This window comes from Rana temporaria, chromosome 11 (assembly GCF_905171775.1).
Source record: "Rana temporaria chromosome 11, aRanTem1.1, whole genome shotgun sequence".
Lineage (NCBI taxonomy): Eukaryota > Metazoa > Chordata > Amphibia > Anura > Ranidae > Rana > Rana temporaria.
In genome coordinates, this window is record NC_053499.1 from 124451118 (window position 1) to 124518237 (window position 67120).

The 67120-nt window shown below is 44.6% G+C and overlaps 1 protein-coding gene across 2 annotated transcripts; it reads left to right on the forward strand.

Moving 5' to 3' along the window:
* The first annotated feature begins 4932 nt into the window (after positions 1-4932).
* On the forward strand, positions 4933-54128 carry RCOR2 (REST corepressor 2). Of its 2 annotated transcripts, XM_040329055.1 has the most exons (13): positions 4934-5155; positions 7440-7571; positions 24401-24457; positions 27913-27996; positions 30758-30810; positions 32778-32939; positions 35716-35834; positions 36004-36076; positions 40849-41070; positions 46215-46292; positions 48318-48375; positions 48510-48736; positions 53626-54128. In XM_040329055.1, the coding sequence occupies exons 2-13, from the start codon at positions 7472-7474 to the stop codon at positions 53896-53898; spliced, it is 1506 nt and encodes a 501-aa protein (XP_040184989.1). In that variant the 5' UTR covers positions 4934-5155; positions 7440-7471; the 3' UTR covers positions 53899-54128. The 2 variants fall into 2 exon arrangements, with proteins under 2 accessions (XP_040184990.1, XP_040184989.1); XM_040329056.1 differs by lacking the exon at positions 40849-41070 and having other exon boundaries at positions 4933-5155.
* The last annotated feature ends 12992 nt before the right edge of the window (positions 54129-67120 follow it).

The following is a 67120-nucleotide window of genomic DNA, read 5'->3' on the forward strand; positions in this document are numbered from 1 at the left end:
ACAATAGATTCGTAAGACCCGTTACACTGCGGGTAGGCTGGCTTTTTTTTTTTTTTCGTACATACCGAGATCTCCCCGTCTCGTCCCTAGGCGGTGGGCGGAACTAGTTGATTGACGTTCCTCGGACGGGCGCGTACGTGACGTCACGACTTTCCGAAAGAAGCCGAACGTCGCTGTATACGGCGCATGCGCAGCGACGTTCGGCTTCTTTCGGAAAGTCGTGACGTCACGTACGCGCCCGTCCGAGGAACGTCAATCAACTAGGAACGCCCACCGACAAGGAACGAGACGGGGAGATATCGGTATGTACTAAAAAAAAAAAAAAAAAAAAGCCAGCCTACCCGCAGTGTAACGGGTCTTACGAATCTATTGTTAGCAATGTGTTTTAGGGGGAACCACCGCTTTAAATATGTAGTATAAATACAGCTGTTCTGTGAAGCCCTCAGAGGTTTGTTAGATAACCTTAGTGAACAAACAGCATCATGAAGGGCCTTCCGTCCGTGTGAAAGGGGCCTTAGTCACACACTCCACAAATCTGGCCTTTATGGAAGAGTGACAAGATGAAAGCCATTGTTGAAAGAAACCCATAAGAAGTCCCATTTGCAGTTTGCGTGGAGCAGGAAAGTATAAAATTGTTTTATTTTAGTTTTTAAAAAATACTTTTACAATGACTTTTAACAATGGGCAGTGCAGTCTGAAGTGAGTTTGTTAGTGTGAGGGGAGGAGCAGCCTAGGCTGTGGAGCTGTGTGTTTCTATTGATGCTCACAGTGTAGGGAGACACAAATGCCAGCATGCAAGGGATGCTGGAGGAGAAAGGAGCCACCCTGGGGCATTGGTCATGGCCCCAGTTTATAGGAACATAGACAAGCATTAGATAGGGAAGCTGTACACTTGGTGATTAAATCAGCTGCTGAAATGTTTAAACACTGAGGTTTCTTATCGCTGTAATTTACAGACACAAGTACATGAACATCGCTACAATCCGCAGCCAGAGGGGGTCAGATGACAGGCAGACAGGCAGACGTGCAATGTTCCCAGCAATCCATACTAACAAGAACAGACAGCTCCGCCCCCCGTGTCCAGCCTCTCACTGTGACACGTTATACAGCTGTTGCTATAGGCTGCTCTGAGCCGTGATTGGGCAGCAGCAGTGTCATAGGATCCCCATAGCGGTATGCTTCTGCAACCCGTGTAGCCAATCAGAGTAGAGCGCTGGCTGTAACCGAAGCTCCGATCACACAATGGAGACTCGGAGTCATAGAGGAGCAGAAGAGCCCGCAGGAAGGCGATATGTAGGAAGAGGGGCGGGAGGGAGGCAATAAACAAAGCCATGTGCTCATCCCTCTATTACACTTCACTCTGATCATCTTCAACAATGAGAGGCACGTGGCTTCGGGGTTTGTTACTTTGTAGCCGCATGGTTTCCAAACATCTGAGCGCTGTGTGATCAGTCTGCGCATGTCTTCTGATCCATGGAGGGGACATAGGAGTCCAAGCTGTGTCCCTCCCAGCCTGTGTCTGCAATATGACCCCCACCCCATGTGTGCCTCCTGTTATATGACCCCCACCCCATGTGTGCCTCCTAAGATATGACCCCCACCCCATGTGTGCAATGACACCCACCACCCCATGTGTGTCTCATAATATATGACCCCCACCCCATGTGTGCCTCCTGTTATATGACCCCCACCACCCCATGTGTGTCTCATAATATATGACCCCCACCCCATGTGTGCCTCCTGTTATATGACCCCCACCACCCCATGTGTGCCTCCTAAGATATGACCCCCACCCCATGTGTGCAATGACACCCACCACCCCATGTGTGCCTCCTAAGATATGACCCCCACCCCATGTGTGCCATGACACCCACCACCCCATTGTGTGCCTACTGGGATATGACCCCCACCCCATGTGTGCCTCCTGGGATATGACCTCCACCCCATGTGTGCCATGCCACCCACCACCGCATGTGTGCCTCCTAATATATGACCTCCACCCCATGTGTGCAATGACACCCACCATCCCATGTGTGCCTCATAATATATGACCTCCACCCCATGTGTGCCATGACACCCACCACCCCATGTGTGCCTCCTAAGATATGACCCCCACCCCATGTGTGCCATGACACCCACCACCCCATGTGTGCCTCCTAAGATATGACCCCCACCCCATGTGTGCCATGACACCCGCCACCACCCCATGTGTGCCTCCTGGGATATGACCCCCACCCCATGTGTGCCATGACACCCACCCCTAATGTGTGTCTCCTAAGATATGACCCCCACCCCCATCTGTGCCATGACACCCACCACCCCATGTGTGCCTCCTAAGATATGACCACCACCCACCCCATGTGTGCCATGACACCCACCACCCCATGGGTGCCATGACACCCACCACCCCATGTGTGCCTCCTAATATATGACCCCCACCCCATGTGTGCCATGACACCCACCACCCCATGTGTGCCTCCTAAGATATGACCCCCACCCCATGTGTGCCATGACACCCACCACCCCATGTGTGCCTCCTGGGATATGACCCCCACCCCATGTGTGCCATGACACCCACCACCCCATGTCTGCCTCCTAAGATATGAACCCCACCCCATGTGTGCCATGACACCCACCACCCCATGTGTGTCTCATAATATATGACCCCCACCCCATGTGTGCCATGACACCCACCACCCCATGTGTGCCTCCTAAGATATGACCCCCACCCCATGTGTGCCATGACACCCACCACCCCATGTGTGCCATGACACCCACCACCCCATGTGTGCCTCCTAATATATGACCCCCACCACATGTGTGCCATGACACCCACCACCCCATGTGTGCCATGACACCCACCACCCCATGTGTGCCTCCTAATATATGACCCCCACCCCATGTGTGCCATGACACCCACCACCCCATGTGTGCCATGACACCCACCACCCCATGTCTGCCTCCTGTTATATGACCCCCACCACATGTGTGCCTCCCAGCATGTGCCTGTAATATGACCCCCACCCCGTGTGTGCCCCTCTGTGTACACGTGTTTAAACCCTATTATATCACAGCTTTATTACCCTACAAACAGCCCCCTCCCCCTCAAATATGAATTCAGATTGGAGCTCTAGCACCCTGCGGGCAGTTTCTCACTTTAGATTACGTGTCTGAAATCTGAATCTGCAGCCGACCCCCCCCCCCCCCCACAGCTCCATTTTGTATCCTGCAGACAAGTATCCCCCCCCATCATCGTCGCATGAGAATGTGTTTAGTCTGCAGTGAAATGACCCCCAAAATCATCTCACTTGTCTGTATTTAGTGTGCAACAAACAAGTATCCCCATCATCTCCAGCTCTTTATATAGTCTGCAGACAAGCACCCCCATAATCATCATATAGAGTGACCCCCCCCCCCCATAATCATCATATAGAGTGCACTCTGACCCCCCCCCCCCCCTCCCAATATCACGTCTCTCTGGATTTAGTCTGCAGTCACAGGATCCCATATTTACAATCAGATCTCCTTTATATCACGTGTGTAATAAATACAGCTGAACACATAGGAATGTCTTCATTTTGGGGGTTAATGCCCCCCCATACAATTTACCTTAAAGACAAATGTTCCCCTCCCCCCACATTTTCTGTTGTTGGGTCTCTCATCATCACATGACCTCTGCAGATCATCACACACTCTCCGATCTCCTGCAGATCATCACACAGGATCCCTTTATTTCCTCTGCAGATCATCACACACTCTCCGATCTCCTGCAGATCATCACACAGGATCCCTTTATTTCCTCTGCAGATCATCACACACTCTCCAATCTCCTGCAGATCATCACACAGGATCCCTTTATTTCCTCTGCAGATCATCACACACTCTCCGATCTCCTGCAGATCATTACATAGGATACCTTAATTTCCTCTGCAGTTCACCACATAGGATCCCTTTATTTCCTCTCCAGATCATCACATAGGATCCCTTTATTTCCTCTCCAGATCATCACATAGGATCCCTTTATTTCCTCTGCAGATCATCACATAGGAGCCCTTTATTTCCTCTTCAGATCATCACATAGGAGCCCTTTATTTCCTCTGCAGATCATCACATAGGATCCCTTTATTTCCTCTGCAGATCATCACATAGGATCCCTTTATTTCCTCTGCAGATCATCACATAGGATCCCTTTATTTCCTCTGCAGATCATCGCATAGGATCCCTTTATTTCCTCTGCAGATCATCACATAGGAGCCCTTTATTTCCTCTGCAGATCATCACATAGGATCCATTTATTTCCTCTGCAGATCATCACATAGGATCCCTTTATTTCCTCTGCAGATCATCACATAGGATCCCTTTATTTCAGACTATGGGGTGTGATGAGGGTCAGAGGTGGTCTGATACTCTTCCATGGGACAGTCTTACTATAGAGTAATTGTTGGTGGACCCCCCCCCCCCCTCCATTCATTCCCTCTGGGGGGGGGGGGGGGGAGTGCCGCCATCACATCTCAGGACATCCTGCAGTGGCGGGAGGACACCACAACCAGGTTCATGTCTCCTTCCCATTAAATAGTTCCTATGGAGGAAGTCCACCAGGAGGACTCATCCTGTCCCTATACAGGTCCCATGAGGGGTACATGTACCCGGCCACATGGACTGACCAGGACAGGGAGGGAGGGGAGTTTATGATCGGCTAATAATCCTCATACATTGTTCCAGCACTGATAGACAGTCCCGGCACAGGACTGAGGTGGGGGGACGCTTTAACAATGGCCAAGTGTCTCCAGTGGGATGGATTGCTGGGTGTATGGAGGTGTAGGTGGGCAGAGCGGGTGCAGGAAGGGGTAGGTAGGTGTCCCTGAGGAGGGGGAGGGGCGGTGGTAATAGAGGGGTATGGGGGGAGGTCACATGGGGTGATGCCGGCAGCTGTACACTCTCCGGAGTCTAGGCGGCGGAGGGATGTGAGGCGGCTGTGCCGGATCTTTATTCTGGAGCAGGCTGCCTGTGTGTGGCTGGATCTCATTGTGATTGAAGTGCGCCGGTAACCGCTGGACTCCGCCGCGCTGATACTTTGTGTCCCCTGTGGGTGTGTGTGAGAGACACCGTCACCGGAGACACCACCGGCCACCTCCTCCTCCTCACCCTGCTCCAGGTACAGACATTCCTCCATCACTCCTATCCCACCATTCCCATCCCTCCAGTCCCCACACTCCTATCTCTTCATCCCTACACTCCTATCCCACCATTCCCATCCCTCCATTCTCCACACTCCATTCTCCACACTCCATTCTCCACACTCCTATCCCCACACTCACATCCCTCCAGTCCCCACACTCCATTCACATCCCTCAAATCCCCACACTCACATCCCACCATTCCCTACACTCACATCCCTACACTCCATTCACATCCCTCCAGTCCCCACACTCCTATCCCACCATTCACATCCCTCCATTCCCCACACTCCTATCCCACCATTCACATCCCTCCAGTCCCCCCACACTATCCCTATCTTTATATCCCTACACTCCATTCCCATCCCACCATTCCCTACACTCACATCCCTACACTCCATTCACATCCCTCCAGTCCCCACACTCCTATCCCACCATTCACATCCCTCCATTCCCCACACTCCTATCCCACCATTCACATCCCTCCAGTCCCCCCACACTATCCCTATCTTTATATCCCTACACTCCATTCCCATCCCACCATTCCCTACACTCACATCCCTACACTCCATTCACATCCCACCAATCCCTACACTCCATTCACATCCCTCCATTCCCTACACTCCATTCACATCCCTCCATTCCCCACACTCCTATCCCACTATTCCATACACTTACATCCCTACTCTTCTATCCCACCATTCACATCCCTCCATTCCCCACACTCCCATCCCACCATTCACATCCCTCCATTCTCATCCCACCATTCCACACACTCCTATCCCACCATTCACATCCCTCCATTCCCTACACTCCATTCACATCCCTCCATTCCCCACACTCCTATCCCACCATTCCCTACACTCACATCCCTACTCTTCTATCCCACCATTCACATCCCACCATTCACATTCCTCCATTCCCCACACTCCTATCCCACTATTCCATACACTTACATCCCTACTCTTCTATCCCACCATTCACATCCCTCCATTCCCCACACTCCCATCCCATCCCACCATTCACATCCCTCCATTCTCATCCCACCATTCCCACACTCCTATCCCTCCATTCACATCCCTCCATTCCCCACACTCCTATCCCACCATTCCCTACACTTCATTCACACCCCTCCATTCCCCACACTTGTACCATTCCCTACACTCACACCCCGCCATTCACATCCCTCCATTCCCCACACTCCTATCCCACCATTCCTTACACTCACATCCCTACTCTTCTATCCCACCATTCCCCACACTCCTATCTCTCCATCCCTACACTCCATTCACACCCCTCCATTCCCCACACTCGTACCATTCCCTACACTCACATCCCACCATTCACATTCCTCCATTCCCTACACCCCATTCACATCCCTCCCATCCCTACTCTTCTATCCCACCACTCACATCTCTCCATCCCTACACTCCATTTATATCCCTACTCTTCTATCTCACCATTCACATCCCTCCATTCCCTACACTCTATTCACATCCCTCTATTCCCATCACTCACATCCCTCCATTCCCCACACTCACATCCCACCATTCCCTACACTCCATTCACATCCCTCCATTCCACACACTCCTATCCCACTATTCCATACACTTACATCCCTACTCTTGTATCCCACCATTCACATCCCTCTATTCCCATCACTCACATCCCTCCATTCCCTACACTATATTCACATCCCTCCATTCCCATCACTATATTCACATCCCTCCATTCCCTACACTATATTCACATCCCTCCATTCCCTACACTATATTCACATCCCTCCATTCCCTACACTATATTCACATCCCTCCATTCCCTACACTATATTCACATCCCTCCATTCCCTACACTATATTCACATCCCTCCATTCCCTACACTATATTCACATCCCTCCATTCCCTACACTATATTCACATCCCTCCATTCCCTACACTATATTCATATCCCACCACTCACATCCCTCCATTCCCTACACTTTTTTTTTTTATAAATTTAGTTTAGATTTTTTCTTATTTCAGTGAAGCTTTTATCCACAGACTTCTCACTATTATTCCATCATATTCTCCTTTATATCCAAGTTTGTTATCAGGAGCATTGGATTGCCTGATATCACTTTATCACTCATCCTATTATCTGAAAATGAGGCATTGGGGTTCCCCCCCCTTTTTTTTCCCCCTCTTTATTATTAATTGGTTGCTTCCACTGTTTTATATATATCTTTTTTTACATTGGATGTGTCTTTTGTCTCTGTGTGTTAGATTGCTTCTAGGAAGTGCTGCGGGAGTCAGGAATGCCTCCAGTTGTGGAAAAATCTCTGAGCAATCCCCGCAAGAGGACCAAATCCGAGAGCCACTCAGAGGAGGAGTTCAGCGAGGACGAAGCACCGAGGGGTGAGCATTTAGGCATCGCATGTTCAGCTTTGTCTGCAGATCCCTGGCATGCGGAGGGTTAACAGGCAAGGCGTTTGGCAGTTTTTGAGAAAGTCGGAAAGCCTGCCAAGGTCACCGGCGTTCACATCGTTATATCGTCATGATTGAGCAGGGCTTTCAGAAGGTGTCTTGGCAAGGCTTCAGCCTCCTGCTGGTTGTTCTGAGGCTTCAGTGGGTGGATCTGGGGTGCGATTCGATTATTTTCTGATTATGCGTTTTAGTCTTTTATACTTGCTGCCTCTGCTGCAGTGAATTTGCACAGAGCAGCCCTGATCCTCCTCTCCTGGGGTCCCTCTCCGGTGCACCTGGCCCCTCCCTCCTGTTGAGTGCCCTCACAGCAAGCAGGAAAGTTCAGCACACACCAGAGTCGCACTCCGGCTGGCCTGGATGGGACATCTGCCCCTCAGCTCTCCAGCAGCCCAGCTAATGTCTCCTTTGCAGGCGCCATTTTATTGGAGTTTGCCCATATACACAGAGTGGAGTTGGTCTTCAACAAAATGGTGCCCAAAAACCCACAACTATGGGACAAATGTTATTTGTGAATGAGATAAACTACACTGAATGGGCGGGTGATATGAAGAGTGGGAGTGGGAGAGCCGGGAAGAGAAGAGGATAAAGGCCAAGGTCTGCCTGAGCCTGTCCTGCACCCGAGCAATGGAGGAGGTGAGGTCAGTTTGACATCTCCAGCCAGGCCACACAGAGTCTATGGTGAGAAGGGGGGTCACTGTGGTCACCAGAGTCCTCCTTCACATCATACCCTTTACATCAATGTCTGAAGGATTACCCCCAATGCAAGGTAGAACTCTGCAGGCCCTGATGTAAAGGGGAATGCTGTAGACTGATGTAACGGGAGGGGCCACCTTACATCGGAGTTTCCCTTTACATCAGGGCCTGCAGAGTTCTACCTTGCACTGTAAGGGGGAACCCTGCGCACTCTGGTGTAAAGGGGAACTCTGATGTAAAGGGAAATGCTGTGGACCATAATGTAAGGGGGACCATGGTCACCAGAGCCCCTATACATCAGGGTCCGCAGCGTTCCACTTTACATCAGAGTTCCCGTTTACATCAGGATTCACAGAGCTCCCCTCTTCATCAGGGTACACTGTAAGGGGGAACCCTGTGGACTCTGATGGAAGGGAGAACTTTGTGGACTGTTATGTAAAGGGGAATTATGGAATCTGATGTAAGAGAGAGCTCTGACGTAAAGGGGAACTCTGCGATATAAAGGGGAACTCTCTGGACTGTGATGTAAGGGTGGGGTGTCGGGGGGGGGGGGGGCCCTTTATGGTTTCTTGCACCAGGGCTCTGAATGTTCTAGTTACGCCTCTGCTTCCTTCCTCTCCCCTGACTGACTTTGGTAGCAGCAATGGCTCCGCTGCTGTGTCTCAGCCAATCAGGAGGCAGAGTCTCGGACGGTCGAGACACTCGGGTAAGTATTAGGGGGGCTGCTGCACACAGAAGGTTTTTATCTTGTAGGAGTCCTGAGGTTTTTCACCCTAAAGAGGAACTGCAGTCTGCTCACATAATTTGTAATGAAAACGTTCTGAAGCTTCCCTCCAACCACTTTGCATATTATTTTATATATACTGTGATTCTGTACTTGCCAATAATGTTGCAGAAATTTCCCTCCAATGAGTCTGGCTGCATCCATTTTAACTGTGGGCAGCTCAAGCTGCTGCCTGTTAACTTCCTGGATTTACACACACATCTGGAGCTTTCATTGGCCCTCTTATCACTCATCCCCCCTCCCTTACTGGTAAACTCTCTCACAAGAGTGAGAGAGCGCCGTCCATGATGTCATAGGCCTAGGCTTTTTACCAGACAAGAAGCAGGAAGTGGGCTGCATAATGTATTTACTAGCAGAAAAAACAAGAAGGGTAGAAGATTTAATGGATGGAAAATAGAAAAGGACTGAAGTTTCGCTTTAATGCATATGAAAAATCTTCTGTGCTGCAGCAGCCCCCCTTTTTTCTTACCTGAACTTGCGAGGAGAACGAGCCCAGCAACTCCAGCCGCTTTCTCGTGTCCTCATTGGATAGATTGGTAGCAGCAGGAGCCATTGTCTCCTGCTGCTGTCAATCAAATTCAGTGACCCAGGGGGCGGGGCTGAGTCCTGCAGTCTGTCAATGGATGCAGCAGCAGGACAGTGCCGAGTGCCCCTATTGAAAGCGGTTCTCTGTGGGGGCACTTGATGAAGGGGAGGAGCCAGGAGCGGCACTGGGACACCCCAGAAAGTGAGGATCGGAGCCGCTCTGCAAGACCAGCGAAATCGCGACTCGCGTATTGGGAACCGGGTAGTGAAGCCGCAACGCTTCACTTCCTGATTCCCTCACCGAGGATGGCAGCGGGGGCAGTCGAAAGACGAGTGATTGCTTGACTTTTGGCTGCCAATATCGCGGGCACCCTGGACAGGTAAGTGTCCATTTATTAGAAGTCAGCAGCTGCAGTATTTGTAGCTGCTGGATTTTAATAATTTTTTTTTTTTCGTTGGACCTCCGGTTTTTAACAAGTGTCTATACTGTTTACAATTCAGTAATACGCTCTCTCACCCTGCTCTGCACATGCTCAGTTGCTCTCTATTTTTTGGCACTGTGCCTAAAATATGGAGGCCAACATGCTGACAGCCTAAAGATTTACTGCTGCTCAGGGGCTTTGGACTTTAGCAAGAAGAAATGGGAACAATGTTGGAGGCAATTTACAACACACACACATTTTGTCAGCATACTTATGAATGTGGAATATGTGTTCCTTGCCCAAAAAAACATTCGGCCGGATTCAGCAAGAATTTACGCCGGCAGATCCGACTGGCGTAAGTCTCTTACGCCGTCGTATCTTAGGGTGCATATTTACTCTGGCCGCTAGGTGGCGCTTCCGTCGTTTTCAGGGTAGAATATGCAAATGACCTAGATACGCCGATTCACAAACGTACGTGCGCCCGGCGATTTTTTTTTTACATGTTTTGCGTAAGGCTTTTCCGGCGTAACGTTGCTCCTGCTTCTATGAGGCGTACGCAATGTTAAGTATGGACGTCGTTCCCGTGTCGAATTTTAAATGTTTTACGTCGTTTGCGTAAGTCGTTCGCGAATAGTGCTGGACGTAATTTACGTTAACGTCGAAACCAATACGTCCTTGCGGCGTACTTTGGAGCAATGCACACTGGGATATGTACACGGACGGCGCATTCGCCATTTGTAAAAAAACATCAATCACGTCGGGTCACCACCCATTTAAATAAAACACGCCCCCCTCATCCTCATTTGAATTAGGCACGCTTACGCCGGCCCCATTTACGCTACGCCGCTGTAACTTAGGAGGCAAGTGCTTTGTGAATACAGCACTTGCCTCTCTGATTTACGGCGGCGTAGCGTAAACACGATGCGCTACGCCGCCTGAAAGATGCGCCCGGCTACCTGAATCCGGCCCATTCTGTTTGCACAAAAAGTTTCCGAAGTAGTTGGATTGAAATTCATTTGGTCCCTGCTGAAGCGTCGGAATTTAAATAGTTGAGGATAGCAGATCCTCACAGTAACCTTCTATAGAGAGACCAGGGTTAAAGACAAATAATATACTTTATTGAAAACAATGTAGCAATGAGTAACATTAAGATAAACATCCCACACTACCACCAGTGCAAAAGATTAAAAAGACAACGTTGTCAAAGTGGATACAAAGAGCTGTTGGCAGCACACCTCAATCATGCATGAAGATGGCAAAATCCTTGTATAAGTTGCTGTTCATGGACCTGTCATTGAATGGTCACCCCAAGGACAGGAAGTGCCTGTAATCCAAGGTGGGTGTCACAGAAAGTTGAAGCCTGGATGGATCACTTCTGTGGGATCAGCGATGTACAATGAAAAAGCTGGAACTGCACTGAGGTTTAGACTTGGGCTGATCAGACGGACAAAGTACAGCGGAGATGCATTGTAAAAAATGTGCTGGCTCTAAGTTTTCAGATGGGTAGAGTTGTGAACTTGGGATTTCAGATCTGCCGATATGCAGGATCCAAACCAGGGAGGTGTGACATGGCATTTTATTGGCCATCTTTTGGGTATCGCACAGATCATTTAATCTCTTCCACTAGATCGGTGGTTTCTAGTGTTGGGTGATTGGTGCAGTTAGTTTATGGAGCAGTAAGTATATAAGCAGTTGTATATGGGGGGGGGGTCCACAGCAAGGATAGATTTTCTCATTCCCGGAGTTCAACTCTAAAGCAAGATTAAACTCAAATTATTTATTATTGTCCAGCAATCTGAAATGCCCCTCCGCACTTCTCCAGTCTACAGTGCTGCATATGGAGCAAACTGCTGATTTTAGAGCATTAGAATGGTTCGAGATGATAGTAAGGCAACAAGTAACTACTCGTTACAACCAAGATATGTAGGATACCATCTCTGAACACAGCACATTGAACCTTATAGCAGATGGGCTACAGTAGCAGAACACACCTGTCAGGGAAGAATAAGAAAGTGAGGCTACAATTCACACAGGCTCACCAAAATTGGACAATAGAAGATTGAAAAAACGTTAACTGGTCTGATGAGTCTTGATTTCGGCTGCAACATTCAGATGGTAGGTTCAGAATTTGGCATAAACATGAAAGCATGGATGCATCCTGCCTTGTATCAATGGTATAGGCCAGGGGTCTCCAAACTTTTCAAACAAAGGGCCAGTTTATTGTTCTTCAGACTTTAGGAGGGCCAGATTGTGGCCAACGGGGGGCAGAAAATGTCCCAGGCCCAGCACCAGTGAGAATAATGATGGCCTCAGGGTTGGTGGTCAGTAGGAGGAGGAGTAGGACCCCTATCAGTAGGAGGAATAGTATCCCATCATTGCTATCAGTAGAAGAAATAGTGCCCCCTTGTTAGTGGGAGGAATAGTGCCTCAAATCAGTTGGAGGAATAGTGGCCCAAGGGCTGGATAAAGGCTAGCAAAGGGCCACATCTGGCCCTCGGGCCGCAGTTTGGAGACCCCTGGTATAGGCTGATGATGTGGGGGAAAGGGGATATTTTCTTGGCACGCTTTGGGCCTCTTCATACCAATTGAGCATCGTTTAAACACCACGGCCTACCTGTGTGTTGTTGCTGACCATGTCCATCCCTTTATGACTACAGTGTCCCCATCTTCCGATGGCTCCTCACAGAAGAAAAATGCCCCATGTCACAAAGCTCAAATCATCTCCTCACTGGTTTCTTAAACATGACAATGAGATGGCTGTACTCCAATGGCCTCCACAGTCACCAGATCTCATCCAATAGAGCACCTTGGGACGTGGTGGAATGGGAGATTCGCATCATGAATGTTTAGCCGACAAACTACAGCAACTGCGCGACACTATAATGTCACTATGGATCAAAATCTCTGAGGAATGTTTCCAACACCTTGTTGAATCTATGCCATAATTAAAGCGGAGGTCCGGCATTAAAAAAAAAAAAAAGAATTAAAAGTCAGCAGCTACAAACACTGTAGCTGCTGACTTTTAATAAGGACACTTACTTGTCCAGGGTGCCTGCGATGTTGGCAGCCGAAGTCGAGCAATCGCTTGGTTCTCGTCTGCCCCGCCGCCATCCTCAGTGATGGAATCAGGAAGTGAATAGTTGCGGCTTCACTTCCTGGTTCCCTACTGCGCATGCAAGAGTCACGTTGCGCTATGTGAATTGGCAGATGTCTCCTGGGACACACACAAGGTCCCAGAAGACACCGCTCCCCATTTCCCAGGAGGAAGCGCGAGGAGGAGGAGGAGAACGAAGACCACGCGGATGAGGAAGTGGGAGATTAGGACGATCTGCCTAGTAACAGCCATTTCTGGTAAGTATAAAATTTTTTTTTTTTTTTTTTTTTTTTAATGGTGGACTTTTAAGTCAGTTATGAAGGTTGAGACAGCAGCGAGGTGCCATTGACTCCCGCTGCTTTCAATCAGTCAGCCAGCCAATTAGGAGAGAAAGGGGGCAATGCCTTGGCTCTGTGTCTGAATGAATACACTGAGCTGTGGCTCGGCTCGGGTGCCCCCATAGCAAGCTGCTTGCTGTGGGGGCACTTAACAGAAAGGAGGGGCCAGGAGAGCCAAAGAGGGACCCGAGAAGAGAAGGATCTGGGCTGCTCTGTGCAATACCATTACACAGAGCATGTAAGTATAACATGTTTGGTAGTGTTAACCAAAAAAACACTTTTTTTTTTTTTTTTTAACAGAAACAACTCGAATTTAGTGCCACTTTTAAACAGTGCTTGATGAGGGCTTATTTTAAAGTATGTGTATTATTTGGATAACGTAGGGAAGGGCTAGACCTTTTGTCAAGTTTGTATTGCTCTCTGTGTCCCTGATGGGGAGATTCACTCCTCTGTATTTGGACTGGTGACTATTGTTACCTAGACAAAAAATGGGGGATATCCTATAATTTTTGAGTTGTCCTTCAGAGCAAGATATGGGGGGATCTATCAATGGAGACAAATGTTTCTATGGCCATTCTCTTAAGAGGAGAATTCCATTCAGTTTGGAGGGATTCCCTGTCATTTCCTGTTCCGTCTCCAGGAAATTGCCCCAGCAAGACCGAGACAGCAAAAAAAAAAAAAAAAAAAATGCGCTTAATAGGGGTTTTAACCCTTCTGTACAAAGTTTTGACTTTACACGATCTTAACGGGAAGGTTGAGTGTTAGGGAGTGGTAAAGTGTAGCATTAAATATACCCACAGGTATATGTAGGTATACTCAAACATAATATATATAATATATGTGTTTATTATATTAGTTTTATTATTATGAGAGATATATATATATATATATCTCTATCATCATAATAATAATAAACATAATACAGGCATACCCCGCTTTAAGTACACTCACTTTACATACACTCGCGAGTAAGGACATACCCCTGAGTGTATGTAAAGTGCCTTACAAGCACTGTACAGACATTTTGCAGCCGCAGTAGAAGGGGCTGAAGCTCAGAGAGCATAGCCCGCCCTGTTCCAGTGTGCCCCTGACACCCCCACTACAGCCCCTGAGACCTTAACTACAGCTCCTAACACCCCCACTACACCCTATAAGTGAAAAAAGGTATTGTTTCACTTTAAGTACATTTTCGTTTTACATACATGCTCTGGTCCCATTGTGTACTTAAAAGTGGGGTATGCCTGTATATAAACTATTTTTTTTAATTTATTGTTTTTGTGTCCTTTGCTACTTTCTGTAGTGATCCTGCCAGAAACGTCCTGTCATAGGGTGACAATGATTACTGCCATGGTCCCAAACCAGGAGTGGTGGTGTCACTCTGAAGCACGCTCCCAGCGGATCTATAAACTGACTGAACTACAATGCAAATGCACAGCACGCATGCGCATTCAGCCCCTTGCTCCCAGCTGGGGTTCAGAGCCTTTCCCATTCACCGCCTCCATCAATGCTCTTGTACTCAAATTGACACTTTGTGAGTTTGTACATTACACGGAGAAGAATGTAATTCCCACTTTTCAGCTGACCCTCCAGAGTTGGGTGGCTAGGGAAGAGCGCAGCAGAAACTGTCCCTGCAAAGGTGTGTGTGTGTGTGTGTGTGTGTGTGTGTGTGTGTGTTTTATTTATTTATTTAACTTTTTGGATTGGGGTATTATTATATCTTGCATAAAGCTTGTTTCTGGATAGTTACAAATCCACATCTCAAATTTATTTTATGAATTCCTGGACACCTAGTTTCTTACCTGAAACCACAGTCATGTAATAGAATGGGTCCCAATTCTTCTTGTCTTTATTATTGGAGTTTACTTTGTGTAGTACCCATGTCACTTGGGTGGTTGCTGCCTATTGGCTGTTAAAGTGGACCTTTTGCCCCTTTCACTGAAAATCACAACAGCACGCTGCTCTATAGGATTATATTCATTATATTCATCTAGGGCTGCTTTTCATAATCGATTAGTTGGCCGATTATTGTTTTCGATTAATTGGTTAATAACCTTAAAAAAAACAAAGGTCATTTTGCTGCAATTTTAATTTTTACATATTTTTTTGGCCATTTTGTTGTTGGACACATTAACCACTTAAGACCCGGACCATTATGCAGGTAAAAGGACCCGGCCAGTTTTTGCGATTCGGCACTGCGTCGCTTTAACTGACAATTGCGCGGTCGTGCGACGTGGCTCCCAAACAAAATTGGCGTCCTTCCCCCCCCCCCCCCCCCCCCACAAATAGAGCTTTCTTTTGGTGGTATTTGATTACCTCTGCGGTTTTTATTTTGTGCGCTATAAACAAAAATAGAGCTTTTTGCTATAATAAATATCCCCAAAAAAAGATATAAAAAAACATTTATTTTTTTCTCAGTTTAGGGCGACACGTATTCTTCTACATATTTTTGGTAAAAAAAAATCGCAATAAGCGTTTAACGATTGGTTTGCGCAAAATTTATAGCGTTTACAAAATAGGGGATAGTTTTGTTGCATTTTTGTTTTGTTTTGTTTTCGTGACTGCAACATTATGGCGGACACTTCGGACAATTTTGGGACCATTGTCATTTTCACAGCAAAAAATGCATTTAAAATGCATTGTTTGGGAGTTAACCACAGGGGGCACTGAAGGGGTTATGTTTCACCTAGTGTGTGTTTACAACTGTAGGGGGTGTGGCTGTAGGAGTGACGTCATCGATTGTGTCTCCCTGTAAAGGGGATGACACGATCGATGCAGCGCCACAGTGAAGCACGGGGAAGCCGTGTTTACATGCGGCTATCCCCGTTCTTCAGTTCCGGGGACCGATCGTGGGACCCCAGCGGCGATCGGGTCCGCGGGTCCCGGAGCTTCGGACCGGGGCGCGTGCCCGCGACCCACGGCTGGGTAGATGTACAGGATGTGCCGGTACGTCCATCTGCCCAGCCGTGCCATTCTGCCGGCGTATATTTACAGGCGGCGGTCCTTAAGTGGTTAAACACAAATTGCTGCAAAAACGCATTATATGCTTTTCTGCAGCTTCTCCATTGAAGTATATTGAACCAAAAAAGCAGCGTTTTAAAAAAAAAAGTCCTATCCCTTTTCAAATACGCAGCAGCTGAAAAAATCATGGATGTGAACGTGTCCCATAGGAAACCATGTAAATGAACTGTAGTGTGTTTCTGCAAAAAGCACCAAAACACAGAGGTGTGTCCCAGGCCTGAGATGTTTAGTAACATAATGGGGGTAAAAAAAAACTAAAATTAGTACAAAAAGAGCAAACAATCGCCACTGTAAGGGGTTATTTTTTTTTCTGTGGGACAGTGAAAGTAATTTTTTATATATATATATATATATATATATACACACACACACACACACACACAGTAGCGATTTGCTCTTTTTGTACTTTTTGATTAAGGCTTACCTGTAGGTGCTTGCAATATCTCTGAGACATTTGCAATTTCTCCGAGCGACGACTTCAATGGCGCATGCGCCGTCTTGAAAGGGCACACTGTGCCGTTTCAAGCCGGGGTCATGCCGTGAAAAGCGTCTCCCGTGCAGGAATGAAGTCACGTGACTCCGGCCAGTCACAAAACCGGAGTTCGCGGCCCCCGGAAGAAGACGGGTGAAGATGGACGCTCGCTGCCAGCATGGAAGACGGTGACATTGCGGGCTTCTACTGCCAGTAAGTGTCACATAATGGGCTACTATGCGATGCATAGTAGCCCATTGTGCTTTACCTTTGCAGTGAAAGATGGAGAAAGTAACACCCATCGGGATTTACTTCCTCTTTAAAATAGTCAGATGGATCGCATGACTTTTCTATTGTATGAGGCACACAAGAATCTGCAAATAATCGTATATGATTGCATATTGTTTCAAATGTGTGTGATTAACTTGCTACTACATGCTGCTTGTTTATTTTCCTCCATAATGAGCCATTTGTTTTGTTTATTGAAGTATGGCTTTTTTCCGTATTCAGTTCCCAATGGAGCAAAGTACAAGTAGTACTTTGTCCCGTCTTTCTACATGTCCCGTAATGCTAGGACATGGCTGCTTTGCTAGTAAGCATCTGTCTCTGGCTCCCAGAATTTGCCTGGTGCAATGCAGAGGGAGATGAGGTGTGTCAGCCTAAGGGCTTGTTTACACTTGCTATTGGAGGATGCAGGTTGGACTTGCTCTGGGATGGCAGGTTGGCAAGCCCAGATCACGAGTTGCCGACCTGCCATCCCAGAGCAGCAGTTTTGTGAATAAAGCCGCTGGTAGAGGAAACAAGCACTGAGCCATAGACTTCTGTTATTACCTGCGGGTTTGTTGCGATTTAAGAAAGTGCGCCACACCTGCAGGATATAATAGAATTTTCCGGCAAAGTGCAGCTAACCCGCAGGAAGTCCACAGGTGAACTGCGCTGCACCCGCGGTTTGGGCAAATCGCAGTGCATCAGTATTAACCTCTAAGGAGCAGCAGATGTAAACAGACTTGTGTCTGTTTACACCCGTCTACCTAAAAAGAAAGGGCTCTTCCCCCTTCCGTCTGGGCGAATCAGATTTGATCAGAGGGCCCGTAGAGTAGAGTGGGCTGCGTCCGTGGACATGGACCTGCTCTGCTCATTGTGGTCTATGACCAGTTACCAATTCGCTTACCCACTTAAGACCTGGACCAAAATGCAGGTAAAGGACCCGGACAGTTTTTGCAATTCGGCACTATGTTGCTTTAACTGACAATTGCGCAGTCGTGCGATGTGGCTCCCAAACAAAATTGGCATCCTTTTTTTTTGCCCCCACAAATAGAGCTTTCTTTTGGTGGTATTTGATCACCTCTGCGGTTTTTATTTTTTGCGCTTTAAACAAAAATAGAGCAACAATTTTGAAAAAAATGCAATATTTTTTCCTTTTTGCTATAATAAATATCCCCCAAAAATATATATAAAAATTTTTCCTCAGTTTAGGCCGATACGTATTCTTCTACCTATTTTTAGTAAAAAAAATCGCAATAAGCGTTTATCGATTGGTTTGCGCAAAATGTATAGTGTTTACAAAATAGGGGATAGTTTTATTGCATTTTTATTAATTTTTTTTTTACTACTAATGCTGGCAATCAGCTTTTTTTTTTAATTTTCGTGACCGCGACATTATGGCGGACACATCGGACAATTTTGACACATTTTTGGGACAGTTGTCATTTTCACAGCAAAAAAATGCTATAAAAATGCATTCTTTACTGTGAAAATGACAATTGCAGTTTGGGAGTTAACCACTAGGGGGCGCTGAAGGGGTTAAGTGTGACCTCATATGTGTTTCTAACTGTAGGGGGGCTGGACCTGTGACATCATTGATCGTGTTTCCCTATATCAGGGAACAGACGATCAATGACAACGCCACAGTGAAGAACGGGAAAGATGTGTTTACACACGGCTCTCCCCGTTCGTCAGCTCTGGGGACCGATCGCGGGACACTTAAAGAGGATGTATAGGTACGTTCTTGTGCCCAGCCGTGCCATTCTGCCAACGTATATGTGCAGGAGGCGGTCCTTAAGTGGTTAAGTGGCCCTCGCTCTTCAAAAGGTTGGCGTATATGAAGCATTGCGGCCACGGCAAGAATTGCACCCCCTGTTTACCATGCACGACTGACTGCCAAACTTGACATGCAAGTCAATTGTTTTGACTTTGGCACAGTGGTGTGGCATTTATGGGGTAAAAACAGGTGGTTAGAAGACAACATATAGCATTCACACCTCCTGAAAAGAAATCTGACCGCAGAACAGAAAACTCAGAGCAGCGTGAATGACCACACATTAAACAAGTACGTGTAGCATATGTTTACTTGGCTCAAACAAAAAGCAAGGTGGGACTTCTGGCAGAGAAAATGGCAGCTCCTCGCATAAATTCCATTCAGTTACTTTACTGCTGAATGGCAGGGGAAATGAGAGCTGTCGTTCACCTCTCTGCTGTTTAAAATTTGCCCTCTTGATCTCTGGCTGCATGAAACTTGTTGGCCAGTGTTGCCAACCGTTGGTAAATTCATGGACCGTTTCTGTGAATGTTCATTACGGACATAAAAACACTGCGCCAGAAGATGGATGGGTCACAGCCCATGCATTTTACACAAACAGCCCAGATTATTATTATTATTATATTTTCTGTTTTATCCCAGGGTGCCCTTCATTATCCTAGCCATGCTCACATTTTGTCGCTTTTTTTTTTTGAGTATTGTTTTTGTTTCCATATTGTTTATACTGTTTAAATATCGATTTTCTTAGTTTATAATAGGAGTCTGTCATATTTTAGTAAGTCAGTAAAAAAAAATGTGTTCAACGTTTTGTCAGTAAAAAAGTCAAGGGGGGTTGGCAACACTGCTTGTGGTTCTAGGACAGGAAACCTAAAACTACGGCCCTCCAGCTGTTGTAGAACTACACATCCGACATCACTGACATTCACAGACATGACTAGGCATGATGGGAATTGTAGTTCCTGAACAACTGGAGGGCCGTAGTCTGAAGACCCCTGTATATGGGCCAGTGATTGCCAATGCAGCTCTACCAGGAACTGGGCCAAGAGCTGCAATTGAAGATTTCTATTCAGAGAGGTCTAATCTAAAGCTAGTTTATGCTTATAATGATACTTATCAGTTTTTAACAATGCAATTAGGAGTTATGCTTGTCTTTGTGTCAGTAATTTATTCCTCATCTATCCATATTGGACAGCTGGTCACCCGACTATATTTTATTGCAGTCTGTCTGCTTCTTCGTAGTTAATTATAATTTTATGAGCGTTTTCCTTTTTTTTTTCTCTGTATGCAGCTCCCATCACATTCAGATAGTGATGGAGAAGGAATCAGGGGAAAAAATAGACTACTTTGTTTCCTACATCTAGTGCTAGTGCTGCTTTTCTTTGTTCCTGTCTGGTATGTGTGCTCTTTGTCTTTTACGTGCCCCCATAGACATGCATTGCTGGATGAGTATGAAACGGGTTTAGAAGATATTTAAGCTGGCTGTGTGCACTTCACCAGGACCAAAACACTTCCCTGCATGTTGGAAAATTTGTCAACCGATAATAATTCCATTTATTGCAGAGATGGGTAATAATTAAAAAGTTCAGAGTTCCACATATAAATGTCATACTTATTTCAAAAAAGAATATGAATGTGTGCAATTCAGGGAAGCTATAGTCCACTTTTTGCTGTGTTTTTAATATTTATAAAGTGTGTGTTTGTGTGTGTGTACAATGCATTCCTAAAGTATTCAGCCCCCCCCCTCTTTTTTTATATATATATATATATATATATATATATATATATATATATATATATATATATATATATATATATATATATATATATATATATTTATATTTTAATGTTTAATCCCTCAATAGAACTACACTATAATGACAAAACAAAAATTGAATTTTAGAAATGTCTGAATGTATTAAACCCTGAAATCTCACATGTACTTAGTGGTTGTAACCTAACTTTGTCACTTTCATGCACTCCACTGTCTTCCATAATACTATGTGCCTTATTAAAAAAAAAAATGCCTCTGTATACTTTTATTTCCTAGCAGGGCTCAAGTGACCGGCCGCCTCTCTCGATCTCCGCTCTTCCCGCTGTAGCTGTCAGAATCCCCGCTGATGTCCTCCAGGAGGAGAGAGGCGGCCGATCACGTGGGCGGTGCTAGGAAATAAGGTATAGAACGTAATAAAAAAGAAAAGTGCAGTCACACACACTGAGGCACACAGCATTATGGAAGACGGGGGGGATTGCATGAAAATTTGTTATTTCAGCAGCAGGAGTGGAAGGGCAGACACTGGTACGAGCTGACAGGCGGGGAGGGAGAGGACGACAGAGCAGAGCTGTGGATGACCGAGGCACATAAACTGACCGCGGTGTCAGTGCTCGGCAGCCATGATAAACCGTGTTCAGTTTACAGGGGGGAAGGCAGAACCAGGCAGGATCAGCCAGGTATTTCCGGTGATAGAAGGGGCCAAATTACACAGCACAAGCACTGTGCTGTTATTTATGCTTTACCCTCCCTGGCGGTATTCCAGAGTGTGGCTCAGGGTGAATTTTCATCACCAAAAGCGGTAACCCCGAGCCACACTAGGGATTACATTGCAGTATCCTGGTAAAGGTACTTGCCTTGTCTGCAGGATCCTGCGATGTCTTCCGCCCGATTTATCACTGTGCCAGGCTTCGTTCCCTGCGAGCGTCGCAATGCATGGGGGCGGAGCCTGGCAGCAAATTTAAAAAAAGTGAAAAATACAGAACACACACAATACACTGTAATCTGTTAGATTACATTATGGTATCAAATCATTTCACCTTCCTTTTGTCCCTGGTGCTTTGTGCAGTGTCCTGCCTGCAGTTTTATATTATATACTGTTCTTTCTGCCTGGAAACTTGAACATCCGTGGCATCCAAAAAGCGCACCTCCACGTCCAAAAGCGGTTTTAGACCAGCTAGAAAACGGCAAAGGTGAATTATAATCGCTTGCAGAATTGAGCGATAGTGATTTGTGGGGAAATTCGTCATCAGACCTTGAAAGTGACGACAGCGACAATTCTGCGACTGAGCAAATTTCAGTGTTTTTGATTTAATTACATTATTGAATAAAATGTCTTATTAAAATTCATGATTTTGTGTTTCAAACTTCATCATACCTGGGATGTCTACTAGACTCTTGTTTGGACAGATTTAAGTCAGTTATTCCTAAGAATTACAGGCCTACAATATAAAACGCCACAAATTCGCAGACATAATCGTAGCGCCAGGGAGGTTAAAAGAACAGGATTCTCCTTTTTTTTTTTTTGGTAATAAACGCTTTTTGTATTCAGACCTTTTACTCTGTACATTGTTGAAGCACCTTTGGCAGCCTCAAGTCTTTTTGGGTTTGACATGACAAGCTTTGCACACCTGGCTTGGGGGATTTTCTGCCATTCTCCTTTGCAGATCCTCCAAAGCTTAGTCAGGTTGGCTGGGGACCGTTGGTGGACAGCCATTTTCAGGTCTCTCCTGAAATGTTCAATAGGGTTCAAGTCAGTGCTCTGGCTGGGCCCACTCGGGGACATTCAAAAAGTTGTCCCTAAGCCACAACTGTGTCTTGGCTGTGTTCTTAGGATCATTTTCATGTTGGAAGGTGAACCTTTGGCCCAGTCTGAGGTCCAGGTTTTCATTGAGGATATCTCTGTACTTTTCTCCATTTAGCTTTCCCTCAACCCTGACCAGTCTTTCCCATTCCTGCTGCTGAAAAACACCCCCACACTATGATGCTGCCACCGCCATGCTTCACTGTTGGGATGGTATTGGCTGGTGATGAGCGGTGCCTGTTTTTTCGCCTTCCCCAGATCTGTGCCTTTTTAATAATCCTTAGCTCTGCAGGCAGTTAATTTGACCTCATGTTTTTTTTTTTTCTGCTACAGTATGCATTGTCAGCCATGAGGCCTTTTATATAGAAAGGTTTGCCTTTCCGAATTGTGTCCAATCGATTTAATTTACCACAGGTGGACTCCTACAACAATCAAGAGAAATAAGAGTGAAAAATGTCAGTTCTTGATTTTCAAATAAATCTTTAAGGCTAGGTTCACACTGCTGCAAATTCAAAATTGCGGTAAAAAATCGCGATTTTGCCGCGATTTCGGCCGCGATTTAAGAGACATCTGTGCAGGGTTCAATGTAAATCGCTGCCTGAAATCGCAAAAAGTAGTACAGGAACTACTTTTTGAAATCGGTGCAGCGGCGTCGCACCGATTAGGACGGTGCCATTGCCGGCAAATGCCGCTCATTTGAGATGCGATTTAACATGTGAAATCACATCTCAAATCGTACCCAGTGTGAACCTGGGCTCACTCAAATAAACCTTTAATTGCCAGGCCCTGCTCTACACTTTTTTTTTGTCTTGTTTTAATAGTTTGCTGCTGTGCATTGCGTTTTAAATGTTATGTAAACAAAAAAAAAGTGATGCGTTGTTGCAAAACACTGCAGCACACATGCCCACCAGAAAGTATGCATTATACACACACCATAATATGTGCCCACTGGTGTGATTTGAGCTTTTATGACTCTTGCAGATTTTCATACTCTGGGTGTGCAACCATACAGACCAAAATATGCTGCTTGTTATGGTGCCTGTATCTTTGTAATCATTTGAAAAATATGCCTGTGTGCGCATGCCGGTGGACACACACACACACAGCTTTTCCTCTGATGCTTCTTAATGGGCAACAATACACTGCAGCTATGGGTCCTGGGCACCACCACACCTAGTGTATTTTACTCTATCATGTGCCTAATGTTAGACCATGTGCAACAGCCCTACAAAAATGTATATTTAAAATACTGGGTATTAATTCTTGTTCTACCTTGGTAAAGAAGATCCATCATAATATTTTTTATATATTTTTTTTTTGTTGTTCTGTTCTGTCTTTTACATGTTGTACCTTGTTCCATGTTTCTAGGTGCCTTCTAGCCCTTGCTATGAGGTCCAAACTGCACCCTCACCCCTCCTTTCACAGCTGATCTGACAACAGCTAGGAAGGAGATGGCTGCTTCAGAACGACGGCTTGTCTCAGCCTGAGCACTTTCTTGAGACAGCAGGAATGCCCAGGCTGATATGTCTTCCCCCCCAAACCACCACCCCCCCCCCCTCTGCATTCCTCCAGTCGCTGCTCGACTCAGGAAGGTGCTATGAGCCAAGGCAGGGTGCAGTTATGAAGCAGCCATCTCTTTCCAACGGTTGTCCAATCAGAAGTGAAAACCTTAAACCGGTAACAACCAAGCAACTGGTATTTCAGAAGGCCGTCTGCATTGATAACTTGCATCTTTCTCTTCTGTCAGGTTTATTTTAGGAACTCGTGTTTTCTTAACCTGTGCTTTTTGTTTGTTCTTTTTTAGACAGTATGATCAGAGTGGGCTCCGATTACCAAGCGCAACTCCCAGAGTATAACCCAGGTATGTCCAGGTTCATGTGTCTGTTCCCCCCTCTTATAAGAGGTACACCAAAACAAAGGAATGTTAGTGTGTCTTGTGTGCCATTTACTAGGCCAAGTGTATCACTAGTTTAACATTTTAAAACAAAAGCGGTCCAATATCTCTTCTAGCATCAAGTACCCTGTTATCTGAAATGCAATGTAAGACCATCAAAAATTAAATACATAATGTAATTTTATATTGGCATTTGTGGGTGCCCTCCTGACAGTCTGTTACCTAAGCATTGCCTAGTCACTTACTGCTTGTGTTTGTAAATGTCCTAGGTTTCTTACCTTCATGCATTCTATGCATGAAGGTACAAAACCTGTTTGCAGCAGCCCCTCCCCCCAATACTTACCTTGACTCCATCTCAATCCAGCGATGTGCACAAGAGCACTGGCCCTCTCAGGTCTCTCTTTTTTTTTTTTTTTTCTCCTTATTGGCTAAGAACGCAGTGGGAGCCATTAGCTCCCACTACTGTCAATAACAGCCAGTGAGCAAATGATAAGAGAGAGGGGGCGGGGCCGAGCCATGCTCCTCCGTGTGTAAATTGCTTCATAAGAACAGTTCATGTGCTCCTATCAACAAATGATGTGTTCATTTTCTTATCTCTTCCACCTCTGTGTTTAAGGGACAGGGCCGGTACAAGGGGTGGGTGGAAGGGACGGATGCCCTGTGTGGAGCAATTTATTGTAGAAAGGGGGGCGCAGTCATTGGCATTGTTAGGGGGTGCGGTCCACACCCGGGTGACACCCGCTGGAGGGGTGACACCATCCCGACTCTCCCAAGGGTGAGGAAAGCCCTGGCATATATTTTTTTTTTGCAGCATGATTGATTGATTGATTTAATGGATTTATAATGCGCCAAATACTGACCCGTCAGGGCAGTGTCTAACGCCATGACCCCGCTGGAACACGAGGGAGTCCAGTGCAAGTTCACCTTACAGATTTTTTGTAAGGTGAACTTACACTTTAGCCATTTGCCGACATATACTGCGATTTTCTCACCTGGTGGTATCCCTATTGGGGAACTGCTGGTAATACAGGGATCTAAACTTCATCTTATCACCAGTGGAGGATTTTATGAGCACTTGTTACATATAAGTATCTCTTATACAAGGAGGTGAAAGAGATAAGAAAGTGAAAACATCATTTGTTGAAAGTAGCAAATGAACTGATCTTTTTTTAGCAATTTTGTTTATTTTTCTGGATATTTGTTTTATTTTTTTGTACATTGTCTACTCTAGTTTTGCTACTCTTTGTGGACACTAACGCAGGATTTTGTTTCTTTGTTACCCGTTGCAATGCACTATTTATGTATTTTAGTTCAATTGATAAGTGAAGTGAGAACATTTGTATGTGTGAGCAGCAATTGGGGGTTTGTTTATTGTGATTTTGAATTTGTGGTTGAGGAAGGGCTGTACCGATTTAATCCTTGCCATTTGAGTGTTTTTTTTTGTTTTTTTTTTAGTTTGGGAAATGTTGAGTTACCTGAAAGAGATGGTGTTTCTTCACCTGACTCATTCAGACCTTAAAGCGGAGGTTCACCCTAATAGCATGTATATCTGACCAACTCTCTTCTATTCGTAACAAGTACTGTCCGCAATTAGTTTTTTTTTAATTTATTTTTTATTCTTTACGTACCTTGTAATCCATTTTTTCAATCTACTTCTCCCCGCGGGAGTAGGCGTTTCTATGCCTAGGGGGATTGTCATCTGGGAGGTCGCCCAGACGATTGATGTCTGTTCGCCCCGGCAGGTAAGGCCCCGCCCCCCATATTGCGTAGGCGCGCACGAGTTACGGGCCTTCCGAAAAAAGCCGAACATGCAGAGCGCAGGCGCCGTATAGAGCCGACTCACATCTCTGCATGTTCAGCTTTTTTCAGGAGCCCTGTAACTCGTGCGCGCCTACACAATACGGGGGGCGGGGGCCTTATCTGCCGGGGCGAACAGACGTCGATCATCTGGGCGACCTCCCAGATGACAATCCCCCTAGGCAAAAAACGCCTACTCCAGCGGGGAGAAGTAGATTGAAAAAATGGATTACAAGGTACGTAAAGCATAAAAAAAAAAAAACGAATTGCGGACAGTACTTGTTAAGACTATAAGGGAGTTGGTCAGATATACATGTTATTAGGGTGAACCTCCGCTTTAAAGTGATACTAAAGTCTTGTGTGTTTGGTATTTAAAAATACAACAACAAAACCATCATACTTGCCTGCTCTGTGCAGTGGTTCTGCACAGAGCAGCCCAGATCCTCCTCTAGTCGAGTCCCTCTATGGGGGCACCCAAGCCGAGCTGCTGCTGTGTGTGTCCATTCAGACACGGAGCCCCAGTTTGGCCCTGCCTCCTCTCACTCCTCATTGGCTTACTGATTTTGACAGCAGCGGAAGCCAATGGCACCCACTGTGTGTGTCTCTGGCAACAATGAGGGTGAGTGCCGGACAGCCCAGTCTCTTGTGCAACATCGCTGGATCAAGATGGGGCTGAGGTAAGTTTTAGGGGGGTGAGGGGGGCTGCTGCATACAGAAGTTTTTTACCTTAATCGCTTGCCAACTACGCTATAGCCGAATGCTGGCTATGGTGTGGCCTTCTAGTTCTGTCTTTTTTCTCATACTGACATTGTGAGATGAGAGCCGGTAACTGGCTTTTCTAAAAGGGACATGTACACTGATTATTGGGGCAGTCCCTATAGTGCCTATCAGTGCAGCCTATCGGTGCCTGTCAATGCAGCCTCAGGGCACATGGTGAAGTAGAGATGTTTGCAAAATGTTAGAACTATAAACTTTTTTTTTTTTTTTTTTTTTTTAAGGATTTTCTTTAAGAATTGGCAAAAAATAGAAAAACCCAGTGGTGATTAAATACCACCAATAGAAAGCTCTATTTGTGGGGGGGAAAAAAGATTTTAATTTGGGTAAAGTGTTGCATGACCGCACGATTATCATTCAAAGTGTGACAGCGCTAAAAGCTTAAAAGTGGCCTGGGCAGAAAGGGGGTAAATGTGCCCAGTAGGCAAGTGGTTAATGCATTAAGATAATAAAAAAAAAACTTCTGCATTTAGAACCACTTTAATTATTACCAGAGAGCAATTTGCACTATTTAGCTATTCTCAGCAAAGAAGTCAACTTGGTAAAACAAAAAATGAGGGTAGCCTTAATTATTTTACCTCCTGTCTACAGGTGGTAAATATCAAATATATTTATGTGCAATAAATACAATTTTTTTTAAAGTATTTTAAATATTACAAAAAAAGATAGATCCCTTGTTAAATGTCTATTTACATATTTACTACTGATGTTCTGTGGGATAGATTAATGTGAAGTATTGGTTCATTTAGTAAAGGTATTTAAATATATAGGAGACCCTGTGTATCTGTAACTGAACTGCACACTGACCTTGTCTACTCTGCTCATGTTGGTTCCTTCCTAAATTTTAACAGGCAAGGCGCCACCACCTGACGAAGATGAGGAAATGCAGAATATGTTAGTTTGGTCGCCAAGCCATTTAATACCAGATACAAAATGTAGGTTTGTGCATGTTCTTCGAAATAAAAATCGGGGATCTATGAGACAAAAAAAAAAAAAGTTTATATATATATATATATATTTTATTTATTTTTTTATTCATAGTATAACAGATGTGCACTAGCTCTTCTGCACACATTTAAATCCTAAAAGTGATCACAGCTACATTTTACTTTACTTTACCTTTTTTACACTTTATCATATATGACAAGGATCCTCAAGCTATGGCCCTCCAGCTGTTGTAGAACTACACATCCCATGAGGCATTGTAACACACAGACATGACTAGGCATGATGGGAATTGTAGTTCCTTAACAACTGGAGGGCCGTAGTTTGAAGACCCATGATATATGAGGACCAAGGAGTCCCATGATATTATTTCTATGTATTTGGAAACTGTAAATTTCATGTAAGTCAAATGAATTGCACACAGAAACAAAATTAAGATGTTTATTTCTATATAAATGTTAAAATTACAGTTAAGATAACCAATGTTGTTGTTTACAGCCACGCATGCTAACACCTCGAAGAGGCTACATGAAGACCCAATAAGTACATGTAACAACCTTGAGTTTAGGGAGGGCTGCTCCTAAATTTACCTGCCAGGAGTAACTACCTTGGCTAATTGTTAGGGATCAATTTATTTCTCCCTAAGGCCCCTTTCACACTGAGGCGGGAGCAGGGGTAGACTGACAACTCATGGGGCCCCCGGGCAATGGAAGATTATGGGGCCCCCGGGCTTACAGATGGCCACCACAGCTGGCGGGAAAGAAAAAAAATCTCCTGCCAGCAGCATCTTTGGAGCGGTGAGAGGAGCGGCGTGTATACTGCTCCTTCCCATTTAAAACAATGGGAAACCGCGGTAATACACCTCTGCAGAGGTGCATTGCGGGCAGTCTTAACCCTTTATAGGCTGCTAGCGGGGGTAAATACCGCACCGCTAGCGGCTGAATCCCGCGGCAAATCCGACGGTATAGTGCCGCTGTTTTTAGCGGCGCTATACCGCCACCGCGCCTCCCGCCCAGGGGCGGACTGACCATTGGGACTCTCGGCACTGCCCGAGGGCCCCATGCCACTAGGGGGCCCCATCAGGGTTGCCAGGCTCAATAAAACCAGGGACAGTATGTAAAAATCTGTGTGTTTTTTTTTTTTTACATCTGTCCCTGATATGTCAAAAACAGACATGCTTTTGATGTGAAAATCCTGAGATTTTATCTGCCCTGCCTATGCAATGCCTCCTGGTATTACCGCGGTTTCCCATTGTTTTAAATGGGAAGGAGCGGTATACACGCCGCTCCTCTCACCGCTCCAAAGATGCTGCTGGCAGGAGATTTGTTTTCTTTCCCGCCAGCGCATCGCCTCAGTTTGAAAGCCCTCGGGCTTTCACATTGAGTATGCAGGGCAGGAGTTTTTCAGGCGGTATTTAGGCGCTATTTTTAGCGCTGTACCGCCTGAAAAACTCCTCAGTGTGAAAGGGGTCTGGCATTACTGCACTTTTCACTTCTGCAGCTAAGTGGCCGGGTACCTGGTGGCATTGGACACAAGAAGGCCAATGGTATCTCAGCCAATGGCCACGGATTTTCTTGAATCCCTTGGCCTGCTGGGAGAGCCTATTTATTTGGGTGGAGTCAGGTGATCAGTGTTCTGTACCACCTGGATGGCTGTCTGGGTGGGTGTGTGTTGTATTGCCTGGGCTGTTAGGCTGGAGTTTGGGCCTATCCCGGGCACATCTGGCTGCTAGGCAGTCTGAGGGCTATTCAGAAGCAAGAGAGTAGGGTTGGGATTGCGGCTTGCAGTCCAACCAGAACTGACGGTTCTGCCAGCCAGAGAGGTGGTCGGAGGTAGAGGGGAAGCTGTTGCCACTAAGGGACCAACCACCTTCTTTCCAGGGACCACAGTGAGTAGCTGAAGCGAGTACTGGAGCAGTATTTTCACCAAGCGGGGACGGTGAAGGATCTAGAAACTTCAGCGGGTATCAAGCCAGGGACCCAGCCAGCGGAGGTGACCCTTACAGAGCAGCCTTGTATATCAAGCCAGGGACCGAGCAGGCCAGTTTTGATGAAGCTTGAAAAGTATCTTGAGTGCCAAGCTAGGGACCCAGCAGAGAAATAGGGGTTACGCTTGGGGAAGATACTTAAGTGAAGATTGGAGGAGCTCAAGGGATTCAGTGGCACTGAATCAACTAGTCTAGTGAAAGAGACTGGGAGCTCAGTGAGTTGAAGAACTACAAGAAGTGATTGTAGTGGAAGTAAAGGGACTGTTACACTTTGTTAGAAACCGTTAAAGACTGTTGCCATAGGAGACGGCATTCCTACACATGCAGATGTGGTGTCTTGCTGGATGCCTTTCCCTGCATGGCTGTCCTTCTGTTGAAGCCTTGGAGTCTAAGGATGTCCTGGCCCTAAACCTTTCTCCCGAAGTTCTGTTAAGAGAAAAAAATCTATTTTTTACATTCAAGAAGACGGTCCGTGTTCATCCGTATCCCCCCCCCCCATAGAGGAGAGTGGAGATCAGTGTGCAGGGACCGCCCTGTCATCTGCCAGATCAACAGAGCGACCCCCGCTGAGCAAGCGGATGTTAAAGGAACGGATCCTCACGGGATCCGTACATGTGAAAGGGCCCTTACTTATGGTAGTAACAATATAATAATATATAATGGATAAAATGCTACTCGGCAACATAAAGCTGTGTTCTGTATACACCCTTACGTTTTTATGAAGCGTTCTTGGACTAAAGCAGTTTTCTTCTTCTGTATTGTAGTGGATGAGTATATCTCAATGGCAAAAGAAAAGCATGGATACAATGAAGAGCAGGTAAGACATTAATAGCTGAAAAGTCTCCGACCCGGCCCTGCCCTGCCCCTGCCGCTATTCTTGTAACGTAAAAACTTAAAATTATCACTGACCGCCTCTAGGTAGTTTTAAAAAACGAGTGTTCTAAATACCTAATTGGAGCTGTCTTCAGGCCGGTCACGTGACTCGCGGCCGCTTTACAGCTCTGATACAGAGCCTCTGCGGAGGAGACGAGCAGCCACATGATCTCCCCGGCTGACGTCAGAGGGAGATCATGGCCCCTCCCACAGACATCCATCAGAGCTGTAAAGCAGCCGGGAGTCATGTGACCGGCCTGAAGACAGCTCAAATTCGGTATTTAGAACACTCGGTTTTTAAAACCTACTGACATAGGGGTTAATTTACTAAAGGCAAATCCACTTTGCACTATAAGTTCACTTGGAAGTGCAGTCGCTGTAGACCTGAGGGGAAGATCTGAAATAAGTGGAAGCTCTGCTGATTTTATAATCCAATCATGCGCGAGCTAAAATGCTGTTTTTTATTTCACTTGCATGTCCCCCTCGGATCTACAGCGGCTGCACTTCCAAGTGCACTCGCAGTACACTCTTGTAGTGCAAAGTGGATTTGCCTTTAGTAAATAACCCCCATAGTGTGCTATGCCAGCCTCTAAGACCCCTTTCACACTGAGGCGCTTTGCAGGCGCTATAACGCTAAAAATAGCACCTGCAAAGTGTCCTGAAACAGCCGCTGCTGTCTCTCCAGTGTGAGAGCCCTGAGGACTTTCACACTGGAGCGGTGCGCTAGCAGGATGGTAAACATCCTGCTAGCAGCATCTTTGAAGCGGTGTGTGTACCGCTCCTGCCCATTGAAATTAATGGGGCACCACGGCTATACCGCCGGCAAAGCAGAGGCACTTTGCGGTGGTTTTAATCCTTTCTCAGCTGCTAGCGGGGAGGTAAAAGCTCCTCGCTAGCGGCCGAATTGCGCCACGAAATTGAGGGTAAACCGCTGCTATTTACTGCGGACGCACCCACCGCCCCAGTGTGAAAGGGGCCTAATGGAGGGGCTGGCATAGTTTTATATAGATGGGCTAACAAACCCTTTAAATTTTCAAACCTAGGCATACATCTCCTAATAACTAGATTTTCATTGACTAAAAGAAAATGCTTATGCCTGAATAAATGTGCAAAAACACACAGAAAAAAGTTCTAAAGTCGCATGTAAGCGCAGCAATTCTGCCTGAGATCCCAAAACAGCAAGTGGAAATGAAGCCTTACTCATTATGACACTCCCGGTAGTCTGTGTTGGTTGTTCATGTACTGTAGTTGTGGCCTTCACCACCACCGGTACTTTTAAAGTAAGTAAACCCTTCAGGTAATTTCAAGCAGATCATTAAATACATTCTAAATAGTTGCTTTGGATTTCTATTAGTGATGCGCCAATATCAAGTATTTTCACGAGCACTCATACTTGTGAAAATGCTCCGATAACTGACAACTTGCGTCAATACAAAATTAATGGGCTAAAATTGCACTACAAAGAATCACATGCGATTTGAACAGGAATGCGCTTTTCCACACTCCTGTATGAACCAAGGCTGAAATCACTATGAAAAACCTGGGTTCGCACAGGAGCAGTGGAGAAACCGCATGCGATTCGGCCAAGCATCGTACCGCATTGCCGTTCAAATCGCATTTGATTCTTTGCAGTGCGATTTGAGCCCATAAATTTTGTATGGGCTCAAATCGCACCGCAAAGTATCGGCCTTCGTTTTTGCTGATTTAAAAAAAAAAAAAGGTCAACAGTGCAACATTCTTTTCTTAACTTTTCATGATTATTAAATAAACTTTGTCACATTTATACTCATTTTAACCTTTTCTCTCCTATGTTAATTTGAACAAAGCTCTTTTGGGTTGTTTTTGTCTTGCTATTTTCTCCTTTCTTTTTGCTCGCCAGGGTTTTATATTGTTTCTTCTGGTCATTGACAGGCCTTGGGTATGCTCTTGTGGCACAAACATGACGTGGAACGCTCCCTAGCTGACCTGGCAAACTTTACTCCTTTCCCTGATGAGTGGGGCATCGAGGACAAGGTCCTTTTTGAACAGGCATTCAGTTTCCACGGAAAATGTTTCCAGCGCATACAGCAAATGGTAATATTTGTCTTTTTCTTACATATTTCTCTACAGCTGATACTGATATAAAGCTGTCCATGCACATATAGAAATTTCGGAAGAAACTGGTAATTTTTCGAAAGATCGTTGAACGTTTGTGCCCAGCCAATGTCGATGGATCCAAAGCGAAAATTTTTCCCATTTTCAGCAAAGTGTATGGGCCAGATTCTCAGTGGAGATACGACGGCGTATCTCCAGATACGCCGTCGTATCTCTGCGTTGCGCCGTCGTATCTATGCGCCTGATTCTTAGAATCAGTTACGCATAGATATCTGTTAGATCCGACAGGCGTAAGTCTCTTACGCCGTCGGATCGTAACTGCATATTTACGCTGGCCGCTAGGTGGCGCTTCCGTCGAATTCCGCGTTGAGTATGCAAATTGGCTAGATACGCAAATTCCCGAATGTACGCCCGGCCGCAGCAGTAAAGTTACGCCGTTTACGTTAGGCTTTTCCTGGCGAATAGTTACCCCTGCTATATGGTGGCGTAAGTGCGGCATAACAATGTTAAGTATGGCCATCGTTCCCGCGTCGAAATTTGAAAAAGTTACGTCGTTTGCGTAAGTCGTCCTTGCGGGGTACTTTGGAGCAATGCACACTGGGAAATTCCACGGACGGCGCATGCGCAGTTCGGGAAAACCGTCAATCATGTCGGGTCACAGTACATTTACATAAAACACGCCCCCCTGATCCAAATTTGAATTAAGCGGGCTTACGCCGGCCGATTCACGCTACACCGCCGCAACTTACGGAGCAAGTGCTTTGAGAATACAGCACTTGCCCGTCTAAGTTGCGGAGGCGTAACGTAAATCGGATACGTTACGCCGCCGCAAAGATACACGGTTCTATGTGAATCTAGCCCTATATGTTTGTGTGGTATATTTGAAACAAAAAAAAACTATGTCTTGTATTGCACATCCTTGAAAGTAGGTGAACCAGAATTCTTAATGTTATTGTTATTGACCGTTCACTTTCAATCATGGCTACAATTTTATTCTACCAGTTAGTGGACAAGTCGATATTGAACGATGAATGGTCGTTTACACTGCAAACGACCGAAATTCTATACGTCTGTGGCCAGCTTAAGTTTTTCACTTATTTACTTTGATGCAAATTCATCACCTTCACCCTCATATGACAATAGGGCAGTCAAGTGTTTTGTGAGGCTTGCTACAAGCATCAAACAAGAGTGCTGAAAGGGCAACACAGCATCACTGAAGTTTGTCTTGGGCTTAATGGCTTCATACAGCTGGACATTTGATGAAGCATTTGTTTATTGCAGTACCACTTGTGAATACAGGCAGCACTGTATATAAGTAGTGCTTATACTCTGCATTGGACCTCTTTCACACTGGGGCATTTCTTTTCCGTTCATGGACGAACACAGCAGCAATTGACCTTAGGGTATTATATCCTTCCAGGAGAGACCTCCTGGAAGGAAGGATATAATACCCTAAGGTCAATTGCTGCTGTGTCCGTCCATGAACTCAGAAATGGATTACAAAAATCCTATTTTTTTTTAGGCGTTTTAGCGTTAAAAAAAGCGCACGTAAAGCGCCTGAAGGAAGCTGCATCTGCAATCCCAATGTGAAAGCCCGAGTGCTTTCACACTAAAGTGCCTGAAAAATGCCCCAGTGTGAAAGGGGTCTTGGCAAAAAAAAAAAGCGCCTGAAAGAAGCCTCATCTGCAATCCCAATGTGAAAGCCAGAGTTCAAAAAAAGTTCTGCAAGCAGCTTCTTTGCAGCGCTTTAAGAGCGATGAATACACCGCTCCTAAAGTGGCACTTTTTTAACGCCAGAGCGCCTGAAAAACGCCCCAGTGTGAAAGGGCAAAGCTTTACCAGCGTTTTTCAGGTGCTGCCAATGTGAAAGGGCTCTAAAAGCACTCAGGCTTTCACATTGGGATTGCAGATGAGGCTTCTTTCAGGTGCTTTACAGGCGCTTTTTTTAATGCTAAAGCGCCTGAAAAATGCCCCAGTGAGAAAGGGGTCTTACTGCATATTTAGCCTTGTATTGTGCAGTGTTAATTTTGTCAAATTACAACAAAAATGTTTTCCTTTTTAAGATGTTTTGACGTAGCTTCTGCCCTGCTGTTGTATGGAGACGGGTGGGGGCCATCTTGCCCGCACTCGTATCCATACCCAGCCACTGATAGGTCCCGATCGTCTCCGCCGCTGGCGACAACTTCTGTAAGCGGAGGAGGGTGCGGGAGAGCGGTGGGAGGGGGGGGGCCCTTTCCCACCTCCAATAACGGTGATCTTGCGGTGAATCCACCACAGAGACCGCCATTTATCGTTTTCAGGACCGGCCGCTGAAAAAATAGATATCTCGGTTGTGGCAGCAGCTGCCGCCGTTACCGAGATATTCATTTTTAAAGTGCCGATATTTATGTACATGAGCCGGTCGCTAAGTGGCTAGACTATGGAAATATAACTTGGTGGTTCCACAAACATTTACACCTTTCAACATGTTTCCAGCATCTACCTTGATAAATTCTATGGTCATGGAGTTACCTGTGTGGGATATCTTTCTGGAAATAAAGCTGTGTAGACGAGCATCAAAATGTCCGACACTTTACAGAACGGGTCCAGCTGAGTGGGACTAACTGCTACTAGCTTTTGCAGTATTTGGTGTATTTACTAGTCATAGCAGTTTAATTGTAACTCGTTATTTTGGGAGATGTGTGTGTATATATGCATGGAATAATAAAGACCCACTCACGACAACAAAGTCACCATCTACCATGTTGCTCCCCAGCTTCCTGATAAACCAATTACTAGCCTGGTGAAACATTACTATTTCTGGAAGAAGTCACGGAGCAAAACAAGTGTGATGGACAGGCAAGCTCGGCGACTGCAAAGCAAAAAGGAAAATAGGTGAGAATAATAACTTGTGGGGAGAACGGACATTGGACAATGAAAGGGAAACTGCCTGATGTAATAAAGTAGGAGATCTGTCAGAATATTTAGAAGCGTAATCTGCGTGGTTTGGGGCTGTGAAGGCATGTGAATGTTTTAATGAGTCCAGCTCTTTTGCTGCTTGTAGTGTTGAAGAAGTTGTTGATGAACTGCCCAAGGTCGTTGACTCGGAGGTAGATGCTAATGGCCCCAAGAAAGAGGTGAGATTGCATTTAGCAGGTGTAGTATTACTAATTGTTTTACATGTACCTAGTTTTGTGTATATTTAAAGCTATATTGAAGGCTTTCTCTATGACAAACATGTCATACTTGCCTGCTCTGTGCAGTTATTTTTCCCAGAGCAGCCCGATCCTCCCTCCTGCCAAGTGCACCCAGAGCAAGCGGCTTACTATGGGGACACTCAAGAAAGCTTGTCGATGAGCTGCGGCTCTGCATGTCCATTCACAGAGCCATGGCTTGGCCCCACCCTCTCTGTCTCCTCATTGGCTCACTCTCTGTGATTGACAGTTTAGGGAGCCAATGGCTCCCTCTGCTGTCTCGGCCAATGAGCTGGGAGATTCCCAGAGAGCTGTGGCTCTCGTGCACTTCACTGGAGGAAGATTGGGCTTGGGTAAGTATTGGGGGAGCTGGGGGAGGCTGCTGCACATAGGATGCATGAAGGTAAAAAACCTTGAGCCTTTACAACCACTTTAATGTAAAAAATAAATTGTGACTTGTTTTTACGGTGGCTCAAGCAGTTGCAGGCGGGCCACCAGCAGTGCGCTCTCGCTCCTGCTGTGGGAGCATGCCGGTGGGTCGGGAGGACTCTGTCTACAGGCGACCCGTGATCGCCTAGTAGAGAGACAGAACGGGGATCTGCCAGTGTAAACAAGGCGGATCCCCATTCTGACAGGGGACGTGAAAGATCTTCTGTTCTCAGTGATCTGTCATGTCCCAGTGAGGCACCCCCCCCCACAGTTAGAACACACCCAGGGAACACACTTAACCCCTTGATCGCCCCCTAGTATTAATCGCTTTCCTGCCAGTGTCATTTTTACATTTATCAGAGCATTTTTATAACACTGATCAATGTAATAATGTCATTGGTGCCCAAAAAGTGTCATTTGGGGTCAGATTTCTCTGCCGCAATGTCGCAGTCCTGCTAAAAATCGCAGATCGTCATCATTACTACTTAAAACAATAAAGTCTCTAAGTCTATCGCATAGTTTGTAGACGCGATAACTTTTGCGCAAACCAAATCAATACACACCTATTGTGATTTTTTTTTTTTTAACATAAATATGTAAAAATATATATCGGCCCAAACTTATGAATAATACATGTGGTGTTGTGTTTTATTTTTTATTTTTTTTGGTGGGGGGGGGGGGGTATATGTATTATAGCAAAACATTTTTTTCCAAAATTGTGGCTCTTTGTTTATAGCGCAAAAAATAAAAACCGCAGAGGTGATCAAATACCACCAAAACAAAGCTCTATTTGTGGAAAAAGGACATCAATTTTGGGTACAGCGTTGCACAACCATGCAATTGTCAGTTAAAGTGATGCAGTGCCGTATCGCAAAAATGGCCCGGTCATGAAGGGGGCAAATCCTTCCGGGGCTGAAGTGGTTAAACATTTCTTGGAGTACTGATCTTAAGCTTTATTGCATGTACTTTGTGTACACCTTACTGGGGATGTCTGACAGCCAATATCCTGGCTCATGCTTGCAGACCAATCGGAGTGGATTCTGTTGGAGTATTTTTATTTTTTTAAGTTCACCTTTTCAGCAAATAAAGTAAACGCGCACCATACACCCCCTCGGCCCGGTCCTCGCTGCACTTTACCTTCATGAATGATTAGCTGTCACTGCCCACACAGCTGGTGCAGGGGCCCAGGGATGTGAAAGCCGCTGTCTTCTTCACCTTCTTTATAGACACGGCATGGATCAGAGCGATTTCTGATTGGTCAAAGCAGTCATATGCCAATCGGAATCGCTCTGATCCATCCCAGAAGAAGATTGCGGCTTTCAAATACCTGGATGCCTGCATTTGCTGCGTGGGCAGAAAAAGCTAAAGATCCGCTGAGGTAAGTGAAGTATGAACCGGGATTGGGTTATACTGACCCCCCCCCCCCAAATTATGCCTCAGTTTTTGCTAGTGTCCAAAGAAGAGGATTTGTCTTTTCACTTCTAAGAAACATTCCCCCCCTCCCCCTTTCTTTTTTTTTTTAGTAGCCTTTTTTCCTTTCAGAAGATGATACACTGTGTGTGTGTGTGTGTGTGTGTGTGTGTGTGTGTGTATATATATATATATATATATATATATATATATATATATATATATATATATATATATATATATATATATATATATATATATATATATATATATATATATATATATATATATATATATATATATATATATATAAAAATTACTGTGTGTGTAATAAATAAATACATACATATTTTTTTTTTGCTTCATCTTGCGTGTTGCTGAGCTTAGCTCTTCAGTAATCCAGATTGGCAAATTCTTAGCACTGCCTGGACCCAGGGCTGGACTGGGACAAAAATTTGGCCCTGGACTTCATCCAGACCGGCCCACTTTAATTCAATAAAATCACGCCCACCAAAAGGCCCCTACATCCATTATTGTATATCATGAGAGGGTGAGAGAGAGGGGAATGGGAGGGTTGAGGGAAAGGGGGTGAGTGAGAGAGGGGGTGAGTGTAAGAAAAATAGAGTGAGTGTAAAAGAGAGGGGGTGAGTGTAGGACCCCTTTTTACACTGAGGCGTTTTTAGGCACTTTTGGGCTAAAAATAGCGCCTGTAAAGTGACTGAAAAACGCTTCAGCTGCAGTCCCAGTGTGAAAGCCTGAGTGCTTGCACACTGGGGTGCTGCCAGGGCGTTGGAAAAAGTCCTCCAAGCAGCATCTCTGTTTTAAAAAACGGCCCACTGAGCCATTGGCCCACCGGGAAACTCCCTGTAGTCCCTATGGCCAGTCCATCCCTGCCTGGACCACATAGGACCAGAGATTACGGGGCTACCCTGGAATGGGCACTGGGCTCTGCCAGTGGCGCTGCACAGACTTTTGGGAGCTGTTAGCCACAGAACAATTCTAAAGAAGAGTTGTGCCACTACTATTGGTGCGCCCAGTGATCACTGTGACCAATCACAGCTAGCAACACAATGGATGGCTTGAAAGGAAGTCATCAATTGTTTACAACTGTCGTGACCTGCTGTGATTGGTTACAGCGGTCACATGGTACTGGCAGTGGTCCGGTGGACACAGCTGATGACAGATCACGCTGCAGCATGGCCCGAGGCGCGATCCAGGGGGACCTCATATGACATCCAACTGGATTGACGAGAGGCCCGCCCAGCTGTTAGTTGACCATCAGCTGGGTGGGAAGTGGTAAAGGTGCAAAGTGTGTGTGTACACATACACATTTCTGCACCTTAACCACTTCATGCCCAGCCTGTGTGTGTGTGTGTGTGTGTGTGTATGTATATGTGTATATGTGTGTGTGTGTATATATATATATATATATATATATATATATATATATATATATATATATATATATATATTATACACGCACGTTTTCCATCACTCCCCCATCACTCCATTTTAACTATCGGGAGCAGTTGTAAACTAGTCATAACTTGTACTGTGTCATGTTACAGTGCTGGTGCTTGTTACTGTGGGATTGAAGGTGAATATCGCAGAAAAACCTAGTTTGTGTTCTTTGAACTTTTAACAGACTTAATTTTGTTTTTGCTATATTTATTATAAGTTCTGCTTTAACATGGTATTAAATGAATAGGCACAAAGAGGTTATATGTAAAACTTGTTGAGGGCTACAAGGTGTAAGCAATAACTAGTCCTGAAGTGGTCAAACAGACCCAACAGTGCCAAAATACTTTTTACATTGTCGTCAGCAGGGTCGGTTGGACACCTACTTCTCAGTCTCAAGGACTGTCCTGTGGTTGAAGTGGAGTTCCACCAAAAAAAAAAAAAAGAAGAAATTTAAAAGGCAGTAGCTACAAATATTGCAGCTGCTGACTTTTTTTAAAATAAGGACACTTACCTGTCCAGGGCGCCTGCAATATCCTCTCCCGAGGCCGACCGTCCCTCAGCTCCCGGGTGGAGGCGCCGGCATCTTCAGGAAGTGAAGCCTTGCGGATTCACAGTCTGGTTCCCTACTGCGCATGCATGAGCCGTGCTGCGCATCCTGACTGGTCCCTGTGGTCTTCTGTGACCTGTCTGTCTCCCATAAGACGGCGGGGGGAGGGAGGACAGGCCGGACATGGCGTAGATCACCGCAGATTCTGGAAGTGGGAGCAAATGGCTGTATTAGACAGATACCTTCTCCCCCCTGAAAGGTGCCAAATGTGACACCAGAGGGGGGAGGAACCGGATAAGCAGAAGTTCCATTTTTGGGTGAAACTCTGCTTTAAAAGATCCACCCAGCCTGACAGGTTTACCATTGAAACGGGGGAAAAATGCATTTGAACAGCCAACGACCTGTTTAGTGTTTTATGTGCAGCATTACTATGTGTTCATATATTTGTATGTCTCTAGAGTAGGGTTTCTTAACTCGGGTTCCTCCAGAGGTACCTAGGGGTTCATTGAGCGATGGGCAATTCCTGCCTCTCTCGACACAGGATTTGATTGACTGCAGCGGGTACCAATGGCTCCCGCAGCTCTCAGCCAAGTCTTTGAGAGCGGGGAGAAAGCCGCTATAGACGGGCACTGTGCTGGATCGATTGAGGACTCGGGTAAATATAAGGGGGCGATTACATTACCCTAAACATTTTTTACTTTAACGCTGGGAACGCATTGAGGTATAAAAATATTTAGGTTTTACAACCACTTTAATATGATTTTTATTTTTTTTTATAAATATTTTTTCTTGGTTGTGCTTTTTCTTCATCCTTTTCTTCCTATTTATTTTTTATTCATTTTTTTTTTTTCTACGGTATGCATTTTAGGAATCCCCCAAGCTCATTTCAGGAGAGTCTGGAAATCCTATCCCAGTCAAAAAAGAACCATTGATTTCTCCGTACCGCCATCACCCTGGGAGATCCCGCAGGAGGCCTCCTAAAGGCATGCACCTTAGCAAGGGTGATATTGCTTCAGTATGTGCCAGTTCTGAAATGCCAGCACTTACACTGTGCCAGCAGGATACCCAGCTTGTATCACTGAAGCGGCAGGTAGGGAAAGATGAGAGCACTGTCAAATCTAAAACAAACTGCCTCTTGGTATTGGCAGTGAGAAATGTACAAGCCCTTCTACCTACTGCCACCAGAATAGAATGTTTTCATACCAAGTCAATGTATGTTCTCCTAAGTACAGGTGCTCACAGCATATTGCATTTAAGTATGATACATAGTACAACATTTTCCTTCATACAGGGAACAGTTAAAGTGTTGCTAAACCCAGGACCCTGCGCACACACACACACACACACACACACACACACACACACACACACACACACACACACACACACACACACACACACACACACACACACACACACATATATATATATATATATATATATATATATATATATATATATATATATATATATATATATATATATATATATATATATATATATATATATATATATATATATATATATATATATATATACATACACACATACACACACACACACACACACACACATATATATATATATTAGTGCTGTCAAGCAATTAAAATTTCTAATCGCGATTAATCGCATTAATGTCATAGTTAACTCACGATTAATCGCGCGATTAAGGAGGTTCACCCTTTAAAACTTTTTTTTTGTTTTCTTATTTATTTAAATTTTTTTTTATAATATTAAATTGTGTTTTTTTTTTTTTTTTTTACATTTTGATCTCTTTTATTGCTGTCACAAGGAATGTAAACATCCCTTGTGACAGCAATAGGTGGTGACAGGTACTCTTTATGGAGGGATCGGGGTCTAAAAGACCTCCGAGCCCTCCTTTGCACTTCAAAGTATTCAGATCGCCGAAAATGGCGATTCTGAATACTGTGTACTTTTTTAAATCCGGCGCCATTGGCAGCTGAGAAACCCGGAAGTGAGGTCATGACGCCGCTTCCGTGGTTTCAATGCGGAGACTGAATCAAAGCCGTTTACGGCTTAGTGTCAGTCTCCGCCTGAACACAGAACGCGGCGGATGGAGGATCGGGTCTCCCGGTGGGACGGGAGGCCCGGTCAGAGCTGCGGGAGGGGGGGGATGTCCCCTCCCGCTCCTCCGGCATAACAACCGAGCGGCTTTTAGCCGCATCGGTTGTTATGTTTGGATAGCCGATCGCCCGCTCTAAACAACGGTACCGGGATGATGCCTGCGGCTGCAGGCATCATCCCGGTATAACCCCCGAACGTTAATCGCGCGATAAAAAAATTTATGGCGTTAACATGGGTTTGTGTTAACTCCGTTAATAACGCGTTTAACTGACAGCACTAATATATATATATATATATATATATCTGGTCTCCCACAGTACACTGACCATGGAAATGCAGTTATTTTAGTAAAAATAAACTGCTAAATACTTTTTCTCATCAGCAGTATATAGCAGTCTTGTGACGTCTATCAGTGTTTGGTTGAGCACTGGTTAAAGCTTGTAGGAGGAGTCTTCATTCTCCTTTGACTGTCCTATGAGGCTGCAGGACTCCTGACTTTGTCTGAAAAGTGTTAATTTGGCCCTGTGCTGACCACATGCACCCCCCCCCCCCCCCCTACACATAAAAAAACTCTCTAGCAATACACTCCAAACTGAGCATGTGCAGAGTACCTCCTAGGGCTCTGTTCTATCAGCAGTTGGATTGGGGACCATAAAAGGAGGATCAGAGAAGAGAGGACTAAACAGCCTTTTTACACAATGCAGAAGATTAACCCCTTAGGTTCCACAGTGAGTATAAAAAGCATGGTTTACAGCATATACAGACTGATTTTGCTGTTGTGGGTTTAGTAACACTTTAAACATTTTACAAGATTTCCCTTTAGTTCATATTTTTTTTTTCTGTATTTACATAGCATCACCATATGCAGCATTTTAGAGTTCAAAGGATCATATCTGAACTTTACAAAAAGCTCTTGTCCACCACATTGATGAAACTCAATGCCCGCGCCAATGGAGAAAACATGCACATGTCATGCTGATAGTGTGCTCTGTAGGTTTCAAGTCCAGGAGCCAGCGCTGCTAGACATGATCACATAGTGAATTATGTTCATATTTTCTGCTCCTGACCTAACCCAACTTTTTGCCACATACAAGCATATTTACCTTGATTTAAAAGGCCACGACTCTGCTGCTTGTTACGTCTGGCACTGCCAGCCTCTATTGTCCTTGCTACATCAGCCTATTGGTGCCATATAGACTTCTATAGGGCCATGTCCCAAAGGCTGAAGGCGTTCATAGACCGTCCCATAGAAGTCTATGGGGCTGTATTGGGCAGGTGAAGCCAAGACCGTGAAGATTTGTGACGCTGGATGTAAACAAACAGTGGAGCCACAGCCACCAATCTTCTAACCTTGTCCTGGCTCAGAGTATTGTGACGTTCTAGAACAACTAATCTCCTATAAAATTAGAATATCAAAAAGTTAATTTATTTCAGTAATTCAATTTAAAAAGTGAAACTCTTATATCTTATATAGATGCGTTACACACAGAGTGATATATTTCAAGCATTTCTTTCTTCTATTTTCGATTATGACTTACAGCTAGTGAAAACCCCAAATTCTGTATCTCAGAAAATTTGAATATTACATAAGACCAATAAAAAAAAAAAAAAAAAAGATTTTTAATCCAAAATTTTGGCTTGCTGAAAAGTATTATCCAAAATTGGTGTAGTGCAACTCTCATATATAATCTCATATTAGTGTTATACAAAACTTCACAAAATATATAAACAAAAATGTGTATCCAAAAAATCTTTGATATATTGTCTCTGAATCCAATGGATATCCAAATGTACATTTTTTTTTTAGATTTAGCTATAGATGATATCCACCTTTACTCTACTTTTAAAGCTGAGTTCCACCCAAAAATGGAACTTCCGCTTTTCAGAACCCTCCCCCCCCTCCAAGGTCACATTTGGCACCTTTCATGGAGAGGGGGTGCAGGTATTTGCACCCACTTCCGGGCATAGGCTTCCGTGGGAGTCACGCCACTTACCCCCCCCCCCCCCCCCCCACCACTGCTGTCTCCTGGGAAACACACCGTTCCCAGGAGAGAACGGGGACCAGTTAGGGAGAGCCACGCTACTCGAGCATGCGCAGTAGGGAATCGCTTCACGCAACGCTTCACTTCCTGATTCCCTCACTGAGGATGGTGGCGGGGGCAGCCGAGGGATGAGCGATTGCTCGGCCTCGGCTGCCGACATCGCGGGGTGTGCTGGACAAGTAAGTGTCAATTTTTTTAAAAGTCAGCAGCTGCACTATTGGCTGCTGGCTTTAAAAAAAAAAATTGTGTGGACCTCCTCTTTAATCACCACTGTGACATGCATAAGATAAAGTGAATCCACCACCCATCAGAATGACCTCTTGCCTCCCTGACATGACCCCTGCTTTACCAGTAGGTCATATCACTCCTTCCAAGTCCTCCCTGCTTCCCAATCACAAGAGTGTATGGATGGCTGAATGAATCTCCAATTAGCGCATTTCATAAACGGGAAGAGAAAGCACACACCCTAGTGTTCTCCGTTTTTAAAAACTCAATTTATTAAAAGATAACTATTGCACTTACAGGAGATGCCACTGCTGATAGTGCTAACCATATATCACTTGTCTTTAGCAATCAATAATAAGCCAGCTTGGTGCAGAAATGGCTGCGGCTGCACTGACTTTGGACTTGATAAAACACAGTGGACCAACACCAGCAGGTGACATGGCTGCCCAAATCATCACTGACTGTGGAAAATGTTGCATTTCATTTGGAAATCAAGGTCACAGAGTCTGGAGAGGCACAGAATTCAAGTTACATGATTTCCAGGTAAAGTGGAGCCATGTCATCTGCTGGTGGTGGTCCACTGTGTTTTATCAAATCCAAATTCAGCACAGCCCTCTACAAGGAAATTCTAGAGCACTTCAGGCTTCCCTCTGCTCACCAGCTTTATGGAGATGCTGATTTCAATTTCCAGCAGAACTTGGCACCTGCCCACACTGCCAAAGGTACTAATACCTGGTTTAATGATCATGGTTTTACTGTGCTTGATTGGCCAGCAAACTCGCCTGACCTAAACCACATATAGAATCTATGGGGTATTGTCAAGACGAAGATAAGAGACACCAGACCCATCAATGCAGATGAGCTGAAAGCCACTATCAAAGAAACCCGGGCTTCCATAACACCTCAGCAGTGCCATGGGCTGATCGTCTCCATGCCACGTTGCATTGAAGCAGTACCGTATATACTCGAGTATAAGCAGAGTTTTTCAGCATATTTTTGTGCTGAAAATGCCCCCCTCGGCTTATACTTGAGTCACCTTTTTGTGCCTGATCTCCCAGACTTTGGGGACCCGGTTCCCGGGGAGCACCGATTTTTCAAAGCCGGGCACCCCTTCCATAGACTCCCATGTTAAACGGTCATTTCTCCGGTGACTTTGGGGACCCGGTACCGGCCAGTCGTAGGTCCCCTGGACCCGGAACTTGGCTCACATGTAGCCCCATTTCTCCTCTACAAGTGTGCAAAGTTTGTCTGGGGGTCCTACGGCTGGGGAGCACCGATTTTCTCAAATCTGGGCACTTCTTCCATAGACTCCCATGTTAAAATGTCAGTCTAGTCATGGGCACAGTGAGGCATGGGCACTGTGAAGCATGAACATGGACACCTTGAGGCAAAGTCAGGCATGCAGATGGGACACCCTAGGCTTATACTCGAGTCAATCCGGTTTCCCAGTTTTTTGCCTCTGCTTATATTCGGGTCAGCTTATACTCGAGTATATACGGTAATTAATGCAAAAAAGCCCTGACCAGGTATTGTATCCATACTATACGGTACATGGACATGCTTTTCAGTAAGCCAACATTTCTATATTAAAACTTTTTTTGGACTTAAGCAATATTCTAATTTTCGGAAATACAGAATTTTGTCTCTTCACTAGTCGTAAGCAATAATCCTCAATTAAACGAAAGACATGCTTGAAATATATCACTTTGTGTGTAATACATCTATATAAAACATGAGCTTCACTTTTTGAATTAAATTAACTTTTTGCTGATATTCTATTTTTATAAAATATGTGCATGTGTGTATATATGTGTGAATATGTTTTGCTTTTGTGTGTGTATATATTATATATAATTTTTTATTTATTTTTTTGCCTTTTCAGGTACAAAACATTAAACAGGCAAACAGCAACTTTAGGGGAATACTCAAAGGAGGGATTACTGATTTGAGGCCTCAGGAGGTAAGATTTCCCTCACTGTACTTATTGAGAGTCTGGTGTAAATTAAAATGGTATGCACCAATTCATAACTACTAATCGGAGCTGTTAAGTCTGACTACCTGGACTGATTTCTAGGTTATTGTACACCAGAGAACCCCCCCCCCCCCAAATGTTTCTAAATAAGGGCCGTTTTCTGTCCTTCAGACTTTAGGGGGTCGAGGTGGCCAATGGAAGTAGAAAATGCCCCAATGGAAGTTAAAACAAAAAATAAAACTTGTGCCTGGAGTCGGTAGAAAGAGGAATAGTGCCACATCATTTGAATAGTGTCAAATTGTTTTTATTAGTGGGGAAAAATTATGCTCTATTGCTGGTATCAGTGGAAGGAATGGTGCCCTCTCCGGTGGGAGGAATCGTGCCCAGAGGGCTGGATAAGTAAAAAAAAGGGGGGGTCCCCCACAGAGGGTTGGAATTTTGAAGGCAACTAAGTATAGGTACGAAACCAATGTAATCGTATTATCTTTTATTAAATATTATAACAAAGTTAAGACTGTGAGAAGTGCTAAAATCGACTGGTTTAAGAACAATATCGGATAACATAAAAGTTACAATAGTTCAAAATTGACACTGATGTTTTCTCCTGATTAGAGATTACGCCCAACGTGTTTCAGGATCTTGTCCTTTCTTCAGGGGCATTCCCTTATGGAGAACAGTGTACATCTGATGTCAGTGATAGTAGATTTACTGCTGTCTGTAAATCAAGGGTAGAGGCAAACGATCCAAGAGTCCGATTTAAAGTGATCCTTTTTGGGACCCAAAACAGGGGTAAATGACAAATGGTCTCAAATCTCAACTGTCACTGCTGCTCCTTGACGTAGGGACTCTGTGCACACGTGTCTGATTGCATCCTCAGAAACCGCATGGGCGCATACTACTCCCCCCTCTTCTGACCTTTTTATGGCCATATGTGGTCTTGCTCTAAATATACATCTGAGTTTGGGTGCCCACTGACAGTTGAGATTTGAGACCCTGGGGTTCATTTACTAACACTGGAGAGTGCACAACCTGGTGCAGCTCTGCATAGAAACCAATCTGCTTCCAAGTTTTTGTGTCAAAGTTTAATTGAACAAGCTGAAGTTAGAAGCTGATTGGCTACCATGCACAGCTGCACCATATGTCATTTACCCCTGTTTTGGGTCCCAAAAAGGATTGCTTTAAATCTGACGCTTGGATCATCGTTTGCCTCTACCCTCGATCTACAGGCCGTAGTAAATCTACTATCACTTTGACACCAGATGTACACTGTTCTCCATAAGGGAATGCCCCTGAAGAAAGGACAAGATCCTGAAATGCGTTGGGCGTAATCTCTAATTGGGAGACACATCGCTGTAAATTCTAAACTATTATGTTATCTGATATTGTTCTTAAACCAGTACATTTTAGTGTTTCTTACAGTCTTGACTTTTTTTTATAATATTTAATAAAATGTAATACTATTGCATTGGTTTCGTACCTATACTTGGTTGCCTTCAAAATTCCAACCCTCTGTGGGGGACCCCCCTTTTTTACATATCTATGTAGGGGATGGTGGCAACATTCTAGTCCACTTTGGTAAAACATTGTTTTTGAGAGGGCTGGATAAAGGCAAGCAAAGGGCCGCAGTTTGGAGACCACTTCTATACACCATTTCTATAGGACTTTATTTTATCTAAAAGAAAACGACCTTTGTTACCCAAAGCAACCGCACAGATTCTACGGCATCTCTCCTGTGCCGCTCTGGTAGCATGCATGAATCTGGTTTGTTGCTGTGACAAATAAGGTCTATTGCAGGGGTCTTCAAACTATGGCCCTCCAGTTGTTCAGGAACTACAATTCCCATCATGCCTAGTCATGTCGGTGAATGTCAGAGCTTTACAATGCCTCGTGGGATGTGTAGTTCCGCAACAGCTGGAGGGCCGTAGTTTGAGGATCCCTGGTTTATTGTCTGTCTTTTTATGCCTGTGTCCTGTTAAATATTTTCAAACGGTTATTCTGTTGCTTTTTCTTTAGCTGAATATTAAGCTTAATTCGCGGTGGACAACAGATGAGCAATTGCTGGCTGTGCAAGGTGAGATGGCATTTGGTACCCGCATTTGTAACTGTGGATGGGACAATTGCAAGTCACAGTCTTAGAGGGAGGTGGGAATACAACACATGGACATATGGTGCCAGGCTAAATCATTGTTTCTGTTTTCCTTTCAGCTTTCAGGAAATATGGGAAAGATTTTGATGCCATCGCGGAAGTTCTTGCAAATAAGACACCTTCACAAGTGAAGACCTTTTTCATTGGTTATCGTAGACGTTTTAACTTGGATGAAGTAGTTCAGGAGTGGGAAGCGGAGCAGGGAGTGGATTCATCTGCAGCTTGTAGTGATTCTGCCAGTAAGAGCGCTGCTTCCTCCCAGATGAGCAGCGAAGAAGATGATGAGGTGAGTGATTTTAATTGTTTATTTAATTAATTGAAAAAAAATGTATTATGAGTTATCTTACTGTCTTTTTTATTTGTGCATTTCTTTCCCTTCTGCTCAAACACCTAATCAAAAGCCCAGCATGCTTTGTAAATTATTGCTTTATATATTAAATGTTTAAAAAGGGTTACGTTGTACAACAAGGACACATTTTTACATTTTAAAGATCATTTGCCTTCACTTGGGTTGTTGCAGGACCATTGACCGGGAGTGAAGCATTGGGTAGATTTATACATAAAACTACCGTATATCTGAAATGTTAGCTTTTACAAATAAGTATGTTTTAGGAAAGATTATTTGTACTTTTAGAGGAAGGGCTTCTGGGTTCTTTTTTGCCCACCTCGCCAGGTCTGTCTGTAGTCAGATGTTGTGCTGCCCTAGGCATACCTGAATGCTGATGCCCTTTTCTGACAAAGTCCACCCCTTTGTGTTTTTTCTGCTAGAGCAGGCATGTCCAAAGTCCGGCCTGCGTTCCAGTATAGTACGGCCCCCCTGGTGATTTGGAGATATTGATTTATTTTTATATGTATGTATGTATGTACAGTGAGGAAAATAAGTATTTGAACACCCTGCTATTTTGCAAGTTCTCTCACTTGGAAATCATGGAGGGGTCTGAAATTGTTATCGTAGGTGCATGTCCACTGTGAGAGACATAATCAAAAAAAAAAATCCAGAAATCACAATGTATGATTTTTTTAACTATTTATTTGTATGATACAGCTGCAAATAAGTATTTGAACACCTGAGAAAATCAATGTTAATATTTGGTACAGTAGCCTTTGTTTGCAATTACAGAGGTCAAACGTTTCTTGTAGTTTTTCACCAGGTTTGCACACACTGGAGGAGGGATTTTGGCCCACTCCTCCACACAGATCTTCTCTAGATCAGTCAGGTTTCTGGGCTGTCGCTGAGAAACATGGAGTTTGAGCTCCCTCCAAAGATTCTCTATTGGGTTTAGGTCTGGAGACTGGCTAGGCCACGCCAGAACCTTGATATGCTTCTTACAGAGCCACTCCTTGGTTATCCTGGCTGTGTGCTTCGGGTCATTGTCATGTTGGAAGACCCAGCCTCGACCCATCTTCAAAGCTCTAACTGAGGGAAGGAGGTTGTTGCCCAAAATCTCGCAATACATGGACCGGTCATCCTCTCCTTAATACAGTGCAGTCGCCCTGTCCCATGTGCAGAAAAACACCCCCAAAGCATGATGCTACCACCCCCATGCTTCACAGTAGGGATGGTGTTCATGGGATGGTACTCATCATTCTTCTTCCTCCAAACACGGTTAGTGGAATTATGACCAAAAAGTTCTATTTTGGTCTCATCTGACCACATGACTTTCTCCCATGACTCCTCTGGATCATCCAAATGGTCATTGGCAAACTTAAGACGGGCCTTGACATGTGCTGGTTTAAGCAGGGGAACCTTCCGTGCCATGCATGATTTCAAACCATGACGTCTTAGTGTATTACCAACAGTAACCTTGGAAACGTTGGTCCCAGCTCTTTTCAGGTCATTGACCAGCTCCTCCCTTGTAGTCCTGGGCTGATTTCTCACCTTTCTTAGGATCATTGAGACCCCACGAGGTGAGATTTTGCATGGAGCCCCAGTCCGAGGGAGATTGACAGTCATGTTTAGCTTCTTCCATTTTCTAATGATTGCTCCAACAGTGGACCTTTTTTCACCAAGCTGCTTGGCAATTTCCCCGTAGCCCTTTCCAGCCTTGTGGAGGTGTACAATTTTGTCTCTAGTGTCTTTGGACAGCTCTTTGGTCTTGGCCATGTTAGTAGTTGGATTCTTACTGATTGTATGGGGTGGACAGGTGTCTTTATGCAGCTAATGACCTCAAAAAGGTGCATCTAATTTAGGATAATAAATGGAGTGGAGGTGGACATTTTAAAGGCAGACTAACAGGTCTTTGAGGGTCAGAATTCTAGCTGATAGACAGGTGTTCAAATACTTATTTGCAGCTGTATCATACAAATAAATAGTTAAAAAATCATAAATTGTGATTTCTGGAATTTTTTTTTTTTGATTATGTCTCTCACAGTGGACATGCACCTACGATGACAATTTCAGACCCCTCCATGATTTCCAAGTGGGAGAACTTGCAAAATAGCAGGGTGTTCAAATACTTATTTTCCTCACTGTGTGTGTGTGTGTGTGCCAACAGATTGCATACAGGAGAATCTCCTGTTTACTTGGCGGCCTCTTTAATATGAAGTCCCGCCTCCTATGATAGACAGAACAGTCGTCCAATGGCAGCCCAGGAGACGAGACTTCCCATTAAAGATGCCGCCAGGTAAACAGGCTCATCCCGCCCCCCTCCAAGGAGAAATATATATATGCTGAAAAAAAGTTGGTAGGAGAAGAGGGATGGATTTTTTTTTTTTTGTCATACAAAGTATCCTACACTAAATAAATAATTTTGCAAAACTTCTGTTCCAAATACAGTTTAGCTCTTTATATGATAGATGTAAGGTTTATGTATGTGTTTTTAACATGAAAATCAGTGTTTCTTAAGGCCCATACACATGATAGGACTTTTTGACAACAAACTTCAAAATGACCAGGTTTTTCAAAAAATCTGACCGTGTGTACGCTCCATCGGACAAACTTTTTCGGTTTTCATCGGACAAAAGTTCACTCTGCAAACAGACAAACTTTCCGGAAACAAAAGTTCTACGGTGCAAAGTCCTATCGTGTGTACAGAAATCCATCGGACTTAAGTCCAAAGTACAAACACGCGTGCTCAGAACCAATGCAAAAGATCAGACAACAATGCAGAAGTTGGCCAAAGGGTGGCGGTAAAGAGCTGAAAAAACATGTGATTTTAGGAAAGTTTGCTGAAAAAGTCCTGCCGTGTGTATGCATACCAAGTTCACGGCCAACGCCTTTCAAACAAAAATCCACAGAAAAGTTTGTTTGAAGTCCGATCGTGTGTATGAAGCTTTACTGAGGCTGTGAATAGTTGGTGCACTTTATTTGTACTTATTTGGAATTGCTTTAAAGGGGTTTTAAAGGATAACATTTTTTTCCATAAGTAGCTTCCTTTACCTTAGTGCAGCCCTCCTTCACTTACCTCATCCTTCGATTTTTGCTTTTAAATGTCCTTATTTCTTCTGAGAAATCCTCACTTCCTGTTCTTCTGTCTGTAACTACACACTGTAATGTGAGGCTTTCTCCCTGGTGTGAAGAAAGCCTCTTGAGGGGGCAAGCAGGAGTGTCAGGACACCCACTAACACACAGATCTTTTCTCTATCTGCAAACTTGAGAGTGTCCTGACTTGCCTGCTCGCCCCCTCCCCCCTCAAAAGGCTTTCTCCACACCAGGGAGAAAGCCTTGCATTACTGTGTGGAGTTACAGACAGAAGAACAGGAAGTGAGGATTTTTAAGAAGAAATAAGGACATATAAAAGAAAAATGGAAGGATGAGGTAAGTGAAGGAGGACTGCACTAAGGTAAAGGAAGCTATTTAGGGAAAACATATTTTTTCCTTTACAACCCCTTTAAATGACCTAGAACACAGCAAAGTCTGCTAAGAACAGGATTTATCATCATTAATGAATTAATCTGCATTAGTTTTGCTTTTGGCTTTTTGTTTAACTGCAGTCCAACAGTATAGAACTTGTGATAAAAAAACAACAACTTGCAAACACAAACCTGCTGAGGATAAGTGTATTTTGAGCCAAGACTTTAGATGCCATCCCAATGACTTGCACATTAGCCACGTATGCAGGGCTGATCCGCCCTATAGGCTCACTATGCAAGCCGCTTAGGGCCCCGCAAAGCTGCGGAGGGCCCCCCAAATTACTAGAAGCCCCGCCTGGTGAGATGTCACAGTACCGATAAAAATCGCTGATTGCCGCCATTACTAGTAAAAAAAAAAATATATTAATAAAAAATGCCATAAAACTATGCCCTATTTTGTAAACGCTATAACTTTTGCGTAAACCAATCAATAAACGCTTATTGCGTTTTTTTTGTTTTTTACGAAAAATATGTAGAAGAATACGTATCGGCCTAAACTGAGGGAAAAAAAAATATTTTTATATATATATTTTTGGGGGATAGTTATAGCAAAAAGTAAAAAAATATATAGATTTTTTTCAAAATTGTCGCTCTATTTTTGTTTATAGCGCAAAAACTAAAAACCGCAGAGGTGATCAAATGCCACCAAAAGAAAGCTCTATTTGTGGGCAAAAAAGGATGCCAATTTTGTTTGGGAGCCACGTCGCACGACCGCGCAATTGTCAATTAAAGCAACGCAGTGCCGAATCGCAAAAAGTGGCCCGGTCATTGTCCAGCAGTATAGTCCGGGGATGAAGTGGTTAAAGAGGGTTGTTTTCTTTTCTATACCCACTGTACATGATCTGGTCAGTGACTGACTAGGTAATAAAGCCAGGACCATAGTGCAGACATATATTTGCAAAAGCAACTTTCATTTCTTTCTGTTCTTTTGAGGGACATGGGTAGTCTTTAACCCTTGTGTTACAAGGCTGCCTGCCAGGGAATTGGACACTGGCAAACCAGAAAACTATAGGCCAGCCCAGGGTTTACCCCTACTGCTACCAGCTTGACTCCGTTTTTGGATAATGCCGTAGGAGTATGGACGTTTTTTACTGTTTGTCTCAATTGGAAACTGCTGTCTAGAGCAAAGGTTCATGTTGTCCCTTTTTATTTATTTATTTATTTATTTGTTTGTTTTATTTTGCCTATGCACTTTTAATTTTGATGAATTGCCTAAGTTTGGGTCTCCTATTTTTTATTTTCTTTTGCACTTTTATTTTGACACAAAAAATGCCTAACGTGACAATGGAAGCACACTAAATTTTCATCCTCTTCTCCTCACAGGTGCAAATCACATCTGTTTCTGCCTCCTCCCAGACAGTAACGACAACTTCAACAGCTTCTACAACTGCTACGGCTGCCACCATCTCCCTCCCACCCCCATTGCTAAGACCAACAATTCCCTCTGTTCCTATACTTCACCGTCAGCCACCACCACTCCAGCCGGGGCGTCTTCTCCAAGCTCGTCCTCCACCTCTTGTCCGGCCAGCTCCCCGCCAGAGCCCACGTGCACCACCTGCTTTACTGGGCAATCATGCAGAGCCAGCTTTCTCCTGAGAAATCTTACGAAACCTCTGATCGTGTTCAGTGTATTAATTGGGTGGGTTTATTTATGGAAATATTGGCTTGGTTATAAAAGACCTGTGTACAGAATTGCCTGTATCGAACAGAACAGTATTGAACAATAAATGGGCCTTGCGTGGAACTGGTGCTATAATATAGTTGTTCTAATGGCATGTGGAGTGATAAACCTCAGCACAATGCCAATGTGTTTGTCTTTTTTTTTTTTTTTGTACAATTAATGCCGGTTCACACTGGGGCGGCACGACTTCGGGAGCGACTCGGCCAGGCGACCTGAAGACGACTTGCAAAATGACTTCTGTATAGAAGTCAATGCAAATTGCCCCGAGTCGCCCCCGAAGTCGTACAAGAACCTTTTTCTAAGTCGGAGCGACTTGCGTCGCTCCTATTAGAATGGTTTCATTGACTACAATGGGACGCGACTTGTCAGGCGGCTGTGTCGCCTGACGAGTCGCCCCAGTGTGAACCGGGTCTAAGGGGTTCAGGGTTTTTTTGTCTACATAATTTGGCCATCAGTGGAAGTCTCTTCTATCATGGATTTAAAACCTCTTTATAAATGTCAGTTTGGTGGCACATGTGGTGGAGATTTTCATCTTGCACATTGACTTTGCCTACCTATGGCTTGGGAGGATGTTTAATTAGAATTGTATCCTAAATTTTCTGGTTTGTGTCAGTAGACTGTTGGTGTGACCAAGCTGTGCGACGCATTCTGGAATACGTAGTGGTGTTTTTTTTATCGTTGTGAATAGTTGATTAATAAAAATGTACCTGTGTTTTTCTAATATCTGATCTCTATCTGAAGTTGTATTTAAACTAGAGAGAACTTATTTTTTCTTCTTTTCTTCTTTTTTTTTTTTCCTGTCACTACTTGTTTCTTTTGTGGTAGGAATAAGACCACATCTACAACCTTTGCAAATATAAAGCTACTAAAAGGCTCAGCATAGCAGAACGATTGTTTTAAATGGCCTCCCTTTCTAGCCACAAGATTTGCCAAGAGTTCCCTTGCTGAACTCTCATTATGCTCCCCTGAAAATACAGGAACACTGTAAGGGGGATTCAGGATCTCTAGGCTGAATGAATCTGGATGCACTCGGGTTTGAATCAATGGTCACCCTTTATTTATTAGCATGTGATGACACGACGCACAATTCTGGCCTTAATCCACCTGTGTGTGTGTGTGTGTATATATATATATATATATATATATATATATATATATATATATATATATATATATATATATATATATATATATATATATATATATATATATGTGTATGTATGTATGTATGTATGTGTGTGTGCAAATTCTTAGAGTTGTAGCCCCAGGCATGTGTCTCATTGCAGGGATTTCTCTTCATTTCCTGTCCCATAGCCAAACAGGAAGTCCAAGGAAATCCCTACCAATTTAAGGGCATTCCTTGGGGACCCCCAGGTCACCAGAACTAGTGTCCCTATTGGAAGATTTTCTCTTACTTTTCTGGTGACAACCCAAAATCTTCCCGCCACTGTCAGAATACACTGATCAGGTTTTCTGGAGAGCTAGTTTGACAAAAGTCGATCTGACGATCAACTTCTGTTTGAACAAGGAAAGCCACATACACAGATCGAAGGTTGGCCAGTCCCTGCTGGGCTGGCCAAATTTTAATCAGTCTATGCCCAGCCTAAGGGAAACCTTGTCAGTATGAGGTAGCTTTTATATTTCCTGACATCTCTACTAAACCTGCTTTGAGTCCCACATCCACTCCCACCCCTGCACTTGGGAAAGGCTGGAGGTTCACAGAGGCTGGATATTCATAGTGTCTGCATTATAGGCCGCTACCTTCAGGTAATTAAACATTGGCAAAGTGCTTGGATATGCCCACCTTGAACATACCACTATAACCCTACCCGGCTCCATTTCAGGTACAGGATCTTGCTTGGCCGCCCACCTTGGCACTTGGTTCAATGCGTGTAGTTGGCTGCAGCGTGTAATATAGGTCCAGGGCCATGATCTATTCATATGGTTTCCAGACCCTGTAGAAACCTCTCCCGGACCCATACAGGGACCAGCAATATGGTAAGACAGGTTAATCCTGTTACGAGACTGTTATCGTAGCCCTATAGCAAGCATTAGACTCAATATCTCCAGTGCTTGCAGTATATTTAAAAGGGTTTCCTGAATAGTGTTCAGTCATTTTTATTATTATCAGGAAATCGGGGAGTGTGCTTGGCTTAATTCACTTATTGATTAACTTTCAAAATTCCACTATTCAGAGCTCAGTCTCAGGTGGATGACTAGATTTAAAATCAAACCACAGTTCCCACTATTAACACCATGTCTGCCCAGAGCCCTTATACGTTACTCGGGCACTTCATTCTGCCATGAGGATTTTGCTACAGGACAGTCAACACCTGGGTTGCTGTGTATCCTTTTCTGCACCTGCTTGCACCATTGCCATGCCCCACTCTAGGGGTCTCCAAACTTTCTAAACAAAGGGCCAGTTTATTGTCCTTCAGACTTTAGGGGGGGGGGGGCTGAACTGTGGCCAGCAGGATAGATGAAATATAGAGCATGCACTGGTATAATGTTAAATCCAACTGCATCTACATCCCTAAACTTATACAAATCCCCAATACCGGGGTATGGCGTGGGATTTTATGGATGCTTGTTGGAGCATTTAAATATTATTGTAAATATTGTAATTTTTACCAAAAACCACAGAAATTTTTGAAGAATCGCTTGATTAAAAATAAATGTTTATTTTTTTTTCCCAATAAAAATTTTATTAAACATTTTTTTTTTTAACAAAGACTTAACATCAACATACACATTCTTACATTTATATATTGCCATACATACAACAACACATACATGGTCTCCTTGTTGTCCCTTATGTAAGTTAATCTATGGTGGCTCTTATTTAAAAGCGCATGGAGCTTCATCCTATCCTCTTCCGCCCCTCTTTAGGACATTCACCCTAATTCACTTAAAAGAAAAAGAAAACCTCTCTGGGATATGTACAGATAGGCTCCTGATACAGGATTAATAAATAATAGATATTAATAAATGTTTATTAATAAATATATTCTATTTTTACATATACGCATTTGCTAAAAAACACAAGAAAGGGGAGTTTACAACAATGTGCACCAACTTTCTTGTGCATCCCATGCTAGTAGTCCTACATGTTTCACCCTAAAGAGGGCTTCTTCAGGGACGTAAAGAAAAATCTATAATAAATACAGAAAGAGTTTGTAAGTAAACAAGGGATTATACCTCGTGACCAAACATGAGTAAATGCACAAACATATATCTCAAAAACTTGTTGCAAGGAGAGAGAAAAAATAATTGAATGAAAAAAAATTCACAGTTGTATTATCAATAAATATATTGTTGCACAGAGAGGAAACAAAACGGTACCTCCAGATAAATTACGAATCCTCCTGTTGAGTAAGGCTATACCCCTTCCCGTATGACAGGATTCACTGTTGTGTCATGACAGACCAGCAGTGCATCACATATGACCCATACATGGCCATGTCCAGCGTTACTTGGGGCCACTTACATGTGAGTATATGAAATGCTATAGACCTGTATCGCCGGCAGCAGAAGTGGACATTTTCCTGGCATCAGTGAGAGTCACATTTGGTATAGGAATAGTGCCCTAATATTGGTGTCCATGGGAGAGATGGTGCCCCACTGTTTGTGTCAGTTGGAAGACTCGTATCAGTGTCAGAAGTAGTGCCCCAAAGGCCAGATAAAGGCAAGTTAAGGGCTGCAGTTTGGGACCTACTGCCCTATTCCTTGAGTAACCCACAGGCAAATACAGTCCTGATCAAAAGTTTAAGACCACTTGAAAAATGGCAAAAAAATCATATTTTACATTGTTGGATCTTAACAAGGTTCCAAGTAGAGCTTCAACATGCAACAAGAAGAAATGAGAGTGAGACAAAACATTTTTTGAGCATTCACTTTAATGAAAACAACGAATAAACTAAAAAGTTTAGGACCACATGCCTTTAAAAGGCCAAATCTGTGCAAAGATGTGGATTCATTGTCATTTTCTGTCAGGTAGTCACACGTTGTGATGGCAAAGGCAAAAAAACTCTCCCTTTTTGAACGTGGTCGGGTTGCTGAACTGCATAAGCAGGGTCTCTCATCAAGACACTGGACGATCCTCGACCCAAATTAAGGCCCTTACTGGTGCTGACTGCAGCCCCATAACCATCAGATGGCATCTGAGACTGAAGGGCTTCGAAAACAAAAAACGTCTTCAAAAACCTTGTCTCCTTGAACGCCACAGAACTGCTTGTTTGGACTTTGCAAGAGAGCACCAAACATGGGACATTCAAAGGTGGAAGAAAGTTTTATTCTCTGATGAGAAAAAATGTAACCTTGATGGTCCTGATGGTTTCCAACGTTCCTGGCATGACAAGCAGATCCCACCTGAGATGTTTTCTACGCGCCACAGAGGAGGGGGCGCCATAATGGTCTGGGGTGCTTTTTCCTTCAGTGGAACAATGGAGCTTCAGGAAGTGCAGGGGCGTCAAACGGCCGCTGGCTATGTCCAGATGTTGCAGAGAGCATTCCTCATGACTGAGGGCCCTCGTCTGTGTGGTAACGACTGGGTTTTTCAACAGGACAACGCTACAGTACACAATGCCCGCAGGACAAGGGACTTCTTCCAGGAGAAGAACATCACTCTTTTGGCCCATCCTGCGTGTTCCCCTGATCTAAATCCAATTGAGAACCTTTGGGGATGGATGGCAAGGGAAGTTTACAAAAATGGACAACAGTTCCAGACAGTAGATGGCCTTCGAGCGGCTGTCTTCACCACTTGGAGAAATGTTCCCACTCACCTCATGGAAACGCGAGGCATCAAGCACGCCGAAACACATTTTTGAAGTGATCAACAATAACGGCGGAGCTACTCATTACTGAGTTCATGTTTGTAAGTTGGATTTCTGTTTTGGGGGGGTTTAGTTTTTTTTTGGAGGTGTGGTCCTAAACTTTTGATCAGCTGAAAAACAGCCTGTTTCAGTTTATTCGTTGTTTTCATTAAATTGAATGCTCAAAAAAATGTTGTGACTGATGCCGCGTACACACGATCATTTTTCGCCATGAAAAAAAACGTTGTTTTTAAAAACGTCATTTAAAATGATTGTGTGTGGGCTGCACATGGTTTTTCAGTTTCTGAAAAACGACAATTTTTTTTTCCGAACATGCTGCATTTTTTAACGTCGTTTTAAAAAATTTCGTTTTTCGGGTAGTAAAAAATGATCGTGTGTGGGCTAAAACGACGTTTTAAACCCGCGCATGCTCAAAAGCAAGTTATGAGATGGGAGCGCTTGTTCTGGTAAAACTACTGTTCATAATGGAGTAAGCACATTTATCACGCTGTAACAGACAAAAAAGCGCGAATCGTCTTTTACTAACAAGGAATCGGCTAAAGCAGCCCAAAGGCGAATAGAACTTCCCCTTTATAGTGCCGTCGTACCTGTTGTACGTCACCGCGCTTTGTTCATAATTTTTTTAAAACGATGGTGTGTGGGCAAAATCGTTTTTAATGATGAAGTTGGAAAAACGTAGTTTTTTGGACATGCTGAAAAACAACATTTTCTTTCATGCCGAAAAATGATCGTGTGTACGCGGCATCACTCTCATTTCTTCTTGTTGCATGTTGAAGCTCTACTTGGAACCTTAAGATCCAACAATGTAAAATATGATTTTTTGCCATTTTTCAAGTGGTCTTAAACTTTTGATCAGGACTGTACCTTCACTGATAGCAATGGGGGAAATTAGGTGCAAATGAATTGCAGCAAAAGCTCAATTTGCCAATGAGTTGCACACTCAAAGTGACGTTGCTTCCCTTGCACGGGATCTGGACCCTATTTTTTTTTATCACTGGTCTTTACATCCGATTTTATCTTGCACAAGCGTCTGATCTGACCATGGCTGATTTTGCTGTTCCTTTTTTTAGAAATTCTCTCGAACAACTAATGGGCTTAATTCAGCCATCCCTGTCCGGAAGTACAAACGCACCAGGCTTCTTCTCCACCACTACTTTCTTTGGAAGCAGTCAACTTGGGAAAACTGAGGTGGTGTTGGAGGAGCCCACAGATTTCTCACCTGTAGCTTCCTATACACCTGATAGTGGCTTAAAGTGGATGTAAAGTCACAAATCCTGGAATCCCTTCTGTTACAGAAAGATATACTGTGCAATATTCTGCAGGGAAATGCCTTATTTCGGAGTGCCTCTGTATGATCACGTGACCTCCCGGCGCATTCCTTCCCCGGTCTGAGGACTAAAGTGGGAGGGGCTGAGATTCCCCATTGATGTCAGCCGTGAGGAGAGTGGCAGGAGGTCACGTGAGCGCACATCGGTGCTCTGCAATATGGTATGTTTACTTCTGCTGTTCGCAAACGCCTTGGTATACAGGTCCTCAGTCGCCAGGCCCCTCTGTGTACTAAGAGACCTGCAAAGTCTAGAAAGATATTTCCCATTCATGAACAAATAGAATGGGCAATTCATGACAATTGGGTTTCTCCCGAGAAGGTTTTCATCCCTTTGAGTTTATTGCTGAGCTATATCCAGTGGAAAAATAATTCATGATAAAGTGGACTGTCCCAGTAGTAGAGATGTTCCTTTATTTAAGAATTCTGCAGACAGAATTAGATTTTTTAAAATGGCTATCCCCAGCTTTAGCAGCATGTTGCTAAGCATCCCCGATCCACAGAGATCTATGAATGAATGAACTATAAGTCTTGGAAGCCACGCAGCAGATTATAGTTCTCAATGGACCTCAAATAGTAATCACTGCACTTGTAGTCCACGGATGCTTTCTTCAGCTCTCCGACTGAAATCCTGTATCTTGGTACAGGTAGCTGGAGGAATGATCCGCAAGATCCTGGCATTGCATCCGCAGGCTCCTGTGCAAAAAAGAATAAAAAATGCAATTTACCATATTTATCGGCGTATAACACGCACCCTAACTTTAAGAGAAATTTCAATTTTTTTTTCCAAAGCCCCCTGCGTATAACACGCAGGCACGGTTTACCCTCTATTTTCAGGGTAAAAAAGTGAGTGTTATACAGTATTTTAATTTTTTACTACAAATGTATGTGCATTTATTAAATTTTTTCAATCTGGACTTACCATGTCCATATGCATGAGACCATGTAATGCGCAAGTAAGGCATGTGCATATACATGCTCCGTGCACCCGGAGCATGATGGGACTGTGACGTCATAAGAGACCTATATAAGTCGGTGAGAGCCGCGCACACGGCATTAGAGTGGGAGGAAGCGACGTGTCAACAGCGAAGAAGAAGGCAGAAGGATGCAGAAGGCGACAGAAGCCCGGGCACCCCCCCCCCGCCGCCGAAGACATCAGAGGAAGCCCAGAAGGGGGCAGCTGTAAAAGAGCTAAAGAAGAAAGCGGCCCCCACCCGGCGAAAGAGAACCAGACGGCGGTGAAGACTGGGACCCCCCTAGAAGATGTCGGAAGAAGCAAGCCTCCCCTCGTAAAAGAGCTAAAGAAGAGAAGGGGGGCCCCGGAGCTGACTAATAAAATATTTTAAAAACCTGTGTAGCGTGTTTATTTTTTTTTTAACACTTTACTTCCAGGTGAATAGGTAGGGGTACGATGTACCCCATACTCATTCACCTAGGGTGGGGGGCCGGTATCTGGGGGCCCCCTTGTAAAAGGGGGCTCCCAGATTCCGATAAGCCCACCGCCTGCAGACCCCGACAACCAATGGCCAGGGTTGTCGGGAAGAGGCCCTGTCCTCATCAACATGGGGGCAGAGTGCTTTGGGGTGGGGGGGCCGCAGGGTGCCCCCTGCCCCAGAGCACCTACCTCCCCATGTTGAGGGCATGCGGCCTGGCACGGTTAAGGAGCGGGGGCATACGGGTCTGGTATGGATTTTGGGGGGACCCCCACGCAGGGGTTCCCCTATGAAATCTGCACCAGACCCATGGGCCTGGTATGCTCTTGGAGGGGAACCCATGCCGTTTTTTTTGTTAAAATTTGGCGTGAAGTTCCCCCTCAAGATTCATATCAAACACAGTGTCTGATATTGGCAGGGATCCAAGTCGGATCCCTGCTCATTGAAAGTCGGACTTTAAGTCCAGGGCAAAGTCGGATCAAAGTAGTATCCTGTTCATGAAAGTCGGATGGATGTAGGACCAATGTAGGATAAATGTAGGACCAATGTAGTATCAGTGTAGAAGCATTGTCGCGGTCCGTTTTCATCAGATCTTACCTGATCCGATCCGCATGGACGGATGGGGACGTGCCCCCTATACGTCTGTTTTTAGCGGATCGGATGTCAGCAGACATGTCTCCACTGACATCCGACGCTCCATAGGGATGCATGGAGCGGCCGTTCAGGTCCGCCGTCAAAACTGACAGGCGGACCTGAACGATCCGTCCGTGTGAATGGGGCCTTACAATCGTTTTTTTAAAGAATGAATAATAAAGATATGTGTAATTTCCGCATTCAAATCCAGAACGCTAGAATTTGTTTAAGTTCTTCTGTGGGCACTGAACAGTAGTGCTCAAAAGTTTGCATACCCTTGGAGAATTGGTAAAATACAGGGTGTACCATTTTTTTTAAATGAGAAAACAAATGAGCAGGCAAAACACATTTTAGTTACCGTATTTATCGCGGTATAACGCGCTCCCGCGTATACCGCGCACCCCTAAAGTTGCCCCCGAAATTCCTGTAAAAAAAATGTTATATGATTTTATTACTTACAGTTTTGGTGTCTTCCCAGCGTCCATCGTCCGGTCCGGCGTTCGTCTGCGGCCTCGATGGTGTCCTCCCGGCTTCTCCAGCGCGCGCCTCAAGTCGAGTCCCCGCTTCCCGCGCTCAGTTCGAACGCCTCTGCCGACATATACCGAGTGCAGTACACTCGGGTACATTCGGCAAGGCTCGGCGTCGCTCGCGCTCACGCTCTGTGACGTTTATGCGTGAGCACGAGCGAAGCTGAGCCTAGCCGAATGTACCCGAGTGTACTGCACTCGGTATATGTCGGCGCAGAATTTCAAACTGAGCGCGGGAAGCGGCTATCGGCGTATATTGCGCACCCACGATTTCCCCCTTATTGTAAGGGGAAAATAGTGCGCGATATACGCCGATAAATACGGTATTTCTTATGGGATTCCTAACTGTCTGTAACTGTAGGTATCCCAGAATGGCACAATCATAAAACAAATCATGGTAACAAGTAAACAAATTAAATTATTCCTAAGTCTGCATACCCTTAGTTCTTAAAAGGGGTTGTAATGCCGCGTACACACCATCACTTTATGTGATGAAAAAAAACTACGTTTTTAAAAACGTCACTTTAAATGACCGTGTGTGGGGGAAAACGTTGTTTTATGTCTTCTGAAAAACGACAAAAAAAAATTGAAGCATGCTTCAATTTTATGTGTCGTTTTTCAAAACGTCGTTTTTTACTTCACAGAAATTGACCGTGTGTAGCAAAAAACGTTGTTTAAAACAACGTTTTTAAACCTGTGCATGCCCAGAAGCTAGTTATGAAGCGAGCTTCAATGGAAAAACGTGGTGAACGTAACCTCGCTTTGCTAGATCATTGTGAGAAAACGATGGTGTGTAGGCAACTTCGTCTTTGAAAATTGAAGTTTCAAAAACGTCATTTTTTACTTCACAGAAAATGTCGTTTTTTTTCATCACATAAAGTGATGGTGTGTATTAAGCTTTGTGTTTTTTCACCTTAATGCATCCTATGCATTAAGGTGAAAAAACACCTTGCAATCTCAGCCCCTTAGCCCCCCGTTTTACTTACCTAAGCCACAAAACTCTGTAATCTCGTTCCAGCGATGGTTTCCTCCAGCTTGAGGTGGCTCGTCATTGGAGATTGATAGCAGCGCAGCCATTGGCTCCCGCTGCTGTCAATCAAATCAATGACACAGCGCATCGGGGGGTGGGGCCGAGTGATAAAGTCAGTGGTTATAGTCACCGGCTGTATCACGGGAGTGCACCCGCAAGCTAACCCCGTTGGGAGAGCACTTCCCAAGAAGGGGGTTAGCTCTTGCCGGGAGGAGCCGAGACAGCCACCAAGGGACCCCAGAAGAGCAGGATCTGGGCCACTCTGTGCAAAATGAACTGCACAGTGGAGGTAAGTATGACATGTTTGTTATTAAAAAAAAATATATATATATATATATATATATATATACACCTTTACAACCCCTTTAATACTGTGTATTGCCCTGTAGCACACTCCCTAAGGAGCCGCAAGTAGATTGCGATCCCCCACCCTGCACAGCCAGACACACCACATCTTCACAGCACACTTGAGTCAGAAGAACAGTCCAGTGCTTTGATTTATTATATTTTATGAGGGGGGAATAAGCTTGGATAAGGATAGGGATATTATGGAATGCCTACTTTATTAAAGCAGTAGAACTCTTCAGGGACACAACTATATACAGTCCGTATATACACTTTTCCTCTACCTCCTGCACAAATCTTGATTGTAGAACTTCAACTCCCAGGACCAGCTGGCACTGTTTGGATGATCTAACAAAGGCTCAGTCAGACTGGTAGCAAATTCCCATTACAGGCAGGGACCGTGGGCCCCTTGTATGTGTACCAAAGTCCTAGTGCCCAGCTATCCTCCTCCTGTGACTAATGACCCCAGCACCACCTCTTCAGGCCCTGCCAGCCCCCCTGGTTGCAGCTGCCTCTTTCTCTAGCCCTCCTGGCTAAGACCCCACAGTCCTCCAAGACTGACTCTGCATACATCCCAGACTGCTCTCTCTCAGTCATGCCTCTAAGTACTCTCTGACTGTATCACTCACCAGCCCGTCTTCCTCCCTTGAGATTTGTCCGGCAGTGTTCTTCACTAGTGGAGAGAGGGGAAACTGTAAAAATCAAGTGTAGCAAAGACCAGCAACAAATGGTAACCAATGGTAAATGGTCCACTGGGACTAACAGAGTGGAAAATTATGCAAGGAAGGGCAAACAGCAGGGGGTAGAATGAGTGGACCTAGATGATGCTCTGTACCTCCAGACCCTCATTCAACCCATTGGGAGACAGAGTTGCCAATTTGTATATCCAAAAAGATTCTCGCTTACACAGTAGGGAGCACCTCTCATTGGCAGTCAGGGACCCTCCAGGGATGCACTCTATAGCCACCACCCTTAGACTCTGCTTATTTCTCGCATTGTGGATTTTAAAATGGCGGAGGACACTATGTTCATGACGACCCTTCTGTATGAACCACTGGTGCTCACCCACATGTTTCCGTAGGGTGCGCATGGTACGACCCACATACAGGAGGTTGCAAGGACATTGAAGTATATAAATGACATACTCAGAAGAGCACGTTATAAACGGTTTGATGTTATACAGTATCCCACAATAGTGAGAACACCCCTCAAATTTTTGTAAACATTTGATTGTATTAGAACTTTTCATGTGACAACACTGAAGAAATTACACTTTGCAACAATGTAAAGTAGTGAATGTACAGCCTGTATTACAGTGTAAATTTGCTGTCCCCTCAAAATAACTGAACACGCAGCCATTAAGCCCCATTTACACTGAGGCGTTTTTCAGGCGCTAAAAATAGCGCTTGTAAAGCGCCTGGGAAAATATCTCCCCTGCCACCCCAATGTGAAAGCCAGAGTGCTATCTCCGGATAGCCTAACTGAAGTTTCTGGTGAGGGCCTAAGCCTGGAGACCCCCATGGAATTGTGTCTGTTAATCATGGACTTACTGCCTTTATGGATTACTGCCAATCATGGACCCTAAGGGACCAACAGTACCTTCTGTGGATTATTGCCTATTGGGACTTTTGTCATTAAAAGGGGTCACTTGATGGACTTGCCTTCTGCATAAGGTACGCACACACTCTGGGAGGTTGGAAACTCTGTACAGGAATCATGTTGAAACTGCTTTTTGAGAACTGTACTTTTATCAGCAACTCCCTCAGTAAAGGATCTTGTTTGTTTACTTGCTTTCCCAGGTCTAAAATTCTTTTAACCCCTTCCCGGCCCTTTAAGAGCTACTACATGCTAGAAAGGGAGAGGCAGGCATTCTGGGTCATGTGACCGCTATGATTGGCTGCCACAACAGTCACATGATCGTAAAGCTCCCGATCGCAAGTATGCATCAGAAGCTTTCCGGGCCCTGCCAGTGAATGCACAGGGCACATGCTCTCAGCACAGAAAAGTTTTTTAGATAGGTCCACATATATGCGGCCACTCTGTGTTAAAGCCCACCTACTGAGAGGCCGCATATATGCGCCACATCGGCTGGAAGAAAATAAAGAGGTGCATGCACTGTGTATCAAAATAACAGGGCTTGCAACACAAGGGGATTGAGCTAGCAGAAGATACAATACATGGGTCTTACACACAGAGTACAGTCCAGTGGAAGTCAATGTGTTGTTCCTAAGGACAACATATTAAGGTATTTGTGTCACATGCAAAGCAACCAATCAGCCATGAGACGGGTGACTGGCAAAGATGATGGTTCTTTTGGTAGTGGAGGGGGTTAAAGTGGTTGTAACCCCACTTGGTTATTTTCAGGCACTCACCTGTCTTCCTTAATGCTATGTGCCCAGTTTATCTGTTTTATTTAAAAAAAAATCCGTTCTATACTGTATTTCCTAGCGCCACTCACGTGACAGCTAAAGCAGGAAGGGCCCGAAAATTCCCCTCTGACATCAGTTGGAAGGAGGAGAGAGGCGGCTGATCCTGTGAGCGCCGCTTAGAAATACAGTATAGAATGGCATTTTTTAAATAAAACAGATACACTGGGCACATAGTACTAAGAAGGACAAGTGAGTGCCTGAAAAATACTTTATTTTTGCAGGAGAGAAGGGGAGGGGGAGGCACTAACCCAGCTGACAGGCAGATGGGGGTGGAGGACAGAGGAGAGCTGCGGATGATGAAGGCACTTAAAACTGACCACTGTGTCAGGGCTCAGTAGCCATGATAAACCGTGGTCAGTTTTCATGGGGAAGGGCAGAACCAGGCAGGATCAGCCAGGTATTTCAGATGACAGAGGGCCAAATTACACATCACAGGCACTGTGCTGTTATTCATGCTTTAAGGGAACAGGATCATTTTTTTTTAGGGTATCAAATGCTTTAAGTATTTGGCACTTTCACTAATGACTAGTTTGCCACTCTTTGGGACCAGACCTGCAGCACACAGTGCCTATGGGCCCAGCCTG

Coding starts and splice junctions, on each gene's coding strand:
- RCOR2 (XM_040329055.1), top strand. CDS start 7,472: ATGCCTCCAGTTGTGGAAAAATCTCTGAGCAATCCCCGCAAGAGGACC. Junction 30,811..32,777: donor ATGGATACAATGAAGAGCAG/GTAAGACATTAA, acceptor GGTCATTGACAG/GCCTTGGGTATGCTCTTGTG. Junction 48,737..53,625: donor GCAGCGAAGAAGATGATGAG/GTGAGTGATTTT, acceptor TTCTCCTCACAG/GTGCAAATCACATCTGTTTC.